Source organism: Bufo gargarizans, chromosome 11, assembly GCF_014858855.1.
Source record: "Bufo gargarizans isolate SCDJY-AF-19 chromosome 11, ASM1485885v1, whole genome shotgun sequence".
Lineage (NCBI taxonomy): Eukaryota > Metazoa > Chordata > Amphibia > Anura > Bufonidae > Bufo > Bufo gargarizans.
The window spans coordinates 95,784,813-95,856,901 of record NC_058090.1 but is presented as its reverse complement, the minus strand read 5'-3'; the positions used below and the strand labels follow the sequence as shown (position 1 = coordinate 95,856,901).

At 42.3% G+C, this 72,089-nt stretch overlaps 3 protein-coding genes across 5 annotated transcripts; all 3 read left to right on the top strand.

Moving 5' to 3' along the window:
• The first annotated feature begins 18,639 nt into the window (after positions 1 to 18,639).
• On the top strand, positions 18,640 to 28,140 carry LOC122922022. Of its 3 annotated transcripts, XM_044272424.1 has the most exons (5): positions 18,640 to 18,705; positions 24,747 to 25,076; positions 25,818 to 26,117; positions 27,293 to 27,406; positions 27,951 to 28,140. In XM_044272424.1, exons 1-5 carry the CDS (start codon positions 18,672 to 18,674, stop codon positions 27,953 to 27,955), a joined length of 783 nt encoding a protein of 260 aa, XP_044128359.1. In that variant the 5' UTR covers positions 18,640 to 18,671; the 3' UTR covers positions 27,956 to 28,140. The 3 variants fall into 3 exon arrangements, with proteins under 3 accessions (XP_044128359.1, XP_044128358.1, XP_044128360.1); XM_044272423.1 differs by lacking the exon at positions 27,951 to 28,140 and having other exon boundaries at positions 27,293 to 27,682; XM_044272425.1 differs by lacking the exon at positions 27,951 to 28,140 and having other exon boundaries at positions 26,316 to 27,682.
• A 3,208-nt stretch (positions 28,141 to 31,348) lies between these two features.
• On the top strand, positions 31,349 to 50,770 carry LOC122921447. Its single transcript, XM_044271426.1, has 6 exons — positions 31,349 to 31,604; positions 45,785 to 46,111; positions 49,328 to 49,630; positions 50,111 to 50,227; positions 50,360 to 50,403; positions 50,618 to 50,770. Exons 1-6 carry the CDS (start codon positions 31,349 to 31,351, stop codon positions 50,684 to 50,686), a joined length of 1,116 nt encoding a protein of 371 aa, XP_044127361.1. The 3' UTR covers positions 50,687 to 50,770.
• A 5,378-nt stretch (positions 50,771 to 56,148) lies between these two features.
• LOC122921446 lies at positions 56,149 to 60,042 on the top strand. Its single transcript, XM_044271425.1, has 6 exons — positions 56,149 to 56,182; positions 56,336 to 56,662; positions 58,690 to 58,992; positions 59,473 to 59,589; positions 59,722 to 59,765; positions 59,974 to 60,042. Exons 1-6 carry the CDS (start codon positions 56,149 to 56,151, stop codon positions 60,040 to 60,042), a joined length of 894 nt encoding a protein of 297 aa, XP_044127360.1.
• Positions 60,043 to 72,089: the final 12,047 nt, after the last annotated feature.

Sequence of the window (72,089 nt, the reverse complement as noted above, 5' to 3'; positions counted from 1 at the left end):
CCCTGTAGTATTATGTGCCCCCTCAATATTATACACCCATGTAGTCCCTATAGAATAACGAACCTTAGTTCCCATGGGGTTTAATGCACCACTGTAGCCCCCCGGTAATACATAACGCCCCCCCCGGTAATACATAACGCCCCCCCCGGTAATACATAACGCCCCCCCCCGGTAATACATAACGCCCCCCCGGTAATACATAACGCCCCCCCCCGGTAATACATAACGCCCCCCCCCGGTAATACATAACGCCCCCCCCGGTAATACATAACGCCCCCCCCGGTAATACATAACGCCCCCCCCGGTAATACATAACGCCCCCCCCGTAATACATAACGCGCCCCCCCGGTAATACATAACGCGCCCCCCCCCGGTAATACATAACGCCCCCCCCCCGGTAATACATAACGCCCCCCCCCCCGGTATACATAACGCCCCCCCCGGTAATACATAACGCCCCCCCCGGTAATACATAACGCCCCCCCCCGGTAATACATAAACGCCCCCCCGGTAATACATAACGCCCCCCCCGGTAATACATAACCGCCCCCCCCGGTAATACATAACGCCCCCCCCCGGTAATACATAACGCGCCCCCCCCGGTAATAAATAACCGCCCCCCCCGGTAATACATAACGCCACGCCCCCCCCCGGTAATACATAACGCCCCCCCCCGGTAATACATAACGCCCCCCCCGGTAATACATAACGCCCCCCCCGGTAATACATAACGCCCCCCCGGTAATACATAACGCCCCCCCCGGTAATACATAACGCCCCCCCCCGTTAATACATAACGCCCCCCCCGGTAATACATAACGCCCCCCCCGGTAATACATAAACGCCCCCCCCGGTATACATAACGCCCCCCCCGGTAATACATAACGCCCCCCCGGTAATACATAACGCCCCCCCCCGGTAATACATAACACCCCCCCGGTAATACATAAACACCCCCCCCCGGTAATACATAACGCGCCCCCTGTAATACATAACGCGCCCCCTGTAATACATAACGCGCCCCCTGTAATACATAACGCGCCCCCGTAGTCCCATTGTAGTAATGCGTAAAATTAAAATGCATATTGAAATAAAAGTTCAAAAAAATATGATTCCCTTCAATTTTACATATATAAATAAAAAAATAAACATCCCACAAAAGAAACCCTCAGCTATGTGGATGGGGATATGAAAAGAAAACAGCAATGCAAAGAGACAATTTTTTCAAAGGTTTTTACAAGTAGGAAAGCAAGTTATTCAAGTCTGGTATTGTTGTATCCGTATTGAGTCGCAGAATAAGGAAGTTGTGTTATTTTTAGCGCAGTGAATGCCACAATGTCTAAACCCAAAACGCCTTAGCGTTGTGTTTTTTCTTCTATTTAATTAACAGCCCACACGCCCGCCCTCACCCAAACAGCCCACACGCCCGCCCCCACCCAAACAGCCCACACGCCCGCCCCCACCCAACAGCCCCACGCCCCCCCCCACCAAACAGCCCACACGCCCGCCCTCACCCAAACAGCCCACACGCCCGCCCTCACCCAAACAGCCCACACGCCCGCCCTCACCCAAACAGCCCACACGCCCACCCTCACCCAAACAGCCCACACGCCCACCCTCACCCAACAGCCCACACGCCCACCCTCACCCAAACAGCCCACACGCCCACCCACACCCAAACACTAACCCCAGTGGTACCCCACTAGTGTCAGTGACCCCTCCAATACTGACCCCTGTGGTACCCCACTAGTGTCAGTGACCCCTTCAATACGAACCCGTGGTACCCCACTAGTGATGGTGACCCCTCTCCAATACTGAGCCCTGTGGTACACCACTGCTGACCCCTTAAATAGTAACCCCTGTGGTATCCCACTGGTGACATTGACACCTTCAATACTAACCGCTGTGGTACCCCACTAGTGATCGTACCCCACTGGTGACAGTGACCTTTTCAATATTGACCCCTGAAGTATCCCACTAATGACAGTGACCAAATCTGAGTGTACCGTTAATAACCACCCTCTGTTTTCTATCACTGAGCCAGTTACTTACCCACATAGACATTTTCCCCCAGTCCAAGCATTCTCATTTTATACACTAACCTTTGAGGCACAGTATCAAAAGCTTTGGAGAACATATGACCTCTAGGCTTGAGCAAAGATTTTAGATCATGGAACAAGTAGATTTGTTCAAAACCTTTATTTTTAAAGTGGTTTCTGTACAGCATTACAATGTATTGGCCCAGTGGAGCATCTGAAGTGGGCTTTGGTACTGGCTGGTACCTCGGTGCTAGGCTTCTGGCATTAGTATACAGATGTAGTAGAGCTAACATTGAGACAAGTCTGTTTTCAGTTCTCATGACAAAAGCCATTGAAATCCATCGACAAGTCAGTTAACATCTTCTTGCCATTCTTTACTTAACGCGTGAACCATCAAGTTTAGCTCGGCTGCATCTGTACATACATTTAATAGGTTTGCATATTTTTTACCCTACACCTTTCCTTCTGAACTGTTGTAGTCCCTCCTTCCATCCGTCCCCCAGGTCTATCTGCACTATCTTCCCATCCTGTAACAATTACCCTCCTCACAGTCCCTAGTTTAAACACTCCTCCAACCTTCTAGCCATCTTCTCAGCCAAAACAGCTGCCCCTTCCCCACTGTGGTGTAGACCATCCCTACGATAGAACCTGTAGCCAACAGAAGTCAGCCAAGTTCTCCAGGAACCCAAACCCCTCCTTCCTACACCAGTTCTTGAGCCACTTGTTAACCTCCCTAATCTCCCACTGCCTTTCTGGTGTGGCTTGTGGTACCAGTAGCATTCCAGAAAACACTACCTTTGAGGTCCTTGCACAAAACTTGTAACCAAAATCCCCAAAATCATTTTTAAAGGACCCTCCACCCGTCATTGGTTCCAATATAGACTGACTGCTGGATCTTCACACCGTTCGACAATCCCCCTTATCTGTACCCCTAATAATGGAGTCTCCCACTACCAGCACCTGTCTGGTCTGTCCTGCTCTCCTGGTCCCCTGTTTACTGGAGAGGACATTCCCCTGACTGGCAGAAGGGTCCGGCTGCAGCAGTCCTCTCCCTGGACTGATATACCCCTCATCTGCCAACCTTGCAAACTTATGGTGTTTCAGATCCAAGCAAGCCTGCCACTTCCCTCAATCATGCTTTTTAACTTACTAGGATTGCCATCTTTCGCCAACAAAAAATACCAGCCAAGTTAAGCCCCACCTCAAAGGGTGTGTGGCTGTTGGGGAGTCCTTCAACACAAGATGTTAAGTCACTGTCATAATGTGGCTCCCAGTATTAATGACCCCATTAGCGTTGCCCAGAATTCAAGCCCCCCAGCAATCGTAACCGCCCCCTTAGTGCCCCCCAGCAATCGTAACCACCCCCTTAGTGCCCCCCAGCAATCGTAACCGCCCCCTTAGTGCCCCCCAGCAATCGTAACCGCCCCCTTAGTGCCCCCCAGCAATCGTAACCGCCCGCTTAGTGCCCGAACTTGTTATGATACAAGTTCTCTGATAAAACCCCTGTGAATGTGCGCATCTCATCTATTCTCAGGCTGCCCACCTAGTGCTCTGCTTCCCTCTTCATTTTCCTTCTGAACCAGGGAATCAAAGCCAAAGTAACTGAGAACCATGTACTACTTACCTGCACCGGCTGCAGCAGGGGGTCTCATTCATTTAGATACACGATGTGTGATACCAAACCAGCGATTTTGCTCACATTTCCAACACAGATCTGCCCCCTCAAACAGCTGTCCCAGGACTGCATACGTCAGACAAGAAGTGCACTGGACTGCGCTCTCACTGGAACACCTACTAACGGGGATTACACAAGAGAAACAATACAGTGCAACCATTAGCAACTGACTTACTGTAATCCCCTGCTACGCTCCCTGAATCTCAAGTCACTTAATACAAACACTTGAAATCAAACACATGGAAGCTCACAGTATACTACACCCCTTGCTGACCCCCCCCCCCCAGCAAACTTCACCCCTGCAGACCCCCCCAGCAAACTTCACCCCTGCAGACCCCCCCAGCAAACTTCACCCCTGCAGACCCCCCCAGCAAACTTCACCCCTGCAGACCCCCCCAGCAAACTTCACCCCTGCAGACCCCCCCAGCAAACTTCACCCCTGCAGACCCCCCCAGCAAACTTCACCCCTGCAGACCCCCCCAGCAAACTTCACCCCTGCAGACCCCCCCAGCAAACTTCACCCCTGCAGACCCCCCCAGCAAACTTCACCCCTGCAGACCCCCCCAGCAAACTTCACCCCTGCAGACCCCCCCAGCAAACTTCACCCCTGCAGACCCCCCCAGCAAACTTCACCCCCTGCAGACCCCCCCAGCAAACTTCACCCCTGCAGACCCCCCCAGCAAACTTCACCCCTGCAGACCCCCCCAGCAACTTCACCCCTGCAGACCCCCCCAGCAAACTTCACCCCTGCAGACCCCCCCAGCAAACTTCACCCCTGCAGACCCCCCCAGCAAACTTCACCCCTGCAGACCCCCCAGCAAACTTCACCCCTGCAGACCCCCCCAGCAAACTTCACCCCTGCAGACCCCCCCAGCAAACTTCACCCCTGCAGACCCCCCCCAGCAAACTTCACCCCTGCAGACCCCCCCCAGCAAACTTCACCCCTGCAGACCCCCCCAGCAAACTTCACCCCTGCAGACCCCCCCAGCAAACTTCACCCCTGCAGACCCCCCCCAGCAAACTTCACCCCTGCAGACCCCCCCAGCAAACTTCACCCCTGCAGACCCCCCCAGCAAACTTCAACCCTGCAGACCCCCCCAGCAAACTTCACCCCTGCAGACCCCCCCAGCAAACTTCACCCCTGCAGACCCCCCCAGCAAACTTCACCCCTGCAGACCCCCCCCAGCAAACTTCACCCCTGCAGACCCCCCCAGCAAACTTCACCCCTGCAGACCCCCCCAGCAAACTTCACCCCTGCAGACCCCCCCCAGCAAACTTCACCCCTGCAGACCCCCCCAGCAAACTTCACCCCTGCAGACCCCCCCAGCAAACTTCACCCCTGCAGACCCCCCCAGCAAACTTCACCCCTGCAGACCCCCCCCGCAAACTTCACCCCTGCAGACCCCCCCAGCAAACTTCACCCCTGCAGACCCCCCCAGCAAACTTCACCCCTGCAGACCCCCCCAGCAAACTGCACCCCTGCAGACCCCCAGCAAACTGCACCCCCTGCGGGCCCCCCCAGCAAACTGCACCCCCTGCGGGCCCCCCCAGCAAACTGCACCCCCTGCGGGCCCCCCCAGCAAACTGCACCCCCTGCGGGCCCCCCCAGCAAACTGCACCCCCTGCGGGCCCCCCCAGCAAACTGCACCCCATGCGGGCCCCCCCAGCAAACTGCACCCCATGCGGGCCCCTCCAGCAAACTGCACCCCATGCGGGCCCCTCCATCAAACTGCACCCCATGCGGGCCCCTCCATCAAACTGCACCCCATGCGGGCCCCTCCATCAAACTGCACCCCATGCGGGCCCCTCCATCAAACTGCACCCCATGCGGGCCACCCACAAACTGCACCCCATGCAGGCCACCCACAAACTGCACCCCATGCGGGCCACCCCCATGCGTTCCCCCCACAAACTGCACCCCATGCAGCCCCCATTGTATACAGCACCACTCCATTCCCCTTATAATTTATTACTTCCATGTAACCCCCTATATAACACACCCCTGTAGTCCTTTAGTATAATGGGACCCATACGCTCCCATGTGGTATAATGCTCCCCTGTAGTAGAAGACACCTATGAAGAGATAAGTGTGTGACAAGGACTAATCTTGGTTACGATACAAGTTCTCTGATAAAACCCCAGTAAATGTGTGTATCTCATCTCTTCCTTCTCAGGCTGCCCACCTAGTGCTCTGCTTCACTCTCCATTTTCCTTCAGAACAAGGGAATCAAAAAGAAAAATAACTACAGTCTGTGACAACCATGTGCTACTTACCTGCACTGACTGCAGCAGGGGGTGTCTGCTCTGACCACATAAGAGGACGGCCAGCAGGAAGTCTGGACCTTTATAGAGGAAACTGCAGAGGATTGTGGGAGACACTCCGGTATAAAAGGCCTCAGCTGAGCAGTAATCAGGGAGTCCTGATGGTGTGGAGGAACAGGTTGAGGAGTGTGCTGCAAATAATCAGTGGGTTACAATAAAACTGTTGTTGGTCTTTCTCTCCCCTGAGGTCTGAAACTGGGTTCTGATATGGGGGTCTGACCTAGAGGGCTAATAGTGGTCTGAGATCTCAGGTCTGATATGGGGAGGTCTCGTGTGAGGTTTGATGTGGGGGCCTAATGATTTGATATGTACTGACGCACATTATAAGGGGATAGTTTTTGTGTTGGCTCACATTATAAGGGCTATTTTTTGTACTGGTGCACACTATAAGGGTTATTTTTTGTACTGGTGAGCATGCTTTGTATATTGTATTTGCCAACATCTATAATATATGCAGTTTTAATGCCGCATGGGTCGTGCAAAATGTCATACGGGGGCCCACATGAAGCTGGAGTTGGCCCTGGGTCCAACTCCCTGCACTCTCACGCATATCACCCCATAAGACACACAGGGGTGGACTTGGAATGTAAAGTGGCCCTGGAAAAAAATAAAAAAATTGACAGAAGGCATGGACAACAGAAGTAGGCGGGGCCAGCAATACCATAGTGCAGAAGAAAAAGAAACATCCCAGCAGAACCAAATGCCACAGTGCAGCTCAAAATACCGTGCCACAGTATTAAACTGTATCATCGTTCTTAGGACAGCAGTAGAGGTGAATTTAGGAGGGCACTTCCAGCCATGAGCATAAGTGCCTGATGCTCCTACACTAATAAATGCTGAGAACATCATATCTACATGCACCTGGTTGGTGACCAAGAGGAGGGCCTGGGTGGCCCCTTGAGAATTGGCCTACTGAGAAATTTCCATATAGGATCTATGGCCAGTCCACCCATGAAGATGCATCTGCCTATTCAACCAATTTAGTGGAGGAAAACAAGTTACAAAAAATATATTTTTCATCAGACCTCAGATTAGACCCCCAATGTTTATAAAACCCTCATTCAGACCTCAGGTCAGACCTGCAATGTTTATAAGACCCCCGATCAGACCTCATATCAGACCTCAGATTAGACCTCCAATAAGACCACCAATGTTAATAAGAGCCCCACTCAGACCTCAGATCAGACCCCTAATGTTTATAAGACCCTCATTCAGACCTCAGATCAGACCCCCAATGTTTATAAGACCCCAAATCAGACCTCAGATTAGACCCACAATTAGACCACCAATGTTAATAAAAGCCCCAATCAGATCTCAGATCAGACCCCTAATGTTATTAAGACCCCCGATCAGATCTCAGATCAGACCCCCAATCAGACCTCAGACCAGATTCCCAATGTTAATAAGACCCCCAGACCTCAGATCAGATTAAAATAATAAATAAATCAACTCCACCCATGAAGATGCATCTTCCTATACAACCAATTTAGTGGTTACAAAAAATAGACCCTAGATCACCATAGTAAGCTAAAATGAACTTAAATCTTTGTTGAACTTTACTCAAATTCCTATTTTGTGTGCCTCTATACTAATCCATGTAGGCATAACGAGTAATACCCAAGAATGACAGACATGGAGAGAAGATGGGGCAATAAGGAAGAAGGCAGAGAATTATCTTTGCATAGTTGTACACAACTGGCCATAATGACCATCATTACGTTTGGAGTTAAAAGGGAGAAGCTTGGAATACTAATAATACCATCCAAACTATAAAACACGGGGGCGGCAGCATCATCTTGTGGGGTTGTTTTGCTGCATGAGGGACTGGTGTACTTCACAATATAGATGGCATTATGACGAAAGAAGATTATGTGGAAATACTGAAGCAACATCTCAAGACATCAGCCAGGAAGTAAAAAATTGGGCGGAAATGGGTCTTCCAATTGGACAATGACCCGAAGCATACTGCCAAACTGGTTACAAAGTGACTTAAGGATAACAAACTCAATGTTTTGAAGTGGCCATCACAAAGCCCTGATCTCAATCCTATTGAAAATTTATGGGCAAAGCTGAAAAGGCAGGTCCGAGCAAGGCGACCAACAGACATGGCTCAGTTACACACGTTTTGTCAGGAGGAATGGGCCCAAATTCCGACCAACTATTGTGAGAAGCCTCTGGAAGGATATCCAAAACGTTTGACCCAAGTCATACAGTTTAAGGGCAATAGTCCCAAGTATTAATGAAATGTATGTAAACTTTAATGCTTTAAAACGTTCTCTCTCATTATTATGGCGTTTGGCAAATAATAATAATTATGGTAATCCTAATTGACCAAAAACAGGAAAGGTTTATTCTGATTTTATGTCAGATATTGAGAAAAACATGCATCTGTGTCTTTTTATATGGTGTATGTAAACTTCTGGTTTCAACTGTACATGTAAATATGACTGGCAAATATGAACAGAAGACATGAGAAAATGAGAGGAGAGGTTTGAAAAATCATTGTGTATTGTTGTCCGCTTGTTGGTGACTAGGTGACAAAGATTAAGCCCTGTACCTCCAAAATAGCTGACTGAGGTTAGAACTTCCTGTCCTCAGTTATGTCTAAAGGATAACTCTAGACCTATAATATGACAGAGATGAAGGAACCTTCTGCTGTGACATTGGGACCTATCATAAGATACCACTGATGGGAATGCGTGAACTGGGACCTCCACTGGTGGCCGAAACCAAGGAGCGTAGTGTTTGATGATGCACTGAAGCCTTACAGATGTTCATCAGAGATCTTCATCATTTTTTCTTTTACTAATTAATTTTTTTATGTATAGACTGTGCCTGTGATGAGCTGTGTAGGTGTTTTGTAGTGTCCTTCATGGTGAGGTGGTAAGAGCCAGAGCTCTGCACATTTCTATATATGGTCACATATGGGGAGTATATTCCAGTATAATGCACAGTAATATCCAGTATGTACCGGACCCCTGTGCTGAGCAGCAGATATGGGGCTTGTCTATATACTTCTCCTTATACAAGGTAAGAAATGGGACTTTATCATTTTATATCATAGTTATTATGTCCAGTTATTATGCTGATTTTACTAATAGCATTTCATTTACATAGGAGTATGGTGTATTTTTTTAAATATTTGAGACATTAGATTATGACAGTGTGTGGAATGACTGCAGACTTTATCTATTATAATATATACTAGGGACATAAACTAATAAAATGTCATAAAAATGGTAGTTTAAAAAATATAATATAAATATATTTTGGATAAAGAAATAGAAAGATTTTTGATACATTTAAAAGATTGATATGAGATAGATAAAATAAAATTACTTTTTTATTTTATTTTTGGAGAGAGCTGACTGTTTTTGTATTTTCTTTTTTATATGGATATGAAATAGATCGATAGATAGACAGACAGATAGTTATGACAGGGCGCTATTTGAGATAAATTTGATCTTCGGTAGATAGAGCCAGCACCTTCTCCATGACTGCCTTAACTGAAATCTCCTGTGCTCCTTATTAATTTGAGACCCTTTTTGAACTTTCTCCAGATCCTCCCCATCTAAGTGGGACTCCATACCCAAATCTAGACTGTGTAGTTTGCATACTAATTGTGCAGTACTTTAGAAATCTAGAAGCCATGCCTTCTCCTAATAGAAGACAATATCTTTTGATGCAGCAGACTGGCATTGAGTGCTCTTCAATCTATCATCCACAATGTCAGTGACTAGAGATACCTTCAGAATGTACTGTGTGTGGTGGACATAGTTGTCCTCTAATCTGGGATCTGACCATTGTTATGGACACCTAGAAATTCTACCTTGTAGTTTATTGATCCTGATGTCTCCTGAAGTGGGTTTTAAAGGCAAGACCTCCCACCTTGATTGGTGCTCTCCAAGTCCAAATGGAAGATGAAACATTGCTCTTTTTTACATGTAGGGATCACTAAATAACACGACCAAGATTGGCGATTTTGAATGTAATACGGTTAAGGCCTCATGCACACGACCGTTGTTGTGTTCCGTTCCGCAAAATGTGCTTCCGTTGTTTCGTGATCCGTTTCCGTTTTTTCTTCCTTCATTTTTGGAGGATCTCCAGACATGAAGGAAAGTAAAAAAAATCTAAGTCAAGTTTGCCATGCAAATGATAGGAAAAAAACAGACATGGAAGCGCGGATGACAATCTTGTGTGCCTCCGCTTTTTTTTGCGAACCCGTTGACTTGAATGGGTCTGCGAACTGTTATCCGCCAAAAAAAATAGGACAGGTTATATGTTTTTTGACGGACTGGAACCACGGATCACGGACGCGGATGACAAACGGTGCATTAGCCGAGTTTTCAACGGACCCATTGAAAGTCAATGGGTCCGCAGAAAATCATGAAAAACGGAACAATGGACACGGAATGAAACAACGGTCGTGTGCATATTAAAACGTACGTAATATCTCTTGCCCCTCTACTGTTATCTGCCTCCCACTAACAGGATAATGTGCCATATACTCTATCAGAGTCGCTATTCCATCATTCCATTATCTCTGTACTGGAGATTCACTTTCTATACCACTCCACCTACAGAAAAATATTTAGGATCCCCATATGTGGTCTCTATGGCTGTCTCAATGTAATAAAGCCCTATGTACTGGCTTCATAGCAGCCATTACTGAAGTCTATATACCGCCACTGGTCGCCTACAGTATATAATGGGATCCCTCCCATGAAACATCTAATGCCATAATGGCTACATACGGTGCCGTAGTTGTGGCTCGACGCGTTTCCTGGCTGATATTTAGCACAGTGGCCTCCGTGGCGTGCGGCTACTTTATATGTTTGTGTAGTTTGTATCTTTGGCTGTGTTAGATATCAGCCAGGAAACGCGTCGAGCTTTTTTTTACATAATTTACACTTCTACTTTGTATAATCTCCAACTTTTTCTGATGCTTCTTATTACATATCTGACGTCTTCTCGTACAGGGATCACTGTGGAAATGGTTTTGTATCAGCCCCAGGACATTGTATCTGTGGAGGTTAATAGGACGGCAGTCATCTCTTGTGTGTCCAGGGAAGACTTGCCGGATTAAGAATTTCCTGGTATCGTAGAAAATGGAGAAGCAGTGAAGCCCCAGTACTGGTGAAGTCCTGCTCCAGTGATAATGATCCACACAAATATGTCTGTAAGAATGAGAAGTACACGTCCTGGCTGGAGATACATAATGTACAGAGCACTGACTCTGGAGATTATTACTGTATGCATAAGCACATTCCATATTTTCCACAATTTGGCAATGGAACAAAGCTGAATGTTGGAGGTAAGAGAACACCTACCATGGCGGAAGGCTCAAGTGCTTGGAGGTCTCAGTGACACTGGTCCAGACACCTCTGGTTCTGACTAGAGATGAACGAATCGAAGTTGACGAAATGGAGTTTGATCTAAAATTCAGGAAAAAATTCAATTTGCGCCGAATCCGAATTTCCTGACGCTTCGTGGTAACGAATTGCATTTTTTCCTAAAATGGCTGCTGCACGTGTGAAGACATGGAGCAAAGAACTCTGGGAAGGCGGGATCACCCACATAGCCAATCAGCAGCCAGCCAGCTCTGTGATGTCACAGCCCTATAAATAGCCTCAGCCGTCTTGGATTTTGCCATTTACTAGTGCACTTAGTGCAGGCAGAGACATCAGCAGGCGCTAGGGAAAGTGCTAGGAAAGATTTCATTGTGCTGAAAAAACGATTTACAAGTTCAGGAAAAGATTATTTCAGCTGTAGGGAAAGGATAGGGAGGCATCATCCACAGCATTGATGTAGAACAGGGTTCAGTAGGGGAGGTTACAGCCTGGGTAACAGGAACAATCCTATTACACCTTGCTGCACTGACTGGGGATCAAAATTGCCATTATACAGCTCTGTAATTCCAGCAAACCGTTCTTGTGATTGGGGGGCAAGTTCTGTGTGATACAGCCATTAACAGCGTGTATTAGTAGGAAATATACGTACGTCCTTTCAGCTGTTCTGCGTTAATTTTACATTGTTTAAAAAAAAAATTTGGGGGGTGTATTAATAGGAAAAAAAAAAGGGAAATATGTCCTAATTTCCGTTCTGCGGTGAAGTTACATTGTACTACAGCCATTTACGGGGCGTATTGAAGGGAAATAAACCTTCTTCCTATTATCTGTTCTGCAGTGAATTGGGATTATTTTTTTTTGTAGGGGGGGATTCTGTTTTTTTAATTTTGAACAATCATGTATTTTTAAAATGAGTTTATTACTGTCTATTGCTCATTTCTTATGTTGGCCTGCCATCTGGTAGCCAAAATAAGAATTGCAGCATGAAGTCCCTACAGCGAGACCCAGCGCATTCAAAACAACTGCCGACATCCCCATTGGCCGCAGGGGATGTCGGTAGGGTTTTTGACACTTTAGATGTCGTGATCTCACTTGATCACGCCATCTAAAGCCTTTAATTACCGCGATCAGCATTATTGAAACAGCAGAGATCTTCCAGCCATGATGCGCGTGCAAGTGGGCACCAAGTTTGCCTATCGCTCCAGCACCGTACATGTATGGCGCTGGTAGGGAAAGGGTTAAAACACAAGAAAAACTATATAAATGTGGTATCATAATCATACTGACCTAGAGATTGAAGGGCTCAGGTCAGTTTTATCTTATATGGAATGCAGTAGAAACAAAAAAAAAAATGCAAAACTATGGCGGAAATTGCATTGTTTTCCCAATTCCGCAACATTTGGAATTTTTTCCCGCTTCCCACTACATGATATGCAATATTAAGTGATACCAATAAAAAATATAACCTATCCCGCAAATAAACAAGCCCTCATAAGGGTTTGTGAATATATAATTAAGGCCTCTTTTACACTACCGTATGTCTATTTCAGTGTTTTGTGGTCCGTTTTTCACGGATCCGTTGTTCAGTTTTTTGTTTCGGTTTCGTTTTTCGTATGCCACATACAGTATACAGTAATTACATAGAACAAATTGGGCTGGGCATAACATTTTCAATAGATGGTTCCGCAAAAAACGGAACGGATACGGAAGACATACGGATGCATTTCCGTATGCATTCTGTTTTTTTTTTTGTGGACCTATTGACTTTAATGGAGCCACGGTACGTGATTTGCAGCCAAATATAGGACATGTTATATCTTTGCACGGAGCGGAAATACGGAAACACGGAAATGGAATGCATACGGAGTACCTTCCGTTTTTTTGGCGGACCCATTGAAATGAATGGTTCCGTATACGGACCGTATACGGAATGCAAAAAACGGCCTGCAAAACGAAAAAAAAAATGGTAGTGAGAAAGAGGCCTAAGAATGTAATGACTCCGGGAAGATAGGGAGTGAAAAATGAAAACGCAAAAATTTAAAAGCCTCCAGGACTCTAGGGGTTAATCAAATTTTAGAAAAGACAAATGCATAATTTTTTAGATAATCTCCTCAGTCCTCAGAAAGAAGAGCCGTGTGCAGTGATTTTATTGTTGTGGTCCGAGGGTGCGTCTGGTGCTGATATTTATCTAAGGCTTGGTGCACAGTATGGAGCAAAAGGCTTGTCGTGAAGAGGCGCGTATGAATGGATGGAGAAGTTCATCAAAGGTCACACAAGGAGCCGTCATTGTCCACGACTAAAAACATCATTGAGCATGCACATGAACTGATTCTGTTGGATGAACAGGTGACAGCGGATCATGTGGCCCTACAAGGATGAAGATTTATGTCTAATGAAGAGGTGAACACAGCGGTGCATTTGCGGCTCACAGCTCAGCCTAAAACATGTTTTAATGAAGAAATACAAAGGTTTCTTGAAAGATGGACAAAGTGCATTGAAAAGCAGGGAGATTATGTGAAAAATCATGCATTTTTCTTTTCTGAGAGTTAATTAAAATTAATTGTACACCCACGTACGAGTACTTTTTTAAAGGGGTTGTCCCATCTAGGATATGTGCTCAATGTCTGACAGATGTGGGTCCCACCTCTGGTACCTGTACCTATTCTTAGAATGGAGCCTGCAAAGTGTCGGGAAGTGCACTGTGAATATCTAGATGCCCTCCATCAATTTCTAAGGGACTGACAAAAATAGTGACCACTTCTTTGGCTATTTCCATAAGCCCCATAGAAGTGAATGGAGCTTGCCGCTTGGCTATTTTCGGCAGTCCTATAGAAATGAATGGAGGGTGGCCGCACATGCACAGTGGATCCTCCCTTACTTTGCAGGATCCGTTCTAAGGATATGTGCAGATCCCAGAGGTGGGACCTGCACCTCTCAGACATCCTAGTGATATGCCCCCAATGTTCAAGATAGGACAACCTCTTTCATTTAAATTATCTGACATAAAAACTATTCTAAACAGCCTCTAAAATAAAGCAACATAATCTGATATCTGATCCGTCATATTGCGACGCTTGACTATATTGCTACTGCCATATTTAAAGAGCTTGATTTTATATCTCTAACTTTATAAAACTACAAATATGTATTTGTTCAATGCTATCTCCATTTCATGTTTTCAGAAAAGTCCACCTCCAGAAGCTACATTCATATCCTTGGTCCTCTCCAGCCTCAGCATCCTCACAGCTCTTTGTATCTGGCTTGTGTAGTACTTACAGCTCATAATACAGTCCATCTCTACTGGAACATCTCAGGAACATATCACAAGGGTCGGATCATCTCTAGAGAAGAACCAGATGGTACATGGACTGTAGTGAACTGTATCTCACTTCCCAAGGACAACTTAAACTATAAGGAGAAGGTGACTTGTGAAGTTTGGATAAACTCATCTCCTACCAGTGTCCATTGGATAAACTCATCTCCTACCAGTGTCTTAGGAAAAGGTAACCATGTATACTAGAAGTGAAGTGGCATGGGCACATTTGTTGAGCTACATTATTTCTTGGTGTGCACAGGACATAATGGACATCATTGGATAAACTCATCTCCTACCAGTGTCTTAGGAAAAGGTAGCCATGTATACTAGAAGTGAAGTGGCATGGACACATTTGTTAAGCTACATTATTTCTTGGTGTGCACAGGACATAATGGACATCAAATGACCTCTCTACTGTCCTTGAGGAGACAATTTTTAAGCATCATGAGAGAACATTTTATTCTTGGTTCTCTTCTACATGATATTAAATAGTCTATGTGTTTGAGATCAATCAACATTCCAGAATCGTTTACATATGTATAGAGCAGACTAATGTTTTTCTTTCATAATTGAGTTTTCTGATTTTCATATTTTCTTCATAACAAAGTGTTGAGGTCATCTCTTAGGTGAGCTCCTTAGAGAAAATAGTTGAAATCAAAGCCTTTAATGACATTAGATGTTCCTGGCTCAAGTCTTATAAGCACAGTGATAAGGTGGTTTGGGAAAGAGGTTCAGAACCAACAAAGGTTATGAGACATAAAAATCTGGGTTTATTTTTGACATCCTGTGTCTGACCATTTTACAGATGACCTCTATGGATATTCTCCATCAAAATGTCAAAGCTTCCTCAGAACATTGGTGATTATTGGGATTTTACTGCTGTTGACCTTGACAATTCTTCTCACTAGGACTCTCAACGGTAACACACAAACAATTGAAATATGTTGAATCAGTTCTGGTTATACAACAGTTTCTCTCTAATGTGTCCACAAATTCTATATATTGTGTAGCCTATTCTAAATCCGTCAGTGTATATCTATTACTTATTGTATGTCAGATACTAAAACTTAAGTATTAATGTGCAAGAATAATATGATTGAGGTAAATACAGTAGATCATGAATATAGAAGAACAAAAGTTTGAACCCAATTGCCTTCACAAAAGGCCGCATTTACTCATTGATCATTTTTGATCCTTGTGTACCACATATGGCTACCCATTTTTTTTATATTACCAATGAACAACTTTGTGGCACATTCTTCCTATGATGACTTTGCTCGGGATTTCAGTAAATTTGATGGCTAATGTTTTGGAAAGTTGAAACCTAGATGTGCTATTTGGACATAATATCCATTATCTAAGCCCCGAGTCAGTAAGGTGCACTAAAGCCAAGTATACACTGTATTCTATTAACAGAAACTATAATGGTTGATGATTAATCATTTTTTCCTTTTTTTTCCAGAATGAAATTGCCTATACAGAACTGAATATAAACCGGGTTTCTAGATTAAAAAAATATTGTAGATTACAATCCAAGGACATTGTAGAAAAGACAGAAAATGCACAAATTACTTACAGCTATTATTATATATGAAAGTTACTGGATTATCAGGATGTGAATCGATTTTGTTATTTTCTTAATAAAGAATTGATTTTGTAATTTGACCATTTGACCAGTGTATGGTGCATAGAGGACAGAGGGCACCATAGGGAAAGTCATAAGGATGTCACTCCAGTCATGCTGGTTAAAGTGGTTTTCCAAGAGCTAAGTCTTGATGACCTATCCTCTGTATAGAACACAAATATCAGATTGGTAGGGATGTCAAAAAATGCCTGGAAAACTCTCTCTTTTTGAACGTCTTAAAAAATTTAGGTAGAATATATAAATTATAGAGTTGGTTCAGTCATCTCTATTAATGACCCCGTCCATTTTACACGTGATCACATCCCAAAGCTTCAGTCCTGCTACTGATATACAGGACTGCCCAAAAAATGTATGGACCCCATAAATTACAACATTCTAAATGGTAAACAATTCAAGGTCTGGGCAGACAGCGAGAGTCGATATGGAGGTCAGGCATAGGTTGGGACAGTCAACAGAGGGTCAGAGTCCAGTAAACAGGCAGAAGTCAGTACAGAGGCAGACAACAGAAATAATACACCTTTGGTGCAACTAGCAAACTAAGAAACCTATTGTTCAGGCACCCTTCTACAAGTGAAGATTCTTTAAGTACCCCACAGTTGCCAGCCATTGGCTTGTGAAAATGAGGGTGCACGTGAACTGGCTGCAGGGAGAGTGTACTCTAAGGGCAGAGGAGGAGAGGTTGGAAACTAAGTCTGCGCCGCTGGGTGAGGTGAGCGCATAGGTTGCAGCTGCCACTATTGGAGGTCAGGGATGTTCCGGGAACATAATATATTATTATATACTATATATTTAAAAAGTCTTGGAAGAAGTAGAGAAAAAAATGAAAATGAAATGTAAAACTTATCAAAAAATAAGAGTGTCCTTCTCAGCAAAATTAACATCAGTGATGAGCGGCAGGAGCAATATTAGAATAAGCGATATTTTTCCAAATATTTGGGAGAATACTCGTCATATATTCGAAAATTCGAGAATTCGGGATCCCCAGTTATTATTTTCTTGATTTGCGAAAATTGGCAATCGGAAAATTTGCGATAAAAATTAAGGATACAAAAATTTGCGATCAACACTACTCCTAAAGTCAAAGATATTGCAGCCTTCTCATTGGCCCACAAGCAAGAAGCAGTGAGGGATCATGGGTATTGATGAAAAATAAAATCTAGAATATTCGCAATTACGAAGATATAGGACTATAATCTAGATATTCGCAATAAAAATTTGCGATTACAATATTTGCGATCAACACTAATTAACATCACTTCTCAGAGGAATTAAAGCTATACCGCCCCTATGTTAAGTATTGTACATGAGGCATTAGTATACATTTTTATCAAAAAGCATAGGCCCACTCATCATGACAAGGTTGCCTCCTCTTGAGTGGGGACCTGCTCTAAATATGGTGCAGTGCTGCGCGGAGACCACCGGCGCTGCAGCACAGCACCAGCAGGCGGCAGGACCCAGCAGCCAAACAGCGCCCCAGCTGCCTGGCAAAGCCACCCTGGCACTGGGCCCCACCAACCCACCAACAAAGCGCCAAAGCAACAATGGCCAGAGCTCAGGTACTTGATCATAGCACAGTATGAGGATGTGCGATCCAGATTCACTCTTATTTTTTTATACGAAATGTAAAACTTGGCTAGATCATTAAGAAGTTAAGATAGTAAAATAATTTTCGTGTCAGTCTGTAAGTTTCATACATTTCTACCTTCCTGTGGCTGGAACTATAAAAAAACTGGACGATAACACAACATCCTGTTTCTGATGTATATGAGGGTCCGATGAAGGTGTTAACCTCAGATCAGTAAACAGGAAAACTCTCATGTAGTTTATTACAGTATTGGTCTTTGTAGGTTTATAAGTTGGAGTTTTTGTCTAAAGCTTGAGAAATCTAAAAGTTAAAAACAGGTTGAGGACACGTAAGCCCTTTGTTTCTCAAGGGGTCATTTAAGTGACTTTCCTATCATAGGTGTTTCCTACATTTTTAAAGGATATGTCATTAATGCCTAATCAGTGGGGGTTTCATCAATCCAGCCTCCAAAACTCTCAGAAATGGGGCTGACCAGTTTTCCGTTCATGGTGATGAGGTGGCCATACATGCTTCGTCATTGTTTATTCGATTGAATGGGAGATACAGAATTTTTGGGGGAAAATGGTAAATCTGTATATCCACCAATGACTCTCTACAGTAGAAATACTGTAAAAACGGATGCCTTTAGGCTGAACCATCACCACTGAGCAGGGAGGAGTTGACAATCTGTCAAGCAGTTATAAGAAAAGACTGTAGTGTAAAGAATGTTGACTTTAGAAGAAATACTGTCACGGACCAGAAATGATTCTTTCTCTCTTACTCCTGATTTCTAAAGGTAGGAACTTTACAGCCACAGCATCATGAACACATTCTTGTTCTGACTTTATAATTTACAACCAGGAAATTTAACTATTGTTATTCCTATTTGCAATTTTGTCCTTTTTTTGCTATTTTTTATTTAATTTTTTAGCAAAGGAGTAAAATTTCATTTTGCATACTGTCTTAGATACATTGATGATTCATTCCAACCTATTTTGGTTGCATTTGTGTAAATTTAAAGTGCTTGTTTCACCTTAGACTACCTATTGCTAGGATATGCCCCCAATGTCTGATAGTTACGAGTTCCACCTCTGGGACCTGCACCTATCTTTAGAAGGGAGCTTGCAAAGTGAAGGAGGGCGTACTGCACATGCATGGCCTCTTGCATTGCTAATTCCATCAGCCTCATAGAAGTGAATGGAGTAGTGGCTGCGCTTCCCATTAATTTCAATGGGACTGGCAAAAATAGTTAAGCTCGCAGCTTGGCTATTCTCGACGCCTCCGTAGAAATGAATGAGGTTGGCTGCACATACGCGGTGCACCCACCTACAATTTACAGGCTCCCTTCTAAAGATAGTTGTGGGTCCCACACCTAGCAGACATTGGGGGCACATCCTAGCAATATGTCCTCAATGTTTAAGGTGAGACAATCCCTTTAAGATTTGTGTCATTTTTTATTTCTTCTCTGTATTTTTTATTTATTTTTTGCGTTTTTGTAGTATCATTAAAAATCTGGGGCTACAAATTATAATTGAACCCAACATACAGTCGTGGCCAAAAGTTTTGAGAATGACACAAATATTTAGTTTTCACAAAGTTTGCTGCTAAACTGCTTTTATATCTTTGTTTCAGTTGTTTCTGTGATGTAGTGAAATATAATTACACGCACTTCATACGTTTCAAAGGCTTTTATCGACAATTACATGACATTTATGCAAAGAGTCAGTATTTGCAGTAATGGCCCTTCTTTTTCAGGACCTCTGCAATCCGACTGGGCATGCTCTCAATCAACTTCTGGGCCAATTCCTGACTGATAGCAACCCATTCTTTTATAATCACTTCTTGGGGTTTGTCAGAATTTGTGGGTTTTTGTTTGTCCACCCGCCTCTTGAGGATTGACCACAAGTTCTCAATGGGATTAAGATCTGGGGAGTTTCCAGGCCATGGACCCAAAATGTCAACGTTTTGGTCCCCGAGCCACTTAGTTATCACTTTTGCCTTTTGGCACGGTGCTCCATCGTGCTGTAAAATGCATTGTTCTTCACCAAACTGTTGTTGGATTGTTGGAAGAAGTTGCTGTTGGAGGGTGTTTTGGTACCATTCTTTATTCATGGCTGTGTTTTTGGGCAAAATTGTGAGTGAGCCCACTCCCTTGGATGAGAAGCAACCCCACACATGAATGGTCTCAGGATGCTTTACTGTTGGCATGACACAGGACTGATGGTAGCGCTCACCTTTTCTTCTCCGGACAAGCCTTTTTCCTGATGCCCCAAACAATCGGAAAGAGGCTTCATCAGAGAATATGACTTTTCCCCAGTGCTCAGCCGTCCATTCACCATATTTTCTGCAGAAGATCAATCTGTCGCTGATGTTTTTTTTGGAGAGAAGTGGCTTCTTTGCTGCCCTTCTTGACACCAGGCCATCTTCCAAAAGTCTTCTCCTCCCTGTGCATGCAGATGCGCTCACACCTGCCTGCTGCCATTCCTGAGCAAGCTCTGCACTGGTGGCACTCCGATCCCGCAGCTGAATCCTCTTTAGGAGACGATCCTGGTGCTTGCTGGACTTTCTTGGACGCCCTGAAGCCTTCTGAACAAAAATTGAACCTCTTTCCTTGAAGTTCTTGATGATCCTATAAATTGTTGATTGAGGTGCAATCTTAGTAGCCACAATATCCTTGCCTGTGAAGCCATTTTTATGCAACGCAATGATGGCTGCACACATTTCTTTGCAGGTCACCATGGTTAACAATGGAAGAACAATGATTTCAAGCATCACCCTCCTTTTACCAGTTCAAGTCTGCCATTTTAACCCAATCAGCCTGACATAATGATCTCCAGCCTTGTGCTCATCAACATTCTCACCTGAGTTAACAAGACGATTGCTGAAATGATCTCAGCAGGTCCTTTAATGACAGCAATGAAATGCAGTGGAAAGTTTTTTTAGGGATAAAGTTAATTTTCATGGCAAAGAAGGACTATGCAATTCATCTGATCACTCTTCATAACATTCTGGAGTACATGCAAATTGCTATTATAAAAACTTAAGCAGCAACTTTTCCAATTTCCAATATTTATGTAATTCTCAAAACTTTTGGCCATGACTGTACATGAAATAATTTTATGTTTCTACCTACAGTACTAGTTTTATATAGTTTTATATCTGTATTGTGAACAGGAAACTTAACTCTACATTTGAGTTTTTGCCAAAAACATGCACAACAAGAGCTGTCATGGGCTTCTAAATTTCCTTCCAAAATCCATCAGCAGAACATGTGGCCTGAAAAAGGTCCGACCAATTCTTCTTATATATAGGATGGTTCAGATAGACAATTTCAGCTTATTACATTGACTAAGATCAAGATTTTCTGAAAGAATTTTTAATTTAAAAAAGTTGATTTGTTTTTATACCTGTACTACTACAGTTGTTTTTTATTTTTGGAAGGTTATGATGTTTTTTGTACTGTAATATTCAAGTCATGGATAGAATACCTCACGGACAGACAAACAACAGCTGCTAAAATAATTGAACAACCTTACTAAAAGACAATAATATCCAATAACCCGGAGCAAGTAGATGAGAGGCATTGTATTATATTATGCTAGCAAACAATCCTATGGTACTGTAATATTTGTATTACAGACTGTAGATTACACAGATGCTTCAGATGTTTTTTTCTTCTTTTACAATCGCTATATGGGACCCTGATATAAAACACATAAATCCATAAATAAGAACAACAGTCCTGAACAGACCTTCTGAGACATACTGATAACATGCTGAGGAATTCAACACTGGCTGACCACTACCCCACCAAATAAGCTGATCGCAGGGATCCCAATAGCCCTATTCCCCGTGATTGTACAATTTTTGACATTTCAATCAAACAAAAACATTGTCCAAATAAAGTACTCCACACAGTTGTCCAAAATTCAGGGAAACTCTGAAAAAGAAAGAAAACATTTGATCAAAGTCTCATGGTTGTGTCCCTGATTTCTTTTTTTGAAGTAGTTGTACAAGTTATTGTTCTTCTTATCATTTCACTGTAGAATTATATGATTGGTATGTTTTTTTTTATCTGTGCATAACTAATTTGTCCATGCCACCTTTTGGCTAAATTGTTCCAGTATTGAGAGCATCACATGAATGTTTGATCCTTTAGATGTTTCATATTTTAGATGAATAGAGAAGAGAAAATTTTTTTTTTTTTTTATCCAAGGCCCAATCCCAGTCAGTCAATTCAAATTGGGTCAGAATAAGTTTGAACTGTATCATAAGATCACCCCGATGCAAAAAGTCTGTTATGCTCTCTATCTCTATTCTCCAGAAATGAAACAAAAAAAAATCAAATTCTTTCAAACCTAGATTTTTGGGAAAGTTTGTGTCAAATCTCTATAGATGATTTTTAATTGTGTCTTTTATACACCTCATTTCGGCCATTTTGTATCCTGATAAAGTCTTCCATGCTTCATGTTAGGTTCATGAAGGTAGCTGTTGATTATCCAGATGTGATTTAATTAGGGATGATCGAATCTATTCGAAATAAATTGGATTTGACACAAATATCACAAAAATTCTTCTTCTTACAAATGAATCCAAACTTTTGGCAATTTGCTTTTGATCAAAGGAACAAAATGGCGCCAGCCATTTTACTTTTAAAATTCAGAACACTAGTGAGGGAAACAGAGCAGGGAAAATGAAGACAGAGAATCACTTGACTCTGGATGAGCCACGGCTGACAGGTTTGCCCATAATGCTTTGCAGTTAGGATGACATTCAGTAAGGAGGATATTGGCTGGTCTATCAGGCTCTATGCCAGCTGTGAAGCACAGATGTCCTTGTGAGATCAGCCACTGATGTGGTAGGATGTGTCTGCCATGCCCTTAACAGACATCAATTAGACACACAGGCCAGCCATTTTAGGGTCTTGCATGGAGAGTGTAAGGATTATGAAGAATATATATTTCTTTGGGTGTATTGAATTACTAGGAACAGTAGAAAGTCAGGTTTTATCAGAAGGGACAGAACAGAGGCAGCTGGTATATCGTGTGTCTTACACTCAGGGCTGGAGCTGTTCATAATGACATGTGTCTCACTGCACAAAAATCATTTAAAAGAGATAGTACTTTTTTTTTCAGTACATGAACCCATTTGTCCAAACACCTGTTGCAAAGCTTCTCTAGTTCTATTTATAGACATATTGCCCAGCATCACCCATGGGATATATTTTACTGCGCACATTAAGCAATTGCATCTTGTTTCCCAAAAAAGCCTTATTTTATTATATTTTTTTTAAGTTAATTTTTTTTTATCGTTGCGCAATTGTAATGTGAATTCAAAGATTTGAGAATGAATAAGCTTACGCAGGCTAAGTGAATAAATATATTTACTAAGTGTGATTAAATATAAGATAACAGACAAATCACCTAAACATCACTAGCCTAAATATGAAATGGAGTAAGGCTCCTGTCATCCATGCTATAACACATGGCTGTCTACCACGTTATAACACATGACCAATACCCCCAGGGTGTACAAGAGATAGGGCAAATCAATACTTACATCCTAACTAGGATGAAGTTCCAAGTGGAGTCCCCCCTAATTGTCTTCCCATCAGCCTCTCCTCCAGTGTGCATCACGCATGTCTCTGAGATGACTCAGGAATGTAGCCTTATCAGCACAATGGGGATGGGTACTGCATTACAAGGAATTACAAAGAATACCCTTACACAGAATACTTTAAATAATAAAAAAGAGACAAAATTAAAGGGGAAAGAACCAATCAGTACTTGAAAATACCCTTACAATACAGCAATTAAGCACCTTTTAGTTCATCACTACCAATGTATAGTGTGTTCGCGGCCAGGGGATGACTAATTTCACCAGTATTTGGTACAAAAAAAAACTATTACTCTTTTATAAGTTTCTAAGTGCATCAATAGCAGTGCATAGTTTGGTCACAGCCAGGAGGCATCAAACCTCATCTGTTTCAGTTTCCCCAAAAGTCTTCTATTTTTTTACTGTTAATAAGTGCCCAAATAAGCATAATCATAGTGTCATGCAGCAATTGTCAGGCCATTTGGAGCACGATAGAATCGATTCAGACCCAAACCGAATTTTTTGACTGATTTGTTAGAAAGTCGCTCATCTCACTCTTAGGCCTATTGCACACGGCCGTTTTTTTTCCCCGTTTACTGGCCGTTTTTTGCGTTCCGTATACAGTCCGTATACGGAACCATTCATTTCAATAGTTCCGCAAAAAAAAGGAATGTACTCTGTATGCATTCCGTTTCCGTATTTCCGTTTTTCCGTTCCATTTTAACATAGAACATGTCCTATTATTGCCCGCAAATCACGGTCCGTGGCTCCATTCAAGTCAATGGATCCACAAAAAAAACGGAACACATACGGAAATGCATCCGTATGTCTTCCGTTTCCGTTCCGTTTTTTCCTGAACCATCTATTGAAAATGTTATGGCCAGCCCAATTTTATCTATGTTATTACTGTATACTGTATATGCCATACGGAAAAACGGAACAGAAACGGAAACACAACGGAAACAAAAAACGGAACAACGGATCCATGAAAAACGGACCGCAAAACACTGAAAAAGCCATACGGTCGTGTGCAATATGCCTTAACCCATAGTTATTCTGACCAGTCTATGCGATATGTCTATCAGATTATTTTATGAACCCAGTAAGGTGCCCCAAAACTGCTAGTGCATTGGGATACAAATTGTAATTTCTGATATGTGCCACATTATGAAGCCACCCTGGTTGGCATAGCATAAAATATTGTAATTTGCAGATCTTCAGATTATTGAATATCTTTTGCAGTGACTGCTACTCCGATGGTTCTGTATCAGTCTACGGATGTCTTATATGTTGAGGCAAGGACCACAGCAGAATTCTCCTGTGGGTCCAGTGAACCATTAGAGGATGGAACTATGATCTCCTGGTATCGAAGAACTGGTGGAAACCTTTCATTAGTCAAATACTGTGCTATGGATAGTGACAAGAACAAATATGTCTGTAATAATGGCCGTTATAGGGCTACACTGCAGATACATAATACAGAGACCAATGACTCAGGAGTTTACTTGTGTACCTACAATTATCATAATGCCTTTACCATCACTGGAAACGGAACCACCCTCATTGTCGGAGGTAAGATCCACCATATGGATTTATGTTCTGTTTGATGAGTTTACATAATCATACCATAGCAAAAGACTTGGAACAATTTAGGAACAGCAGCCCCATAGACAAATGGTGTCTGGAGATGAGAGAGTGTTGTGGGCATGCTCTGTGAACTGTGCAGAGGTCATTGTGCAGGAAGGGGGAGTAGATGAGCTGTGACTATAATTTACCATTGGTGTGGTTCTATAAGAGATCATTGTTTTTACTTGTATCAAAATATCCCAAATTATCATTTACCGCTATCCAGTCAATTGTTGTGGTCGTGTTATGACCACCCTGCAATCCATCATTGGTGGTCGTGCTTGCACACTAAAAGAAAAAGCCCCATCCTATGTGCACTCTCGCGGCCCAGGCTGCCAGAGAGACCAACATTTTTAACTATAGTGTGCAAGCACGACCACCACTGATGGATTGCAGGGTGGTCATAACCATGGAAATGAGCGGTATATAATGTGATGGAAAAATTAATGAAGCCAACAAAAGAGGCAATATGGACAATCACAATACATTAGTAAGTGCCTTGTATTAACTTTCGCTACACGATAAATGCCACTTGCTGAAGTGAGACAACCCCTTAAAGATGGACACTTATGTATGGATGTTCTTGGTTGAATCCACAAAGAAGCATCATGAAACAAGTAAATGGATAGGGGAGGTTTTTTATGGAATTCTGATAAATCTAATAAAATAATTATCTCATATTTGAAGACAGTTCCCCCTCCAAAATCTCCATCCATCTCCTCATATTACTTCAGCATGATCTTCCACAAAATCATCTTCTGCTGGCTTGTGTGGCGCATGAGGTTGGTCATACAGCTCATATAGCCTGGAACATGTCTGGAACATTTCACAAGGGCAAGATGACATCCATTCAAAGACCTGAAGGAACATGGACTTTCATGAACATCATCTCACTTTCTAAGGACAGTTTCGACACTGGAAACAGCGTGAGCTGTGAGGTCTGGTTTAATTCTTCCACTGCAGTAGTTGTCCATTGGCAAGTACCAGGTAAGAGAAAGAGGTAATCACAATTATCAAAATAATGTAAAATTGGTTAAAAAGATCATACTATTACTATAAACCGAAAAACCATAGAGGGCCACCTAAAAGGGATAGTTCCACAAAAAAGGAGTATCTTTTTAACTCATTATTCATAGAAACCAATTTTTTAAAGGATTTTTTTACTGATTTACTTTATTTTGACAGTACTATACCACTGAAAATGAAATACAAAATCTTGTGCAGAAATGATAAGACTTCCTATAGAGAGAGGTAATCCATTGGCAGTCTACTGCCGCAGTGAGGGGAGAAGGATATCTGAAGGATAACTCTCATGATAACAGTAGGTGCAAAATTGGGGGCATAACAGCTCTATTCTCTTGTATAAATTATAAATGGTACTTCGTATGCAGGGATCTCTTTTACATCGGGATCCAGGAGCTTAAATTTACACCTTGGAATATGAAGTTTACCTTTATGTCTTAGGGTCAGACTAGCATTGGATAGGTGCACCAGATCAGTTCACATTCTTAGACCTCTTGATTCCATCTATGTAGCATTATGACAACTTACTATTGCTTCTGTGCCAGTGGTCAACGTCTAATAATGTGAGTGTGCCCAGATTCTGGTGTAAATTACGACAAAATATTGGGTCATTTGGGTCATCTAGGTTTAGATAAATTATCTGTTCCCTCAACCAGGGGGTTTGGCTTAGCATGGAACGGTGTTGCCCGATGTGAAAAGGTGTAGCTTGACATGAAACAGGCGTGGGCTAATATGCAACGTTTAGCAACAAAATTGGGACACAATGCTGGAACAAACTCTCATCTTAAAATAAACCATTAGTTGGTATAGTGTTAGACAAAAAAGCAAGAAAAGTGGTGAAATTTATTAAATATCTTTTGTTTTTGCAGTTTTATAGAGCAGACTAATGTTTTTCTTTCATAATTGAGTTTTCTGATTTTCATATTTTCTTCATAACAAAGTGTTGAGGTCATCTCTTAGGTGAGCTCCTTAGAATAAATAATTGAAATCATAGCCTTATTTGACATTAGATGTTCTTGGTTCAAGTCTTATAAGCACAGTGATAAGGTGGCTTGGAAAAGAGGTTTAGAATTATCAAAGGTTATGAGACATAAAAATCAGGGTTTATTTTTGACATCCTGTGTCTGACCATTTTACAGATGACCTCTATGAATATTCTCCATCAAAATGTCAAAGCTTCCTCAGAACTTTGGTGATTATTGGGATTTTACTGCTGTTGACCTTGACAATTCTTCTCACTAGGACTCTCAACGGTAACACACAAACTATTCAAATATGTTGAATCAGTTCTGGTTATACAACAGTTTCTCTCTAATGTGTCCACAAATTCTATATTTTTGTAGCCTATTCTAAATCCGTCAGTGTATATCTATTACTTATTGTATGTCAGATACTAAAACTTAAGGATTAATGTGCAAGAATAATATGATTGAGGTAAATACAGTAGATCACGAATATAAAAGAACAAAAGTTTGAACCCAACTGCCTTCACAAAAGGCCGCCTTTACTCATTGATCATTTTTGATCCTTGTGTACCACATATGGCTGCCCATTTTTTTTTATATTACCAATGAACAACTTTTTGGCACATTCTTCCTATGATGACTTTGCTCGGGATTTCAGTAAATTTGAAGGCTAATGTTTTGGAAAGTTGAAACCTAGATGTGCTATTTGGACATAATATCCATTTATTTAAGCCCAGAGTCAGTAAGGCGCACTAAAGCCAAGTATACACTGTATTCTATTAACAGAAACTATAATGGTTGATGATTAATAATTTTTTCCTTTTTTTTCCAGAATGAAATTGCTTATACAGAACTGAATATAAACCGGGTTTCTAGATTAAAAAAATATTGTAGATTACAATCCAAGGAAATTGTAGAAATGACAGAAAATGCACAAATTACTTACAGCTATTATTATATATGAAAGTTAATGGATTATCAGGATGTGAATCGATTTTGTTATTTTCTTAATAAAGAATTGATTTTGTAATTTGACCATTAGGATCCTTTTTTTTTTTTAACGGACATTTGAGGTGTGCTTCATTGTGCTTCAACCGAGGGCCACAAAGTCCAGGCATTTCATATACTGAATTAATCTTGGACAGTGCTTTCAATCTGGCCAATATTCTAGTATTCTACTCTTGCTACTAATCACCATTGTTGTGGACATGAGTGTATGGTGCATAGAGGACAGAGGGCACCATAGGGAAAGTCGTAATGATGTCACTCCAGTCATGCTGGTTAAAGTGGTTTTCCAAGAGCTAAGTCTTGATGACCTATCCTCCATATAGAACACAAATATCAGATTGGTAGGGATGTCAAAAAGTGCCCGGAAAACTCTCTCTTTTTGAACTTCTTGAAAAATTCTGGTAGAATATTTAAATTATACAGTTGGTTCAGTCATCTCTATTAATGACCCCGTCCATTTTACACTTGATCACATCCCAAAGCTTCAGTCCTGCTACTGATATACAGGACTGCCCAAAAAATGTATGGACCCCATAAATTACAACATGCTAAATGGTAAACAATTCAAGGTCTGGGCAGACAGCGAGAGTCGATACGGAGGTCAGGCATAGGTTGGGACAGTCAACAGAGGGTCAGAGTCCAGTAAACAGGCAGAAGTCAGTACAGAGGCAGACAACAGAAATAATACACCTTTGGTGCAACTAGCAAACTAAGAAACCTATTGTTCAGGCACACTTCTACAAGTGAAGATTCTTTAAGTACCCCACAGTTGCCAGCCATTGGTTCGTGAAAATGAGGGTGCACGTGCACTGGCTGCAGGGAGAGTATGCTCTAAGGGCAGAGGAGGAGAGGTCGGAAACTAAGATTACGCCGCTGGGTGAGGTGAGGGCATAGGTTGCAGCTGCCACTATTGGAGGTCAGGGATGTTCCGGGAACATAATATATTATTATATAATATATATTTAAAAAGTCTTGGAAGAAGTAGAGAAAAAAATGAAAATGAAATGTAAAACTTATCAAAAAATAAGAGTGTCCTTCTCAGCAAAATTAACATCAGTGATGAGCGGCAGGGGCAATATTCGAATAAGCGATATTTTTCCGAATATTTGGGAGAATACTCGTCATATATTCGCAAATTCGAGAATTCGGGATCCCCAGTCATTATTTTCTTGATTGCGAAAATTGGCAATCGGAAAATTTGCGATAAAAATTAAGGATACAAAAATTTGCGATCAACACTACTCCTAAAGTCAAAGATATTGCAGCCTTCTCATTGGCCCACAAGCAAGAAGCAGTGAGGGATCATGGGTATTGATGAAAAAAAAAATCTAGCATATTCGCAATTACGAAGATATAGCATTATAATCTAGATATTCGCAAATTCTCGAAGTGCCAATATTCGCGATAAATATTTGCGATCAAGACTAATTAACATCACTTTTCAGAGGAATTAAAGCTATACCGCCCCTAAGTATTGTACATGAGGCATTAGTATACATTTTTATCAAAAAGCATAGGCCCACTCGTCACGACAAGGTTGCCTCCTTGAGTGGGGACCTGCTCTAAATATGGTGCAGTGCTGCGCGGAGACCACCTGGCGCTGCAGCACCGCACCAGCAGTCGGCAGGACCCAGCAGCCAAACAGTGCCCCCGCTGCCTGCCAAAGCCACCCTGGCACTGGGCCCCACCAACCCACCAACACAGCGCCAAAGCAACAATGGCCGCCGCTCAGGTATTAGACCATAGCACAGTATGAGGATGTGCGATCCAGATTCACTCTTATTCTTTTATACGAAATGTAAAACTTGGCTAGATCATTAAGAAGTTAAGATAGTAAAATAATTTTCGAGTCAGTCTGTAAGTTTCATACATTTCTACCTTCCTGTGGCTGGAACTATGAAAACACTGGACGATAACACAACATCCTGTTTCTGATGTATATGAGGGTCTGATGAAGGTGCTAACCTCAGATCAGTAAACAGGAAAACTCTCATGTAGTTTATTACAGTATTGGTCTTTGTAGGTTTATAAGTTGGAGTTTTTGTCTAAAGCTTGAGAAATCTAAAAGTTAAAGACAGGTTGAGGACACGTAAGCCCTTTGTTTCTCAAGGGGTCATTTAAATGCCTTTCATAGGTGTTTTCTACATATTTAAAGGATATGTCATTAATGCCTAATCAGTGGGGGTTTCATCAATCCAGCCTCCAAAAATCTCAGGAATGGGGCTGACCAGTTTTCCGTTCCTGGTGAAGAGGTGACCATACATGCTTAGTCATTGTTTATTCGATTGACTGGGACATACAGAAACAGCTGAACAAGTTTCCCTTGTCTCAAGATTCTTGAAGACTCTTTTCAGCCATTTTTATGTGATGAGGAACACTCTCCTGGACTTGCAGTGTCAGAATGTTTTTCAGCTATTTCGGTTAATATGCAACATGCCAACTTGCTGGAATTCGATATTGCAAATATTCAGGGATGGACTGGGAACTTAAAGTGGCCCTGGAAAAAAAACTAAAAGTGTCCCCATTTGTAGGGGTGTCCAAATTGACAGAAGGTGGGGCAACACCAATAGCCGAGGCCAGCAATAACATAGCGCAAAATACTGTCCCAGCAGAAACATATACCACACAACAGCACAATACACTGCCCCAAAAGCTGTCCTTCTGTTGTGGCCATCATTAGATGCCATTTTCTGTCCTCCTCCAGGTGTCTCTGATTAAGATATGGAGGAGGGGGCTTAGAAGGTGAGATGTGGGCCAGAGCAGTTGAATTCAGAGTGCATGTGTGGTCGCTGGTGGGGTACATGAGAATCTGTTTCTCGCAGGGTTAATTACTCTGAGAGGTCATTATGTACCTGGCCAGCGGCAGAGAGGATGGCTTGGGTGGCCCCATGAGCATCAGCCCACCAGGAAATTTCCCTGTAAGGTCTATGGCCAAGCTGCAGAAATCTGTTAACGATTTTGTCCTGCATTAGAAGCAGGGAGCTTCGAGATCAGCCAGTGCCAGCTCATTCGAGACACCTGTCGGGTGCTGAAGCCCTTTTGAAGAGGCCACAAAGTTTGTCAGCAGGGACAACTGCGGCATGAACGACGTCATCCCTCTCATATTTATCTTAGAACAGACACTGACACTCATGCAGCAGGGGACCATGGTCGAAAGAAGAGCAGCTGATGCATCTTGCTGTCTGCCCTATAGCTGTTGGGGACATACGAAGGGAATTTGCCATGGAGGAGGAGGATGACGAAGAAGAGGATGGGGAGCTGCCACTGCAAGAGGAGGAGGAGGAAGAGTCTGAGGTGGAAGAGCATGAGAACGATGATGAGAATGCATCACCGAGACGTGGCTCCTTGGGCACACTGTTCAGAATGCCCACATGTATGCTCGCTTGCTTACGCAGTGACAGGCATATCGTTGACATGGGGGAATGTTTTCCTCTGCCAGAAAGAGAGGACAAATTATGTTACTACCAGGAAACACTCTGTACGTAGCCTGTCGCAGCTAACGGCAAGCAGATGCCTGCCACCAGCATGTCTGAAAGGTTGGACCTTCTCTGCCCCCACTAAGTAACCCCCCTTAGCCACAGCTTCCACCTCAACGCCAGGGTTCAGGCCTACCAAAACTATGGCCGGTCTCCAGTCGCATACCCAGTTCCCTAACTACATGGATTTCTGGACAGGCAGGCTGGAAGAGTGGTTCAATCTGGTACAGCACGCTATCTTTCTTGGGGCCAGTCTCCAGTGTCATATCAGAGTGGGTTTTCAGTGCCGCAAAGGAAAAGGGGGAGGGGACAGGGGCAATGCCTCATCTTGCCACTGTTGTTGTATGTCTGCTTGCCTTCCATCATGTTCTGAATGGTGCATGCTGCAGCCTGCATCATGCCACTAATGCCTAAATAGTTCATTTAGGGCTCATGCACACGACCATATGCCTGTGAGCGTGAGCCATATGTCCCTGAGCGGCATACAACGTGCGCACGGGAGCGCACAGCATCATAGGTTACTATGATGCTGTGCACGTCTGGCCGGCCGCCGGACTATTGTCTCGCACAACAATAGTCCCGCAGGTGGCCCGACCTCACCTATTATGCTGTGCGCTCCCGTGCGCACAATGTATGCTGCTCCAGGACAGATGGCCCACTCACAGACCATATGTCTCGGAGGGCATACGGTCGTGTGCATGAGCCCTTATGTGTATTCACTTTCCACGCGGTTGAAATTTTTAAAACATTTTTTGGGGGGTGAGGTTAAATTTGCCCATCTTTGTCTCATCTGTTGCTGTCTGTCTGCCTAACTACCATCACGTCCTGTATGGCTGCTGCTGCGGCCTGCTTCATGCCAATAATGCCTCAATCATCCAGTTACGTGTATACAGTTTCCACATGGTTGAAATTAAATCTTGACATTTTCTCACAGCTCAGGCTGACAATGATTAGTATACAAGGAATAATAAAGAGAGCATGGAGACAGCACGTCCTTTCTGTGAGGTTTATTCCAGATGTGACATTTCGGCTAACAAGCCTTTGTGGATATCCGATTTGTTAGGGGAATCTAACCACTTCCCCTGGAGACGTAAACCCACCACCAAATCTACCTGGGTGTGCTGGCCACCATCTTTGATTTTGCGATTAGTACACATCACCTTGCTGCCGGTGGCTATTCTTGACACTGTCGCTGTCTGTCTGCCTACCATCACCTTCTATACAGTTTCTGCTGAGGCCTGCATCATTTGTGCAATTACATTTCTTTACATTCATTTATAAATTTCACTGTTACGTAGTAAGAACCTTTAGCTTGGACCCGCTTTGGGGCCAAACCAAACTATGTAAAAAATTCAGCGAACCGAACCCAAAACAAATCTCGACTTTTCTACTGGTTCGCTTATCTCTAAGCAGAACCCTTATTGTTGCCCTGATCCATTCTTGCCTTGATTACTGTAACTCACTACTAATCAATCTTCTCAGTAAACTCTTCCCTCTCCAGGCTCATCTATCAGCCTCACCACTACATCGATGCCTCCACCTTGTGACTAGGGATGAGCGAACTCGAACTGTATAGTTCGGGTTCGTACCGAATTTTGGGGTGTCCGTGACACGGACCCGAACCCGGACATTTTCGTAAAAGTCCGGGTTCGGGTTCGGTGTTCGTCGCTTTCTTGGCGCTTTTGTGACGCTTTCTTGGCGCTTTTTGAAAGGCTGCAAAGCAGCCAATCAACAAGCGTCATACTACTTGCCCCAAGAGGCCATCACAGCCATGCCTACTATTGGCATGGCTGTGATTGGCCAGAGCACCATGTGACCCAGCCTCTATTTAAGCTGGAGTCACATAGCGCCGCCCGTCACTCTGCTCTGATTAGCGTAGGGAGAGGTTGCGGCTGCGACAGTAGGGCGAGATTAGGCAGATTAACTCCTCCAAAGGACTTGATTAACTGATCGATCTGCAGCTGTGGATCATTGAGCTGCTGATCCTCAATTGCTCACTGTTTTTAGGCTGCACAGACCGTTTGTCAGTCTCATTTTTCTGGGGTGATCGGCGGCCATTTTGTGTCTTGTGGTGCGCCAGCACAAGCTGCGACCAAGTGCATTTAACCCTCAATGGTGTGGTTGTTTTTTGGCTAAAGCCTACATCAGGGTGAAGCTGTCACACCAAGTGCATTTAACCAGCAATAGTCTGTTCATTTTTTGGCCATATACAAAATCAGGGGCAAGCTGCGCCTGTCACCAAGTGCATTTAACCCTCAATGGTGTGGTTGTTTTTTGGCTAAAGCCTACATCAGGGTGAAGCTGTGACACCAAGTGCATTTAACCAGCAATAGTCTGTTCATTTTTTGGCCATATACAAAATCAGGGGCAAGCTGCGCCTGTCACCAAGTGCATTTAACCCTCAATGGTGTGGTTGTTTTTTGGCTAAAGCCTACATCAGGGTGAAGCTGTCACACCAAGTGCATTTAACCAGCAATAGTCTGTTCATTTTTTGGCCATATACAAAATCAGGGGCAAGCTGCGCCTGTCACCAAGTGCATTTAACCCTCAATGGTGTGGTTGTTTTTTGGCTAAAGCCTACATCAGGGTGAAGCTGTCACACCAAGTGCATTTAACCAGCAATAGTCTGTTTATTTTTTGGCCATATCCCAGTCTAATTCTGTCACTAAATCCATACCGGTCACCCAGCGCCTAAATACTAGGCCTCAAATTTATATCCAGCTAAATCTGTCCCTAGTGCTGTAGCTGGGCGAGTTATTTAGTGTCCGTTCAAGCACATTTCTTGTTCTGGGTTGAAATACAATTCCCAATTTAGCAATTTCATAATTTAGTGGTTCCTGCTATATCAGAGCTATTTGAAATCTATCCCAAAAAGGGTATATAATATTGAAGGTGCACATTGGGTCATTCAGAATAACTTCACACACACCCGCTACTGTGTATTTCCAAGTCTAATTCTGTCACTAAACCCATACCTGTCACCCAGCGCCTAAATACTAGGCCTCAAATTTAAATCCCTCTAAATCTCTCGTTACCGCTGTACTGTTGTTGCTGGGCAAGATATTTAGTGTCCGTCAAAGCACATTTTTTGTTCTGGGTTGAAGTACAATTCCCAATTTAGCAATTTCATAATTTAGTGGTTTCTGCTATATCAGAGCTATTTGAAATCTATCCCTAAAAGGGTATATAATATTGAAGGTGCACATTGGGTCATTCAGAATAACTTCACACACACGCTTCTGTGCATTTCCAAGTCTAATTCTGTCACTAAATCCATACCGGTGACCCAGCGCCTAAATACTAGGCCTCAAATTTAAATCCCTCTAAATCTCTCGTTACCCACCGCTGTACTGTTGTTGCTGGGCAAGATATTTAGTGTCCGTCAAAGCACATTTTTTGTTCTGGGTTGAAGTACAATTCCCAATTTAGCAATTTCATAATTTAGTGGTTTCTGCTATATCAGAGCTATTTGAAATCTATCCCTAAAAGGGTATATAATATTGAAGGTGCACATAGGGTCATTCAGAATAACTTCACACACACGCTTCTGTGCATTTCCAAGTCTAATTCTGTCACTAAATCCATACCGGTGACCCAGCGCCTAAATACTAGGCCTCAAATTTAAATCCCTCTAAATCTCTCGTTACCCACCGCTGTACTGTTGTTGCTGGGCAAGATATTTAGTGTCCGTCAAAGCACATTTTTTGTTCTGGGTTGAAGTACAATTCCCAATTTAGCAATTTCATAATTTAGTGGTTTCTGCTATATCAGAGCTATTTGAAATCTATCCCTAAAAGGGTATATAATATTGAAGGTGCACATAGGGTCATTCAGAATAACTTCACACACACGCTTCTGTGCATTTCCAAGTCTAATTCTGTCACTAAATCCATACCGGTGACCCAGCGCCTAAATACTAGGCCTCAAATTTAAATCCCTCTAAATCTCTCGTTACCCACCGCTGTACTGTTGTTGCTGGGCAAGATATTTAGTGTCCGTCAAAGCACATTTTTTGTTCTGGGTTGAAGTACAATTCCCAATTTAGCAATTTCATAATTTAGTGGTTTCTGCTATATCAGAGCTATTTGAAATCTATCCCTAAAAGGGTATATAATATTGAAGGTGCACATAGGGTCATTCAGAATAACTTCACACACACGCTTCTGTGCATTTCCAAGTCTAATTCTGTCACTAAATCCATACCGGTGACCCAGCGCCTAAATACTAGGCCTCAAATTTAAATCCCTCTAAATCTCTCGTTACCCACCGCTGTACTGTTGTTGCTGGGCAAGATATTTAGTGTCCGTCAAAGCACATTTTTTGTTCTGGGTTGAAGTACAATTCCCAATTTAGCAATTTCATAATTTAGTGGTTCCTGCTATATCAGAGCTATTTGAAATCTATCCCAAAAAGGGTATATAATATTGAAGGTGCACATTGGGTCATTCAGAATAACTTCACACACACCCGCTACTGTGTATTTCCAAGTCTAATTCTGTCACTAAACCCATACCTGTCACCCAGCGCCTAAATACTAGGCCTCAAATTTAAATCCCTCTAAATCTCTCGTTACCGCTGTACTGTTGTTGCTGGGCAAGATATTTAGTGTCCGTCAAAGCACATTTTTTGTTCTGGGTTGAAGTACAATTCCCAATTTAGCAATTTCATAATTTAGTGGTTTCTGCTATATCAGAGCTATTTGAAATCTATCCCTAAAAGGGTATATAATATTGAAGGTGCACATTGGGTCATTCAGAATAACTTCACACACACGCTTCTGTGCATTTCCAAGTCTAATTCTGTCACTAAATCCATACCGGTGACCCAGCGCCTAAATACTAGGCCTCAAATTTAAATCCCTCTAAATCTCTCGTTACCCACCGCTGTACTGTTGTTGCTGGGCAAGATATTTAGTGTCCGTCAAAGCACATTTTTTGTTCTGGGTTGAAGTACAATTCCCAATTTAGCAATTTCATAATTTAGTGGTTTCTGCTATATCAGAGCTATTTGAAATCTATCCCTAAAAGGGTATATAATATTGAAGGTGCACATAGGGTCATTCAGAATAACTTCACACACACGCTTCTGTGCATTTCCAAGTCTAATTCTGTCACTAAATCCATACCGGTGACCCAGCGCCTAAATACTAGGCCTCAAATTTAAATCCCTCTAAATCTCTCGTTACCCACCGCTGTACTGTTGTTGCTGGGCAAGATATTTAGTGTCCGTCAAAGCACATTTTTTGTTCTGGGTTGAAGTACAATTCCCAATTTAGCAATTTCATAATTTAGTGGTTTCTGCTATATCAGAGCTATTTGAAATCTATCCCTAAAAGGGTATATAATATTGAAGGTGCACATAGGGTCATTCAGAATAACTTCACACACACGCTTCTGTGCATTTCCAAGTCTAATTCTGTCACTAAATCCATACCGGTGACCCAGCGCCTAAATACTAGGCCTCAAATTTAAATCCCTCTAAATCTCTCGTTACCCACCGCTGTACTGTTGTTGCTGGGCAAGATATTTAGTGTCCGTCAAAGCACATTTTTTGTTCTGGGTTGAAGTACAATTCCCAATTTAGCAATTTCATAATTTAGTGGTTTCTGCTATATCAGAGCTATTTGAAATCTATCCCTAAAAGGGTATATAATATTGAAGGTGCACATAGGGTCATTCAGAATAACTTCACACACACGCTTCTGTGCATTTCCAAGTCTAATTCTGTCACTAAATCCATACCGGTGACCCAGCGCCTAAATACTAGGCCTCAAATTTAAATCCCTCTAAATCTCTCGTTACCCACCGCTGTACTGTTGTTGCTGGGCAAGATATTTAGTGTCCGTCAAAGCACATTTTTTGTTCTGGGTTGAAGTACAATTCCCAATTTAGCAATTTCATAATTTAGTGGTTTCTGCTATATCAGAGCTATTTGAAATCTATCCCTAAAAGGGTATATAATATTGAAGGTGCACATAGGGTCATTCAGAATAACTTCACACACACGCTTCTGTGCATTTCCAAGTCTAATTCTGTCACTAAATCCATACCGGTGACCCAGCGCCTAAATACTAGGCCTCAAATTTAAATCCCTCTAAATCTCTCGTTACCCACCGCTGTACTGTTGTTGCTGGGCAAGATATTTAGTGTCCGTCAAAGCACATTTTTTGTTCTGGGTTGAAGTACAATTCCCAATTTAGCAATTTCATAATTTAGTGGTTTCTGCTATATCAGAGCTATTTGAAATCTATCCCTAAAAGGGTATATAATATTGAAGGTGCACATAGGGTCATTCAGAATAACTTCACACACACGCTTCTGTGCATTTCCAAGTCTAATTCTGTCACTAAATCCATACCGGTGACCCAGCGCCTAAATACTAGGCCTCAAATTTAAATCCCTCTAAATCTCTCGTTACCCACCGCTGTACTGTTGTTGCTGGGCAAGATATTTAGTGTCCGTCAAAGCACATTTTTTGTTCTGGGTTGAAGTACAATTCCCAATTTAGCAATTTCATAATTTAGTGGTTTCTGCTATATCAGAGCTATTTGAAATCTATCCCAAAAAGGGTATATAATATTCAAGGTGCACATTGGGTCATTCAGAATAACTTCACACACACGCTTCTGTGCATTTCCAAGTCTAATTCTGTCACTAAATCCATACCGGTCACCCAGCGCCTAAATACTAGGCCTCAAATTTATATCCCGCTGAATTTGAATACAATACATTGGGCCAAATAATATATTTGTTGTTGTGGTGAACCATAACAATGAGAAAAACATCTAGTAAGGGACGCGGACGTGGACATGGTCGTGGTGGTGTTAGTGGACCCTCTGGTGCTGGGAGAGGACGTGGCCGTTCTGCCACATCCACACGTCCTAGTGTACCAACTACCTCAGGTCCCAGTAGCCGCCAGAATTTACAGCGATATATGGTGGGGCCCAATGCCGTTCTAAGGATGGTAAGGCCTGAGCAGGTACAGGCATTAGTCAATTGGGTGGCCGACAGTGGATCCAGCACGTTCACATTATCTCCCACCCAGTCTTCTGCAGAAAGCGCACAGATGGCGCCTGAAAACCAACCCCATCAGTCTGTCACATCACCCCCATGCATACCAGGGAAACTGTCTCAGCCTCAAGTTATGCAGCAGTCTCTTATGCTGTTTGAAGACTCCGCTGGCAGGGTTTCCCAAGGGCATCCACCTAGCCCTTCCCCAGCGGTGAAAGACATAGAATGCACTGACGCACAACCACTTATGTTTCCTGATGATGAGGACATGGGAATACCACCTCAGTATGTCTCTGATGATGACGAAACACAGGTGCCAACTGCTGCGTCTTTCTGCAGTGTGCAGACTGAACAGGAGGTCAGGGATCAAGACTGGGTGGAAGACGATGCAGGGGACGATGAGGTCCTAGACCCCACATGGAATGAAGGTCGTGCCACTGACTTTCACAGTTCGGAGGAAGAGGCAGTGGTGAGACCGAGCCAACAGCGTAGCAAAAGAGGGAGCAGTGGGCAAAAGCAGAACACCCGCCGCCAAGAGACTCCGCCTGCTACTGACCGCCGCCATCTGGGACCGAGCACCCCAAAGGCAGCTTCAAGGAGTTCCCTGGCATGGCACTTCTTCAAACAATGTGCTGACGACAAGACCCGAGTGGTTTGCACGCTGTGCCATCAGAGCCTGAAGCGAGGCATTAACGTTCTGAACCTGAGCACAACCTGCATGACCAGGCACCTGCATGCAAAGCATGAACTGCAGTGGAGTAAACACCTTAAAACCAAGGAAGTCACTCAGGCTCCCCCTGCTACCTCTTCTGCTGCTGCCGCCTCGGCCTATTCTGCTGCTGCCGCCTCGGCCTCTTCCTCCGCCTCTGGAGGAACGTTGGCACCTGCCGCCCAGCAAACAGGGGATGTACCACCAACACCACCACCACCACCTCCGTCACCAAGCGTCTCAACCATGTCACACGCCAGCGTTCAGCTCTCCATCTCACAAACATTTGATAGAAAGCGTAAATTCCCACCTAGCCACCCTCGATCCCTGGCCCTGAATGCCAGCATTTCTAAACTACTGGCCTATGAAATGCTGTCATTTAGGCTGGTGGACACAGACAGCTTCAAACAGCTCATGTCGCTTGCTGTCCCACAGTATGTTGTTCCCAGCCGGCACTACTTCTCCAAGAGAGCCGTGCCTTCCCTGCACAACCAAGTATCCGATAAAATCAAGTGTGCACTGCGCAACGCCATCTGTAGCAAGGTCCACCTAACCACAGATACGTGGACCAGTAAGCACGGCCAGGGACGCTATATCTCCCTAACTGCACACTGGGTAAATGTAGTGGCAGCTGGGCCCCAGGCGGAGAGCTGTTTGGCGCACGTCCTGCCGCCGCCAAGGATCGCAGGGCAACATTCTTTGCCTCCTGTTGCCACCTCCTCCTTCTCGGCTTCCTCCTCCTCTTCTTCCACCTGCTCATCCAGTCAGCCACACACCTTCACCACCAACTTCAGCACAGCCCGGGGTAAACGTCAGCAGGCCATTCTGAAACTCATATGTTTGGGGGACAGGCCCCACACCGCACAGGAGTTGTGGCGGGGTATTGAACAACAGACCGACGAGTGGTTGCTGCCGGTGAGCCTCAAGCCCGGCCTGGTGGTGTGTGATAATGGGCGAAATCTCGTTGCAGCTCTGGGACTAGCCAATTTGACGCACATCCCTTGCTTGGCGCATGTGCTGAATTTGGTGGTGCAGAAGTTCATTCACAACTACCCCGACATGTCAGAGCTGCTGCATAAAGTGCGGGCCGTCTGTTCGCGCTTCCGGCGTTCACATCCTGCCGCTGCTCGCCTGTCTGCGCTACAGCGTAACTTCGGCCTTCCCGCTCACCGCCTCATATGCGACGTGCCCACCAGGTGGAACTCCACCTTGCACATGCTGGACAGACTGTGCGAGCAGCAGCAGGCCATAGTGGAGTTTCAGCTGCAGCACGCACGGGTCAGTCGCACTACAGAACAGCACCACTTCACCACCAATGACTGGGCCTCCATGCGAGACCTGTGTGCCCTGTTGCGCTGTTTCGAGTACTCCACCAACATGGCCAGTGGCGATGACACCGTTATCAGCGTTACAATACCACTTCTATGTCTCCTTGAGAAAACACTTAGGGCGATGATGGAACAGGAGGTGGCCCAGGAGGAGGAGGAGGAGGATGAGGAAGAGGGGTCATTTTTAGCACTTTCAGGCCAGTCTCTTCGAAGTGACTCAGAGGGAGGTTTTTTGCAACAGCAGAGGCCAGGTACAAATGTGGCCAGCCAGGGCCCACTACTGGAGGACGAGGAGGACGAGGATGAGGAGGAGGTGGAGGAGGATGAGGATGAAGCATGGTCACAGCGGGGTGGCACCCAACGCAGCTCGGGTCCATCACTGGTGCGTGGCTGGGGGGAAAGGCAGGACGATGACGATACGCCTCCCACAGAGGACAGCTTGTCCTTACCCCTGGGCAGCCTGGCACACATGAGCGACTACATGCTGCAGTGCCTGCGCAACGACAGCAGAGTTGCCCACATTTTAACCTGTGCGGACTACTGGGTTGCCACCCTGCTGGATCCACGCTACAAAGACAATGTGCCCACCTTACTTCCTGCACTGGAGCGTGATAGGAAGATGCGCGAGTACAAGCGCACGTTGGTAGACGCGCTACTGAGAGCATTCCCAAATGTCACAGGGGAACAAGTGGAAGCCCAAGGCCAAGGCAGAGGAGGAGCAAGAGGTCGCCAAGGCAGCTGTGTCACGGCCAGCTCCTCTGAGGGCAGGGTTAGCATGGCAGAGATGTGGAAAACTTTTGTCAACACGCCACAGCTAACTGCACCACCACCTGATACGCAACGTGTTAGCAGGAGGCAACATTTCACTAACATGGTGGAACAGTACGTGTGCACACCCCTCCACGTACTGACTGATGGTTCGGCCCCATTCAACTTCTGGGTCTCTAAATTGTCCACGTGGCCAGAGCTAGCCTTTTATGCCTTGGAGGTGCTGGCCTGCCCGGCAGCCAGCGTTTTGTCTGAACGTGTATTCAGCACGGCAGGGGGCGTCATTACAGACAAACGCAGCCGCCTGTCTACAGCCAATGTGGACAAGCTGACGTTCATAAAAATGAACCAGGCATGGATCCCACAGGACCTGTCCGTCCCTTGTCCAGATTAGACATTAACTACCTCCCCATAACCATATATTATTGGACTCCAGGGCACTTCCTCATTCAATCCTATTTTTATTTTCATTTTACCATTATATTGCGATGCTACCCAAAGTTGAATGAACCTCTCCTCTGCCTGTGTGCTAGGCCTAAATATATGCCAATGGACTGTTGCAGTGGTGGCTGACATGAAGCCTGATTCTCTGCTATGACATGCAGACTAATTCTCTGCTGACATGAAGCCAGATTGTCTGTTACGGGACCTCTCTCCTCTGCCTGGGTGCTGGGCCTAAATTTATGACAATGGACTGTTGCAGTGGTGGCTGACGTGAAGCCTGATTCTCTGCTATGACATGCAGACTGATTCTCTGCTGACATGAAGCCAGATCCTCTGTTACGGGACCTCTCTCCTCTGCCTGGGTGCTGGGCCTAAATTTATGACAATGGACTGTTGCAGTGGTGGCTGACGTGAAGCCTGATTCTCTGCTATGACATGCAGACTGATTCTCTGCTGACATGAAGCCAGATCCTCTTTTACGGGACCTCTCTCCTCTGCCTGGGTGCTGGGCCTAAATTTATGACAATGGACTGTTGCAGTGGTGGCTGACGTGAAGCCTGATTCTCTGCTATGACATGCAGACTGATTCTCTGCTGACATGAAGCCAGATCCTCTTTTACGGGACCTCTCTCCTCTGCCTGGGTGCTGGGCCTGAATATATGCCAATGGACTGTTGCAGTGGTGGGTGACGTGAAGCCTCATTCTCTGCTATGACATGCAGACTAATTCTCTGCTGACATGAAGCCAGATTGTCTGTTACGGGACCTCTCTCCTCTGCCTGTGTGTGTGCTGGGCCTAAATATATGCCAATGGACTGTTGCAGTGGTGGCTGACGTGAAGCCTCATTCTCTGCTATGACATGCAGACTGATTCTCTGCTGACATGAAGCCAGATCCTCTGTTACGGGACCTCTCTCCTCTGCCTGGGTGCTGGGCCTAAATTTATGACAATGGACTGTTGCAGTGGTGGCTGACGTGAAGCCTGATTCTCTGCTATGACATGCAGACTGATTCTCTGCTGTCATGAAGCCAGATTGTCTGTTACGGGACCTTTCTCCTCTACCTGGGTTCTGGGCCTAAATTTATGAAAATTGACTCTTACAGTGGTGGGTGACGTGAAGCCTGATTCTCTGCTATGATATGAAGACTGATTCTCTGCTGACATGAAGCCAGATTGTCTGTTACGGGACCTTTCTCCTCTGCCTGGGTTCTGGGCCTAAATTTATGAAAATTGACTCTTACAGTGGTGGGTGACGTGAAGCCTGATTCTCTGCTATGATATGAAGACTGATTCTCTGCTGACATGAAGCCAGATTGTCTGTTACGGGACCTTTCTCCTCTGCCTGGGTTCTGGGCCTAAATTTATGAAAATTGACTCTTACAGTGGTGGGTGACGTGAAGCCTGATTCTCTGCTATGATATGAAGACTGATTCTCTGCTGACATGAAGCCAGATTGTCTGTTACGGGACCTTTCTCCTCTGCCTGGGTTCTGGGCCTAAATTTATGAAAATTGACTCTTACAGTGGTGGGTGACGTGAAGCCTGATTCTCTGCTATGATATGAAGACTGATTCTCTGCTGACATGAAGCCAGATTGTCTGTTACGGGACCTTTCTCCTCTGCCTGGGTTCTGGGCCTAAATTTATGAAAATTGACTCTTACAGTGGTGGGTGACGTGAAGCCTGATTCTCTGCTATGATATGAAGACTGATTCTCTGCTGACATGAAGCCAGATTGTCTGTTACGGGACCTTTCTCCTCTGCCTGGGTTCTGGGCCTAAATTTATGAAAATTGACTCTTACAGTGGTGGGTGACGTGAAGCCTGATTCTCTGCTATGATATGAAGACTGATTCTCTGCTGACATGAAGCCAGATTGTCTGTTACGGGACCTTTCTCCTCTGCCTGGGTTCTGGGCCTAAATTTATGAAAATTGACTCTTACAGTGGTGGGTGACGTGAAGCCTGATTCTCTGCTATGATATGAAGACTGATTCTCTGCTGACATGAAGCCAGATTCTCTGTTACGGGACCTCTCTCCTCTGCCTGGGTGCTGGGCCTAAATTTATGACAATGGACTGTTGCAGTGGTGGCTGACGTGAAGCCTGATTCTCTGCTATGACATGCAGACTGATTCTCTGCTGACATGAAGCCAGATTCTCTGTTACGGGACCTCCCTCCTCTGCCTGGGTGCTGGGCCTAAATATATGCCAATGGACTGTTGCAGTGGTGGCTGACGTGAAGCCTCATTCTCTGCTATGACATGCAGACTAATTCTCTGCTGACATGAAGACAGATTCTCTGTTACGGGACCTCTCTCCTCTGCCTGGGTGCCGGGGCCTAAATATCTGAGAATGGACTGTTCCAGTGGTGGGTGACGGGAAGCCAGATTCTCTGCTATGGAACCTCTCTCCAATTGATTTTGGTTAATTTTTATTTATTTAATTTTTATTTTAATTTATTTCCCTATCCACATTTGTTTGCAGGGGATTTACCTACATGTTGCTGCCTTTTGCAGCCCTCTAGCTCTTTCCTGGGCTGTTTTACAGCCTTTTTAGTGCCGAAAAGTTCGGGTCCCCATTGACTTCAATGGGGTTCGGGTTCGGGACGAAGTTCGGATCGGGTTCGGATCCCGAACCCGAACATTTCCGGGATGTTCGGCCGAACTTCTCGAACCCGAACATCCAGGTGTTCGCTCAACTCTACTTGTGACTTGTCACTGCACTGGCCACTCACTTACTTTAGGACACGATTTAATGGGGTTGTTCCATCTGAACGTTTATAGCATTTTGATAGGGTATGCCATACATGTCCAATAGGTGGGGGTCCCACCTTTGTCATTCACTCCTATCTCAAAAATTGTGAATAGAAAACCCGCTGCATATGTCTGCCTTTCTCCATTCACTGCAAGTCCATAGCAGTGAATGGAGTGGTGACCAAGCAGCACGGAACGCTATCCATTCACGAAACGGCCTGAAGGGTCTCGATAGTGCTGGTCTACCTTATATCTCCTCCCTCATCTTTATCTAACATCCATGCTTTGTGTTCTGCCAATAAAAAGGGACTAATATCCTCCATAATTTCAACCTCAAACTTCCATCTCGAGACTTTTCTCGTCCTGCACACGTTCTCTGGAATGCACTATACTGGACAATCAGATTAACTTCCTATGTTCTTCCAGTGTTAACGGGACCCCAAAACACATCTTTTTGGTATCACAATGGTTTTCTTTTTACTGCTTAGATTTCCATCTGTGAGATGAGATGCACTGATATGTTTGATATTTTTGCTTGTTTGGTTGGAGGCTGTTTCAACAAAGGTTTGGAAAGGAGCTCAAAAAATGGCCACCACTAAGTAAGCCAGAATAATTTTAGACATGTGAGAAGCTCATGTTCAGTTCAGAGATGTTTTGATAATGGAAATTAAGTGGTTGTCACGCTATGTGTATGTTGGCCAGAATTCAGTGGGGGTAGTCTCTGCAGTCTGGGTCAAATGCCTACATAAAGGATGTCCATGTATATTTAGCTATGCATTAACCTTTTAAAAATTAGGTTAGTTACAAGCGTATATTTTTTAATCTCCTCCTGAGATGAGATTGTGTTTTGTAGTGTCTTTCATGATGGGGAGGGAAGAGCCAGAGCTCTGTACATTTCTATATATGGTCACATATGGGGAGTATATACCGGTATAATGTAGAGTAATATCCAGTATGTACCGGACCCCTGTGCTGAGCAGCAGATATGGGGGTTGTCTATATACTTCTCCTTATACAAGGTAAGAAATGGGCCTTTATCATTACATAACTTTTTATTGTAGGTTATATTCTTATAATATTCATTATACCTGTCTCGTATTACCTTTGTGATTTTTACAATCACTCAATATCTATGTTGCACCTTCTGAAATGTCTGACATCTTCTCTTACAGGGATCACTGGTGAAATGGTTTTGTATCAGCCTCAGGACATTGTATCTGTGGAGGTTAATAGGACGGCAGTCATTATGTGCGTGTCCAGTGCAAAGTCAGTCGTACAAAAATTCTCCTGGTATCGGAGAAGTAACAAAGACCTGGTCTGTGTGAAGTCATGCACCAGAGATAATGATCCACACAAATACGGCTGTAAAAATGAGAACTACACGGCCAGCCTGGAGATATATAATGTACAGATCACTGACTCTGGAGTTTATTACTGTATGAATTATTATACTAGGTTCTCTCTAAAATTTGGCAACGGGACATATTTGAATGTTGGAGGTAAGATCTTTCTGTTATCTTTTCTTCTATGTGCAAAAGAAAAATACCTGGGTAATTCACTTCATAGATATTTAGATGGATATTCTGAATATTAGACTAGGTCTGTTAAGATTAAGTAAAATTTTCATTTCCAGAGCGTCCCACCTTCAACCATATATAAGCTGTGTTGAGGAGGAGGTCTCCTTCTTTTGTTAGATCTTGACTTTATCCTTATTCCTTCAACCTTCTCTATACTATGTATAGTATTTGTGCAGTTAATGTTTTGCATTCATTTTTACATTACACTTATGTAGTAAGAAGCATTAGCTTTAGCTTTAAGTCTTTAGTTTTCAGATTAAACCTTTAGCTTTAGTCTAAAGACTGGGGCATCGAGGTCATCTTCCTTGGTGACTTATTTAGTAAACTTTCTTAGTTTTTTTCTTCTCTCATCTTCTTTCTTATTTTTCTTCTCCAATCACCTCCACCTCTTCTCTTCTGTTTCTCATACTTCTCATTCTTCATCTTTTCTTTCATGTTATATTTTTTTCCTCTCCATCTGCTTCTATCCCTTTTTTTTCCACCCTTCTTCTGTTTTCTCTCCTTTTTCTCCCTCTTGAGATGAGAAAAGGGGGGTGCAGGCAAAGTATAGCCTACTTTGTTCCGACTCCTCTTGGGACAATACCACGACCACAGCAGGATATATACAATGTCTTCAATTATTTGAAACCAAGGTGACAACGCATTTTGGAGTTACAAGACTCCTCTTTCAAGTCTGAAACCTTGCCAGAGATACAAATTTGAGGATTAAACGTTGCCTGCACCCCCCTTTTTCTCATTTCCAGTATTTATACTCCTCCAGAGGGTTGGCTACCCCTCAAAGTGAGGATCGGACGACATTGGCAGCACCAACCTGTCACAACCAGACAGCTGAGAAGCTCTGACAGAAGCCTTTCAGAACCTCCTCCTTGAGTTTTCTTTGTTTTTAGTTTTCAGTTCCTCATCTCGTTAGCCTCTCTCAGCTGTCATGTAGTTGGACTGATTGCATCCCTTTTAATTCCTCCCCATAATGCATTAGTGTGCGGTTTATACAGCTTCCTGGAGTGTGTGTGCATGCTGATCCTATTTCCCCGTCTTCTACAAGTTAAGTGTTGTACATTCATTTGTGATTTTCTGTTTGCTGGATCCCAGGTGACCCTGACTCCCTCCGTGTCTAGTGTAGGGAGCCGGTGGTCGTGTCCCTTCACTATTGTAGGGTGTTCAGGTGTTATATAGTCGAGGTACGAGGATATGCGATCATCCACCATTGGGATTATCGCATAGGCTGAGCAGTAAGGGAGAGAGCCAGGTCTGATGCAGGGGTCTCCCTTTTTGTTCCTTCGTTTTGGATCCAGTGAGTCATATATTCATTTTGCATTGTCTTGTTTCCTGTACACCTTCCGTGACATTATAAACCGCCAAAACCGTCTCAAGCATGGATCCGGTTTCACTTTTGACTGAACGCTTCCAGGGTCTTTCATTGGAGGTAGCTGATCTCCGTAAGACTCTTTCTCAGTTTCTAGTGACCGGTTCAGCTTGCGTTCATGGAGTTTGTTTTGAGCCTAAGATCTCGCTCCCGGATACGTTCTCCGGGGGTAGTGAGAATTTTGTGCGTTTCAGAGAGGCTTGCAAACTCCATTTTCGCCTTCTTCCCCATTCTTCCCCATTCTTCTGGTGATGAGGAATGGAGGGTGGGGATCATTATATCGCTGCTCAGGGGTAACGCTCAGTCGTGGGCTTTTTCGCTGCCGGTGAGGGCACGGCCCCTCCGTTCAGTGGATGAATTCTTTTTAGCCCTGGGTCAGATATATGATGATCCGGATCGTGTTGCTTTGGCTGAGTCTAGACTACGTCTGTTATGCCAGGGTAAACAATCCGCAGAAATATACTGCTCAGAATTTCGGAGATGGGCAGCTGATACTGGCTGGAATGATGCTGCACTCCGAAGTCAATTTTGCCATGGTCTTTCAGACCCCTGGAGTGTGTGTACATGCTGATCCTATTTCACAAATTGGTACAAATTGGTACAAATTCACCCCTACGGGTTTACATGTATTACTCTCTGAGAGCCTTTCCCTTTTTATTTTTTGCTATAATTTGCTCATCTCCTTCTTTTCCTAAAAGTTGTCTCCTTTTTCTGTTCCTTCTCAGCCTTCTTCTTTTACCTTTTGTTCTTTTCCTCTTCCTTGTTCCTTTTCTTTTCTTCACCTACATTCTCTTTGTAGTACTTTTTTTATTTTCCTTTCATCGTCCTAATACTTAGTTGTCACAGAAATAAGACTTGGTGGCCCTTTGTTTAAAGGGTTTTCTGGGACTTATATACTGGGACAATAGGTCATCAGTATTTGATTGGTGGGGGTCTGACACCAGAGACCCCCTACGATCATCTGTTTGAGAGGACACTGGTGCGTGCCATGGCCTTCTCCCTGCTCACCAAGCACAGCACCATAGTATAGTGTTTGTGCTTTTTTTCACAGCTCAGCTTAATTGAATTGAATGGGGCTGAGCTACACCCAGGCCACGTGACTGATGAACATGATGACATTTGGCCTAGGAAAAGCTTAAAGAAGACCAACTGCTGCTGCCTTTTCAAACAGCTGATCAGCAGGTGTCCTGGGTGTTAGGCCCCCACCAATCAGATACTGATGACCTATCCAAAGGTTAAGTCATCAGTATATAAGTCTCGGAAAACCCCTTTAAAATGCAACATTTGACAATATACTGTTAGCATGTTGACTACTTTGTTACTGCCTAATTTACAAAGCTTGGAGGACATTTATCAAGACCAGCATTTTTTTTGCTACTCCTGGTTCCCTCGGCACAGCCGAAGGATGCTTCAAGGTTATGTAAGAGTGCATGCTTCCCATAATTCTGACACATCCTTCCGCTGGTCATGGAACAGACCAATCTACAGCAGCCTCCTAGCTGCAGTAGATTTCTGCCTTTATTCATGCAGAAAACTGGCATCAATAAAAAATAAATGTAATGGGCCTGCTGTCCCACCCTTGCCACACTCCTTTTCTCATCAATTCAGAAAAGTGGCATAAATGGGAAAAAGTCACACATTTTGCCTAAAAAATAACAAGACTTTGTGACTTTTCAACACCACTTTAGTAAATGTCCCTCCTTATTTTTGTGTCTTGATTAATTGAACAAATACCATATACCTTATTCAGTGATATCTCCCTTCTTTATTTGCAGACAACTCCACCTCCAGAAGCTCCATTCATATTCTCGGTCATCTTTACCCTCTGCATCCTAACAGCTCTTTAGATCTCACATGTGTAGTACTTGTGGCCCATAATACAGTCCATCTGCACTGGAACATCTCAGGAACATATTACAAAGGCCGGATCATCTGTAAAGAAGAATCAGATGGGACATGGACTGTGATGAACTTAATTTCACTTCCCAAGAACAGTTGGCGTCATGGGGAGAAGATGACTTGTGAAGTTTGGATAAACTCATCTCCTACCAGTGTCCACTGGGAAATCCCCGAAAAAGGTAGCAATGGATCCCAGAAGGAAGGTGGTATTGACACTTATGGAGCTACAGTACTTCTTGGCAGGACACGAGATCATGAGTTGACCTCTATGCTGCCCTTTAGGTCATGAATTTTTACGATGCATTTGTTTAATAGAGAACATCTTATTCTTGGTTATCTCTAGTATGATATTAAAGACCGTCATGTGTTTGAGATCATTCAAAATTCCAGAATCTTTTACATATAGAAGATGACATTTGTCCTTTGATAAGCAAGTTTTTATATTAGAATTTTTTTTCATGTCATGTTAAATTGTTAAGATCTTTTAGGTGAGCTCTTGAGAGAACATAGTTATGAATAGCACCCTATCTGACACTTGATGTCCTTGGTTCAAGCCCTATGAGCCTAGATGACACATAGATTCTGATTACCAACAAAGAAGATAGGACTTATAAATATGAGGTTTCATTTTCAACATCTCGTGTCTTACCATTTTACAGATGAGCTCCATGGGTGTGCCTATAACTGTCAAAGCTTCCTGATACCGGTGGTGACTTCTGGGACTTTACTGCTGTTCATGTTGTCTGTTCATCTCATCAGGACTCTCAAACCCATAGGTAATACTTATACATTTGAGGGGTGTTGAAACAAGATTATACAACGGTTGTCCCCCCACTGTCTACAAGTTTTGTACATTTTATATCTTATTCGAAATCAGTCAATATATTTTTCTGGTTTTTATATTTCAGATAATAAAACTCAAGAGTTGATGGCCAGGATTAATATGATGGAGGTAACTGCAGTATATCAACTATATTTATGCCACATTTACAAACAGCAAATTCAGATGTTACCATTTAGAAGAATTTAAACCTAGAGTGCTCTCTGGACATGAAATAAATGTACTGTACAGACGCCCAGAGTCAGTGAGGTGCACTAAAGCCAAGTACTTGTCATTCTCGAACCCCGTGATAGCTAACTTTTGTATTTTTTCCTTTTTATTTTAGGATGAAATTGTCTATTCAGAACTGAATATAAACCAATTTTCTAAATTTAAAAATCAACCTGAAGAGTAAATCTATGAACGCAAAAATACACAAATTAAAGGAATTTATTCTTGCATATGCAAATTAACGGATCTTTGGATGTGAATCAGTCTTGCTATCTTTCAACTGATTTTGTAATTTGACAACTGGGATTCATTTTGACAAAAATATTTGACCCTGTAGAGGCGTCCTTCATTTTAGTTGTGACCCAAATAAAGATGAGACAATTAATACACTGAATCGGTTCTGAGTGTTGCCTCTTTTCTGGCTTAACTGCTCGTATCCCTCTCTTTCTACTAATCACCAGTGTTGAGGCATAAGTCTATGGTGCATAGAGGACAGAGGTCAACATAGGGAGAGTCCCAATGATGTGCTCGTGTTGGTGCTCGTTAAGCCAATGCACCACTACCTACCTCAGTACAGGAGTGTCATACAGTGTCTTTATAATTATGTCATCCCAATCACAACCTTGCAAACACCATGCTATGTGGCCATTCATTTCCCTAGCCATGGTGGCCATATAATACACTATTTTATTGTGCTTGCCAGAGCTTGAGCTAGCTCCTCACACCCTTCCACTGATTTTCTATGAAAGGCAAAAATTATGCTTTTGTGGCCTCCTTCTCACACAACCGTATGGCTTTTTCAGTATTTTTTGGTCTGCAAAAAATACGGTTGACATCCGTGTGCATTACGTTTTTTGCGGAATGGAAAATCTGGCCCCTAATAGTACTATCCTTGTCCGTTATGCAGACATTAATAGGACATGTTCTATGTTTGAACGGAAACGGAAGGCATACGGAGTACCTTTTGTATTTTTTGCGGATCCATTGAAATGAATGGTTCCGTATACGGAAAAAAAAAAACGGAACGGAAACGTAAAAAAAATGTTTGTGTGCAGGAGGCCTAATTCTGTGTTCCTAGTGTGAATATGTGTAAAAAAGAGAATAATAACAATACTCTCCATAAAAGTATAGTTTATCTGAGGGGACACTATTACTGTGTTGATACACTTTCTGAGGACAAAAAGAGATGTAGTATTTCTGTGGAGGGCTCTATTATTCTGTGGGGCACAATGACCATGGCTAATTTTTTCTGTGGGGGGGGGGGAATAACTATAGATATGGTGGTAGCTGGGGCAACAGCAGCAGACAGTATTGGGGAAGAAGCAAGGTAGTACAGACAGAGCAGTGGTAAACCGGCATGTGGTATCATGTCACAAAAGCCATTGAAAGGAATTGAAATAGTCAATGAATAGTTTCTTGATATTGCTAGTTAACTTTTTAAGAATCACGATGACGATTGCTATATCTATATGTTAAAGACGTGAGAAGATTGGAAAGTTTGCATAAGGAGTGGGAATAGGTGGAAAGGATTATGGAAAAGTGAGGAATCAAAGGTGTGTATGCAGTAGACAAGTCATGGTTGTCAGGTGTCATCATGGTGGTCTGCCACAGATGGAGAAGAAAAGCAAATATGAATGACCCCCAAAGAAAACTGTGAGCCACTTTATTTAACTGTGATTTAATCACACATACAGTCTACAAAGCACCTACGTAGACCTGATATCTACAAATATATGGTTACTGTATGGTGATACTATTGTTTATACACAGTGTGTTTTATTCAGTTACAGTATGGTACTATTATTCAGACACTATGTAGTATCAATATGTAGTCATGGGTGTACACGTGTTAATTGGCCCTTGTATGGAGGTATTAAAAGATAACTGCATTTACACCAGACTGCAGTGGGCAAAGGATGTGACTAACTGTCTCTTCAAACACCAGAACTAACTTACTCCGCTTACAGAGACTGCTGTACAGCCTGTCCCAATACTATGCTTACTGAGTATGTCTACTGTGTCTTCTCCTGGCACACAAGTCATAGGACAGGGCAGGCTGTACAACACATCAGACCTTGCTGAGCAGAGTATGCTGCTATGATTGGGATAAGTGACCCAAATGCTACGGGTTTAAATTAAACATTACATTCCCTTTTTGCTTTTATTTTTGAAAAATAATTTTAAAAAGTCAAGAAGAAACAAGAACACCCAACCTACTTTACCTTGATGGGTAGAAATAATATTACTTGTATGTGTGTAAAAAGCAGCAACGCTCGGAGATGTAACACCGGTACACAGAGCAGATTTGAAGCCCGTGGTGTAGAACCAAATGTTTTCTTTGTTTTTCGTTCATTTCTTTTTCTTAACTTTCCAAAACGAATCTCGACTTGGTTCGCTCATCTCTAAGCAGAACCCTTATTGTTGCCCTGATCCATTCTTGTCTTGATTACTGTACCTCATTACTAATCAATCTTCTCAGTAAACTCTTCCCTCTCCAGGCTCATCTATCAGCCTCACCACTACACCGATGCCTCCACCTTGTGACTTGTCACTGCACTGGCCACTCACTTACTTTAGGACACAATTTAATGGGGTTGTTCCATCTGAAGATTTATAGCATTTTGATAGGGTATGCCATTTTGATAGGGTTAAGGAGAGGATTGTGGAACATCTAAAATCCCATGGATTGAAAGATGAAAAACAGCATGGGTTTACTTCAGGGAGATCATGTCAAACTAATCTTATTGATTTTTATGATTGGGTGACTAAAATAATAGATGGCGGAGGTGCAGTAGACATCACTTGTCTAGACTTTAGTAAGGCTTTCGGTACTGTCCCACATAGAAGGCTTATCAATAAAGTGCAGTCTTTGGGCTTGGACTCCCATATTGTTGAATGGATTAGGTAGTGGCTGAGGGACAGGCAACAGAGGGTTGTAGTCAATGGAGTATATTCAGACCAAGGTCTTGTTACCAGTGGGGTACCTCAGGGATCTGTTCTGGGACCCATATTGTTTAATATCTTTATCAGCAAAATTGCAGAAGGCCTCAATGGTAAGGTGTGTCCTTTTGCTGATGACACAAAGACTTGTAACAGGGTTGATGTTCCTGGAGGGATACACCAAATGGAAAAGGATTTAGGAAAACTAGAGGAATGGTCAAAAATCTGGCAACTACAATTTAATGTTGATAAGTGCAAGATAATGCACCGGGGGGGGGGGGGGGGGTAAAAACCCAAGAGCAGAATATACAATCAGTGATACAGTCCTAACCTCAGTATCTGAGGAAAGGGATTTAGGGGTCATTATTTCAGAAGACTTAAAGGTAGGCAGACAATGTCATAGAGCAGCAGGAGATGCTAGCAGAATGCTTGGGTGCTTAGGCATTACTAGTAGAAAGAGGGAGGTGCTCATGCTGCTCTACAGAGCACTAGTGAGACCTCATTTGGAGTATTGGGCGCAGTACTGGAGACCATATCTCCAGAAGGATATTGATACTTTGGAGAGAGTTCAGAGAAGAGCTACTAAACTAGTACATGGATTGCAGGATAAAACTTACCAGGAAAGATTAAAGGACCTTAACATGTATAGCTTGGAAGAAAGACGAGACAGAGGGGATATGATAGAAACTGCTAAATACATAAAGGGAATCAACAAGGTAAAAGAGGAGAGAATATTTAAAAGAAGAAAAACTGCTACAAGAGGACATAGTTTTAAATTAGCGGGGCAAAGGTTTAAAAGTAATATCAGGAAGTATTACTTTACTGAGAGAGTAGTGGATGCATGGAATAGCCTTCCTGCGAAGTGGTAGCTGCAAATACAGTGGAGGAGTTTAAGCATGCATGGGATAGGCATAAGGCCATCCTTCATATAAGATGGGGCCAGGGGCTATCCATAGTATTCAGTATATTGGGCAGACTAGATGGGCCAAATGGTTCTTATCTGCCGACACATCCTATGTTTCAATAGGTGGGGGTCCCACCTTTGTCATTCACTCCTTTCTCAAAAATTGTGAATAGAAAGCCCACTGCATATGTCTGGCTTTCTCCATTCACTGCAAGTCCATAGCAGTGAATGGAGTGGTGACCAAGCAGCACGGCCCGCTATCCATTCACGAAACGGCCTGAAGGGTCTCGATAGTGCTGCACTACCCTATATCTCCTCCCTTATTTTTATCTAACATCCATGCTTTCTGTTCTGCCAATGAAAAGGGACTAATATCCTCCATAATTTCAACCTCAAACTTCCATCTCTGAGACTTTTCTCATCCTGCACACGTTCTCTGGAATGCACTATACTGGACAATCAGATTAACTTCCTATGTTCTTCCAGTGTTAACTGGACCCCAAAACACATCTTTTTGGTATCAAAATGGTTTTCTTTTTACTGCTCAGATTTCCATCTGTGAGATGAGATGCACTGATATGTTTGATATTTTTGCTTGTTTGGAGGTAGGGATGAGCTTGCTTACGCAGTGACAGGCATATGGTTGACATCAAGCTATGGGACCTCTCTCCTCTGTCTGGGTGCCGGGGCCTAAATATCTGACAGTGGCCTGTTCCAGTGGTGGGTGACATGAAGCTTGATTCTCTGCTATGACATGAATCCTGATTCTCTGTTACGGGACCTCTCTCCTCTGTCTGGGTGCCGGGGCCTAAATATCTGACAGTGGCCTGTTCCAATGGTGGGTGACGTGAAGCCTGATTCTCTGCAATGGGACCTCTCTCCTCTGTCTGGGTGCCGGGGCCTAAATATCTGACAGTGGCCTGTTCCAGTGGTGGGTGACATGAATCCTGATTCTCTGCAATGGGACCTCTCTCCTCTGTCTGGGTTCTGGCCCTAAATATCTGACAATGGACTGTTCCAGTGGTGGGTGACGTTAAGCCTGATTCTCTGCTATGACATGAAGCCTGATTCTCTGCAATGGGACCTCTCTCCAATTGATATTGGTTAATTTTTATTTATTTTATTTTTATTTTTATTCATTTCCCTATCCACATTTGTTTGCAGGGGATTTACATACATTTTGCTGCCCTTTGCAACCCTCTAGCCCTTTCCTGGGCTGTTTTACAGCCTTTTTAGTGCTGAAAAGTTCGGGTCCCCATTGACTTCAATGGGGCTCGGGGCGAAGTTCGGGTCGAGTTCGGATCCCGAACCCGAACATTTCCGGGAAGTTCGGCCGAACTTCTCAAACCCGAACATCCAGGTGTTCGCTCAACTCTAGTTGGAGGCTGCTTCAACAAAGGTTTGGAAAGTAGCCCAAAAAATGTCCACCACTAAGTAAGCCAGAATAATTTTAGACATGTGAAAAGCTCATGTTCAGTTCAGAGATGTTTTGATAATGGAAATGAAGTGGTTGTCACAGCATGTGTATGTTGGCCAGAATTCAGTGGGGGTAGTCTCTGCAGTCTGGGTCAAATGTATATATTTAGCTATGCATTCACCTTTTAAAAATTAGGTTAGTTACAAGCGTATATTTTTTTAACCTCCTCTTGAGATGGGATTGTGTTTTGTAGTGTCTTTCATGATGACGTGGGAGGAGCTAGAACTCTGTGCATTTCTATATATGGCCACATATGGGGAGTATATACCAGTATAATGTAGAGTAATATCCAGTATGTACCGGACCCCTGTGCTGAGCAGCAGATATGGGTGTTGTCTATATACTTCTCCTTATACAAGGTAAGAGATGGGACTTTATCATTACCTAACGTTTTATTGTAGGTTATATTCTTATAATATTCATTATACCTGTCTCGTATTACCTTTGTGATTTTTACAATCACTCAATATCTATGTTGCACCTTCTGAAATGTCTGACATCTTCTCTTACAGGGATCACTGGTGAAATGGTTTTGTATCAGCCTCAGGACATTGTATCTGTGGAGGTTAATAGGACGGCAGTCATTACGTGTGTGTCCAGTGCAAAGTCTATCGTACAAAAATTCTCGTGGTATCGGAAAAGTAACAAAGACCTTGTCCGTGTGAAGTCATGCACCAGAGATAATGATCCACACAAATACGGCTGTAAAAATGAGAACTACACGGCCAGCCTGGAGATATATAATGTACAGATCACTAACTCTGGAGTTTATTACTGTATGAATTATTATACTAGGTTCTCTCTAAAATTTGGCAACGGGACATATTTGAATGTTGGAGGTAAGATCTTTCTGTTATCTTTTCTTCTATGTGCAAAAGAAAAATACCTGGGTAATTCACTTCATAGATATTTAGATGGATATTCTGAATATTAGACTAGGTCTGTTAAGATTAAGTAAAATTTTCATTTCCAGAGCGTCCCACCTTCAACCATATATAAGCTGTGTTGAGGAGGAGGTCTCCTTCTTTTGTTAGATCTTGACTTTATCCTTATTCCTTCAACCTTCTCTATACTATGTATAGTATTTGTGCAGTTATCGTTTTGCATTCATTTTTACATTACACTCTTATGTAGTAAGAATTTTTATCTTTAAGTCTTTAGTTTTTAGTTTAAACCTTTAGCTTTAGTCTATAGACTGGGGCATCGAGGTCATCTTCCATTTCGTAAACTTTCTTAGTTTTTTTCTTCTCTCGTCTTCTTTCTTATTTTTCTTCTCCAATCACCTCCACCTCTTCTCTACTGTTTCTCATACTTCTCATTCTTCATCTTTTCTTCCATGTTATATTTTTTTCCTCTCCATCTGCTTCTATCCTTTTTTTTCCACCCTTCATATGCTCCACATTCTTCTCCTGTTTTGTCTCCTTTTTCTCCCTCTTGAGATGAGAAAAGGGGGGTGCAGGAAAAGTATAGCCTACGTTGTTCCGACACCTCTTGGGACAATACCACGACCACAGCATGATATATACAATGTCTTCAATTATTTGAAACCAAGGTGACAACGCATTTTGGAGGTACAAGACTCCTCTTTCAAGTCTGAAACCTTGCCAGGGATACAAATTTGAGGATTAAACTTTGCCTGTACCCCCCTTTTTCTCATTTCCAGTATTCATACTCCTCCAGAGGGTTGGCTACCCCTCAAAGTGAGGATTGGACGACATTGGCAGCACCAACCATTCTCACCCACCTGCCTTTATTAGTGTGTGTCTACAGTTGCACAACACAAAAAATGGTACAAATTTCACACCTACGGGTTTACATGTATTACTCTCTGAAAGCCTTTCCCTTTTTATTTTTTGCTATAATTTGCTCATCTCCTTCTTTTTCTAAAATTTGTCTCCTTTTTCTGTTCCTCCTCAGCCTTCATCTTTTACCTTTTGTTCATTTCCTCTTCCTTGTTCCTTTTCTTTTCTTCACCTACATTCTCTTTGCAGTCCTTTTTTTTTTTTTCCTTTCATCGTCCTAATACTTAGTTGTCACAGAAATAAGACTTGGTGGCCCTTTGTTTAAAGGGTTTTCTGGGACTTATATACTGGGACAATAGGTCATCAGCATTTGATTGGTGGGGGTCTGACACCAGAGAGAAGTTTGAGAAGACACTGGTGCGTGCCATGGCCTTCTCCCTGCTCACCAAGCACAGCACCATAGTATAGTGTTTGTGATTTTTTTCACAGCTCAGCCTTATTGAATTGAATGGGGCTGAGCTACACCCAGGCCACGTGACTGATGAACATGATGACATTTGGCCTAGGAAAAGCTTAAAGAAGACCAAGTGCTGCTGCCTTTTCAAACAGCTGATCAGCGGGGGTCCTGGGTGTTAGGCCCCCACCAATCATATACTGATGACCTATCCAAAGGATAAGTCATCAGTATATAAGTCTCGGAAAAACCCTTTAAAATGCAACATTTGACAATATACTGTAAGCATGTTGACTACTTTGTTACTGCCTAATTTACAAAGCTTGGAGGACATTTATCAAGACCAGCATTTTTTTGCTATTTCTGGTTCCCTCTGCACAGCCAAAGGATGCTTCAAGGTTATGTAAGAGTGCATGCTTCTCATAATTCTGACACATCCTTCGGCTGGTCATGGAACAGACCAATCTGCTGCCCCTGCTGTCCCACCCTTGCCACACTCCTTTTCTCATAATTTCAGAAAAGTGGCATAAAGTTGAAAAAGTGGAAAATTTTGCCTAAAAAATAACAAGACTTTTCAACACCACTTTAGTAAATGTCCCTCCTTATTTTTGTGTCTTGATTAATTGAACAAATACCATATACCTTATATACCTCCCTTCTTTATTTGCAGACAACTCCACCTCCAGAAGCTCCATTCATATTCTTGGTCATCTTTACCCTCTGCATCCTAACAGCTCTTTAGATCTCACATGTGTAGTACTTGTGGCCCATAATACAGTCCATCTGCACTGGAACATCTCAGGAACATATTACAAAGGCCGGATCATCTGTAAAGAAGAATCAGATGGGACATGGACTTTGATGAACTTCATTTCACTTCCCAAGAACAGTTGGCGTCATGGGGAGAAGATGACTTGTGAAGTTTGGATAAACTCATCTCCTACCAGTGTCCACTGGGAAATCCCCGAAAAAGGTAGCAATGGATCCCAGAAGGAAGGTGGTATTGACACTTATGGAGCTATAGTACTTTTTGGCAGGACACAAGATCATGAGTTGACCTCTATGCTGCCCTTTAGGTCATGAATTTTTACGATGCATTTGTTTAATAGAGAACATCTTAGTCTTGGTTATCTCTAGTATGGTATTAAAGACCGTCATGTGTTTGAGATCATTCAAAATTCCAGAATCTTTTACATATAGAAGATTACATTTGTCCATTGATAAGCAAGTTTTTATATTAGAATTTTTTTTCATGTCATGTTAAATTGTTAAGATCTCTTAGGTGAGCTCTTGAGAGAACATAGTTAGGAATAGCACCCTATCTGACACTTGATGTCCTTGGCTAAAGTCCTATGAGCATAGATGACACATAGATTCTGATTACCAACAAAGAAGATAGGACATATAAAAATGAGGTTTCATTTTCAACATCTCATGTCTTACCATTTTACAGATGAGCTCAATGGGTATGCCTATAACTGTCAAAGCTTCCTGATACCAGTGGTGACTTCTGGGACTTTACTGCTGTTCATGTTGTCTGTTCATCTCATCAGGACTCTCAAACCCATAGGTAATACTTATACATTTGAGGGGTGTTGAAACAAGATTATACAACGGTTGTCCCCCCACTGTCTACAAGTTTTGTACATTTTATATCCTATTCCAAATCAGTCAATATATTTTTCTGGTTTTTATATTTCAGGTAATAAAACTCAAGAGTTGACGGCCAGGAATAATATGATGGAGGTAAATACAGTATATCAACTATATTTATGCCACATTTACAAACAGCAAATTCAGTTGGTACCATTTTAAAGAATTTAAACCTAGAGTGCTCTCTGGACATGAAATAAATGTACTGTACAGACGCCCAGAGTCAGTGAGGTGCACTAAAGCCAAGTATTTGTTATTGTAGAACCCCGTGATAGCTAACTTTTTTTCCTTTTTATTTTAGGATGAAATTGTCTATTCAGAACTGAATATAAACCAATTTTCTAAATTTAAAAATCAACCTGAAGAGTAAATCTATGAACGCAAAAATACACAAATTAATGAAATTTATTCTTGCATATGCAAATTAACGGATCTTTCGATGTGAATCAGTCAACTGATTTTGAAATTTGACAACTGGGATTCATTTTGACAAAAATATTTGACCCTGTAGAGGCGTCCTTCATTTTAGTTGTGACCCAAATAAAGATGAGACAATTAATACACTGAATCAGTTCTGAGTGTTGCCTCTTTTCTGGCTTAACTGCTCGTATCCCTCTCTTTCTACTAATCCCCAGTGTTGAGGCATAAGTCTATGGTGCATAGAGGACAGAGGTCAACATAGGGAGAGTCACAATGATGTGCTCGTGTTGGTGCTCGTTAAGCCAATGCACCACTACAGGAGTGTCATACAGTGTCTTTATAATTATGCCATCCCAATCACAACTTTGCGAACATCATGCTATGTGGCCATTCATTTCCCTAGCCATGGTGGCCATGGTTGAAATAACTTATTAAATGGTGGCCATATAATACACTATTTTATTGTGCTTGCTCCTCACACCCTCCCACTAATTTTCTATGAAAGTCAAAAGTTATGCTTTTATGCCCTCCTTCACACGACCATATGACTTTTTCAGTATTTTGCGGTCGGCAAAAAACAGATCCACAAAAAATACGGATGACATCCGTGTGAATTCCGTTTTTTGCGGAATGGAACAGCTGGCCCCTCATAGAACAGTCCCATCCTTGTCCGTAATGCGGACAATAATAGGACATGTTCTATGTTTGAACGGAAATATGGAAACGGAAGGCATATGGAGTACCTTCCGTATTTTTAGCGGATCCATTGAAATGAAAGGTTCTGTATACGGTCCGTATACAGAACACAAAAAACGGAACGTAAACGGAAGGCCGTTGCAGGAGGCCTAATACTGCTGTGTTCCTAGTGTGAATATGTGTAAAAAAGAGAATAACAACAGTACTCTCCATAAAAGTAGAGGGTATCTGAGGGGACACTATTACTGTGTTAGTACATCCTTTTTGTCCTCAGAAAGTGTATTATTTCTGTTGAGGGCTCTATTATTCTGTGGGGCACTATGACCATGGCTCATTTTTTCTGGGGGGGGAGGGATAACTATAGATATGGTGGTAGCTGGGGCAACAGCAGCAGACAGTATTGGGGAAGAAGCAAGGTAGTACAGACAGAGCAGTGGTAAACCGGCATGTGGTATCATGTCACAAAAGCCATTGAAAGGAATTGAAATAGTCAATGAATAGTTTCTTGATATTGCTAGTTAACTTTTTAAGAATCACGATGACGATTGCTACATCTATATGTTAAAGACGTGAGAAGATTGGAAAGTTTGCATAAGGAGTAGGAATGGGTGGAAAGGATTATGGAAAAGTGAGGAATCAAAGGTGTGTATGCAGCAGACAAGTCATGGTTGTCAGGTGTCATCATGGTGGTCTGCCACAGATGGAGAAGAAAAGCAAATATGAATGACCCCCAAAGAAAACTGTGAGCCACTTTATTTAACTGTGATTTAATCACACATACAGTCTACAAAGCACCTACGTAGACCTGATATCTGCCAATATATGGTTACTGTATGGTGATACTATTGTTTATACACAGTGTGGTACTATTATTCAGACACTATGTAGTATCAATATGTAGTAATGGGTGCGCATGTGTTAATTGGACCTTGTATGGTGGTATTAAAAGATAACTGTATTTACACCAGACTGCAGTGGGCAGAGGATGTGACTGTCTGTCTCTTCAAACACCAGAAATAACTTACTCCACTCACAGAGACTGCTGTACAGCCTGCCCCAATAGTATGCTTACTGAGTATGTCTACTGTGTCTTCTCCTGGCACACAAGTCCTAGGACAGGGCAGGCTGTACAACACATCAGACCTTGCTGAGCAGAGTATGCTGCTATGATTGGGATAAGTGACCCAAATGCTACGGGTTTAAATGAAACATTACATTCCCTTTTTGCTTTTATTTTTGAAAAATAATTTTAAAAAGTCAAGAAGAAACAAGAACACCCAACCTACTTTACCTTGATGGGTAGCAAATAATATTACTTGTATGTGTAAAAAGCAGCAACGCTCGTAGATGTAACACCGGTACACAGAGCAGATTTGAAGCCCGTGGTGTAGAACCAAAAGTTTTCTTTGTTTTTCGTTCATTTCTTTTTCTTAACTTTCCTTTATTATTTTCCACTTTAAAACTAGAAGTGAACTTTGGTCTAACCACCGAGACTGGACGTTAGACGACATCCTGTTTGCAGTCAGATGTGAAACAATTTGGAAACGTTTCTTCAACTAAAGCAATAGCCCAAATCTTAAAATAGAAATACACCAAAAATCACACCAATCTTTCTATCTAACTGTCATCTACTCGCCACCTCTTTCATTTATGGACTGAATTTCATGCCTTGCTTTTGCTTTTTTGTGTAAGCGTACATTTTTTTTTTACAACTTTCTCTATATGCAGTTCATTCTCACAATAGTGCTATGCATTTCTAGAATATATACAATAAGTAGTGCATCAGGTCACTAGACATAATAATGTGTAAAGACTTCCTTTTTAGAGATATGCTTTATGGCAGCCACATGGGCCATAGACACAATAGGCTGGAGGGAAGAGTATTCTAGGCGTGCTCTGTGGCCTGTGCTGAGGTCAATGTGTAAGGAAGGGGAGGAGGTCAGTTGTGACATCACATATTGTGAATGGTGGATCCTATCTGTAGTAGGGATGAACAAACCCATGGATATTCGGGTTCGACGTGTTCGACCGAACTTCAGTTCAAAGTTCGATTCGGGTACCCGAACCCGAAATCCTTACAAGTCAATGGGGACCTGAACTTAGTGATGTAAAGTGGCTGTAAAATAGTCATAGTAGACTAGAGGGTAAGACAGGACAATTGCCTGAAATAAAATGTACAGTAGATAGGAAAAGTACTTAAATAACATAGAAGAGACAAAAATAAAAAATAATAATCTTGAACCACGATTTGGAGGTCCAAGTGGAGTAGAAGGTTGAGGAGGCGGTGGATGTGGCAGTGTAGGTGGAGGAGGCGGAGGTAACCAACATTGTTTTTGTGTTTTTTTATTTTTATTTTTTTTTTATTTGGGGAGGCCCCAAGACATTGGAAAATGGCAGAACGAACAAACTGCGCTGGAGTATAACAATGGCTGGGTGCAGCCGGTATACTTGTCTACTTAGTGGGATCCTGTGGGATCCATGCCTGGTTCATTTTAATGAATGTGAGCTTATCCATTTTGGCTGTGGACAGGTGTATGTGCCAAACACACGTTCGGACAATACACTTGCCGCAGGGTGAAGTACACTATGCCTGACACAAACATTGACGAGTAAGGCTGAGTTCACACTTCAGTAATTAGGTCAGTTAATTCCAGCAGTTACTGTATGGTGAGCCAAAATCAGGAACCATTTCCACTCTCAAATAAGGTATCATGTAAAGATCTGCCCCGGTTCTGTGTTTTGGACCCGTAATATAATGACCCGTAATTTTGGACCCGTAATAATATGGGACGTGTGAACTGAGCCTAATTGTTGTGACGCATGCCAATGCCCACATCCATATACTGTATTTGACCTGCCTGTCATACTGAGGACTAGCTATGCATGTTGCTGCAATCCACAGTGATGTACACTGAGATAGACTCTCCCTGCAGGCCGGGATATAGCTGATTTAATGCATTTTGTAAAAAATTTATTCGCAACGAAACTAATTTTGGGGGGGAAAATTCAGAGAAGCATCCAAATTGAATTTTGAAAAATTCGCTCATCTCTAATTAAAGGGATTTTGTCATCTCCAGTTGCAAAGTAAGCAGACCGGAATGTCGGGTAAATGCTCCGAAACATGACCATATCCTGTATTGGTGACTAGTGTTGAGCAAACCCAAATCCTGGTCCGTACCAAACTTTGCGAGTTCGGGTACCTGGACCCGAACCCAAACTTTGCCGCAAAAGTTTGGGTTCGACTTCGGTGTTCAGGTACTTAATAAAGATTGTTGAAAGGCTGCAGGGCAGCCAATCAACAAGCTGTCGAGCTGTGGGCACTTAGAAGCCATCACAGCCATGCCTAGTAATGGCATGGCTGTGATTGGCCAGTGCATCATGTGACCCAGCCTCTATACAAGCTGGATCACGTGTAGCACCGCCCATCAGCTCTGAGTAGTGCAGGGACAGGAAGCAGGCAGCTGAAGCGAGGGAGAGAGTTAGGAATCTGGATATTTATTCTGTGGGTGACCTATAGCGATTTTTTGTGGGTGCAATGCACCATCTTTGCACCCCTGACAGAGAAATATAATAATCTGTCTATTACTTTGGTGGGTGACATATTCCCATTTTTGGTGTGAGGTACATCTGCACTGCATACGAGACAGGAAAATTAATATAATTAATACGTCTGTTAGATTGGTGGGGGACATATTCACATTTTTGGTGGTGTGAGGTACACCTGCACTGTATCCATGACAGAGAAATGAATATAGCTAATCCGTCTGTTAGATCGGTGAGTGGGGGTGATCACAGACAAGCGCAGCCGCCTGTCCACAGCCAAAGTGAACAAGCTGACGTTCATTAAAATGAACCAGGCATGGATCCCACAGGACTTGTCCGTACCTTGTGCTGAGTAGACAAGTATACCGGCCGCACCCAGCCATTGTTATACTGCAGCCCACTTTCTCTTTGTGTTCTATTTTCCATTTTCCAATTTTTGGGGCCTTTCCAAATTTATAAAAAAAAAAAAAAAGTGTTGGCTACCTCCTCCTTCTCCACCGCCGCTTCCACCTACACTGCCACGTCCACTTCCTCCTCAACCTCCTACTCCACTTTGACCTCCGCCTCCTGGTTCAAGACAATTTATTTTTTTCTATTCTATGTTATTTTAAGTCATGTCTCTATCTTCATTTGTTTGCAGGGCAATTGTCCTGCTCTTACCCACATTTTGCTTCCTTTTGGAGCCCTCTAGCGCTTACTACAACTATTTTACAACCATTTTAGTGCACCTAAGTTTGGTTCCCCATTGACCTCAATGAGGTTCAGGTTCATATTCGAGTTCTGGTCAAGTTCGGGTCCCGAACCCGAACTTTGACCCGAAGTTCGGCCGAACCCGGAAAACCCGAACATCCACGGGTCCGCTCATCCCTATTGGTGATTTATCTGCAAAGAACAAAGGAATTAGGCATGTAAACATATCTGACCCTCTGAAATCTGCCATTTCTTGGGAATCAGTAGGTCACCATGCACATTAAGTGTTCTGCTGATCCTGTTAAAATTGACAAGTTCGGCTGACATAACGCTAAGGATGCAAAACCCGTTGGGCAGTTGGCTGCATACAACCAAGCAATGCTCACCTGTTAAAAAACAATGGCTGTTCAGTTATCCATATATGAAAAAGAAAGACCTCACAAAGCATAGTCTGCATGAGACAAATAAAAAATAATCAGCTTTGGAATGTAGTGAGGCAAAAACTAATTAAAAATAGTCAGGTCCTTCAGGAATGAATGGCAATATATGTGGTCAGAGAGCTCATATTTGAATTACATGAATGCAGTGTATAGACAGATCCTTTTAGTGAGGGGAGTATGGTTGCAATAACGATGGTCTTGGACTGAGTGTGAGGAAGACAGGGCAAATAATAGTCAAGTAATACTCCGAGACGTCCTGCCTGTTGTCTAGGAAGGATAGTAGAGTTACAGATGAAGATATTAAGTTTATGTGAAGAAAATTATAACAGAAATGTAAAGGTGTCAGTTCCTTTCTGCATGTTAGAACTTGCTACTAGTTTGTCCAAACAGAATTGTGTTAAAGAAACAGGGCCTGGGAATGAGAACTGGGAACCCTGATGTAAAAAGTGGATTCAGCAAGAGACAAACAAAAGTTGTGGAGAAAAAGAACAGTGTCAGCATAATGACAGGGATTGTGGGCCAGGACATGGTTAAGTGTGATGGATGTTTCAACTGTAGTCCCTCACAAGCAGCAAAATCTGGTTAGTTGTAGTCACAGGTTTCCATGCATATTCTAAGTCCTTTCTTTCTCTCTTTCTTGCTGCACCAGAAGCAGTAACCTTCATAGAAATTGGTCAGTCTATGTATCTCGAGGCTTACGGAAAAGGAGCACATGGACTTGCTTCCTCCCTATTCATTCACTAAACTAGAACTTCCCCTCCATACAGGAAGTCAGGAGGGAATGAACAGGAAGTTAGCCCTGTATCTGACAACCATACCAGGTCATGCTGGGTGTACATAATGAATACATAACATTACCGACCATTTGCAGAGAACCCCTGTGCTTGGATACTGCATGTTCACCTTACATGAACAGATGGAGAACTTGGAGGGATAGAATCTAATATAACACGAAAACCTGCTACTCTGATCTTTTAGCTTTATTTTCTGCTACTGATCTTGTCATATTTCAGATCAAATTGCAAATTAATGAACTTTATTAACCTTAGCTGTGATTAGGAACATATCCTTATATCAGTGTCAGGACAGTTTCCTTACTAAAGATCAGATTTATCTGCCTGAGATGAGATGTGTAGGTGTTTTGTGGTGTCTTTCGTGGTAGGAGGAGCCAGAGCTCTGTACATTTCTATATATGGTCACATATGGGAGTATATACCAGTATAATGCACAGTAATTTCCAGTATGTACCGGACCCCTGTGCTGAGCAGCAGATATGGGGGTTGTCTATATACTTCTCCTTATACAAGGTAAGAAATGGGACTTTATCATTTTATATCATAGTTATCGTATGCCGGATATAAGCGATAGATAGATAGATAGAACAGAACATTCTTGTGGATCTCTGTTCTGATACCTGAAATCTTCCATGCTCCTTATTGAGACCCTTTTGGACTTTCTCCAGATCCCCTACATCTAAGTATGACTTCATACCCAAAAGTGGACTGGATATTTAGCATATTCATCATGCATTATTTTACAAATGGCTATAGAAATACAGTCTTCTCTAGAAGCCATACACTCTCCTAATATGACAACATCTTTTGCTGGAGCAGACTGGCATTGAGTGCTATTTGATCTATCATCCACAATCTGACTGTACTGTACGTTGCGTACATAGTTGTATCTGTTCTAATCTGTGATCGGACCATTGTATGGACACCTAGAATTTCTACCTTGTGGTTTACTGAACCTGGTTAGAGATGAGCAAATCAATTTGTTAGAATTAGAATTTGATCCAAGTATTATTATTTTTTTTTCTAATCTGATTTTGAAGAATCACAATTTCTTCAGATTCATTTAGGTGAAATTTTTAAAAGGAGAGAAAAAGATTTCCCAGATATTTCCAGACAATTTTGGTAGAATCGAAACAAATTGCTTGGCAAATTCAGATGAATTTAGGAAATTCAACTGAAACTGATGTTTCTTGAAGTGAATTGTTAAGGCAAGATGTTACATCCCTCTGATATTCTTCCACCTTGATTTTTGCTTTCAAAGTCAAAATGGAAGAGGAAAACTTGCATTGCAAGGGAAGTAGTTATTTACAATGGTATCTTATTACACTTCTACTTTGTACAATTGCCCACTTTTTCTGATGCTTCTTATTACATATCTGATGTCGTCTCTCTCAGGGATCACTGTGGAAATGGTTTTGTATCAGCCCCAGAACATTGTATCTGTGGAGGTCAATAGGACGGCAGTCATCTCTTGTGTGTCCAGGGAAGACTTAGATGCCGGATTAAGAATTTCCTGGTATCGTAGAAAATGGAGAAGTAGTGAAGCCCCGGTACTGGTGAAGTCCTGCTACAGTAATAATGATCCTTACAAATATGTCTGTAAGAATGAGACATACACGTTCTGGCTGGAGATATATAATGTACAGAGCACTGACTCTGGAGTTTTTTACTGTAGTTATCTTTATACTTCATCTCATAAATTTGGCAATGGGACAAATCTGATTGTTGGAGGTAAGATATTTTTTTTTCGCTCTACAAAGATTTTATTTTATTTTTATTCATTGATACATGTTAGGTTTTATATTATTTTTTATCTCCTCATCAAGTCAATAGTGAGTGAAACCCAGAAGGTAATGACAGAAGGTGGGTAGAAATCTACTGTACTTTAACTTTTAGTCTGGCCAAGCTCTAAAAGCATAAAACATTATATATATGACTTATATGTGTTCACAATGCCAGAATCATAATACATAATCCTAAATCATAGATGTTTTGTGTATAATTTTTAAATTCTTAAAGGGGTTGTCTAGCTGCAAAACAAAATAAAAGAATGTCCTAAAAAATTTAAAGAAGTCAAAATCACATCCTCTGTGCTCTGTTATACCTGGTCAGACTCTTCGTGGGTCTCTTGCCAGGCTCTACTTCTTGGTTCCTCTCAACACAGTCAATGTGACCGCTCAGCCAATCCTTTTCTGACTGGAACCTGGAAGATATCAAAATTGGAGTGGTGGGGGACTAGTGAGGTGAGTATGATTTGTAATATTTTTAAAGCCATTCCAAGTTTCAACCTTTCTTTAACCAGTTTGAGACCAGGCCGTTTACTCTCCTTTGTGACCGGAAACATTTTTAAGTTTTTTTTTTTAATCAAGCAGCTTTCATATCTATAACTTTTTCTTTGCGTTATTTAAATAATGTAATTCTTTTTCTCACAGATACATATGGCTTTATTTCCTGCCTTTTTTATTAGTATGGTAGTTTTAAGTTTTCTTTTCTATAATAATAAAGGAAAAAAAAGTTTAAAAAAAAGACAAAGTGTAACAAAAAAATTCTGTTCCCGTTCCATCAAAGTAATTTTGATATAGGAGTTGTATAATTTACAATATACAAGGGCAGGCCTAGAAGCTGCGGCGTGGGCTAGTGGTAGCATTTTTTCTTTTATTAATTATTTTTTCATGAGCTCCCGTAGTGAATGTCTATCTTCCATAATGGCCTACTTACTTAAGGTTCTTCTTTTGCTACATATGTTGCTCTTCTGTCTTCTTCTCTTACTTGTAATTCTCCTCCTTTGTTCTTCTTCTGCTACTTCTCCTATTTCTTCTTTTTTCACCTCTTCTAATTTAGTTTTTTCAGAAAAGTATAATTTGGAAACATTGAAAACTTAGTAACTTCATGATTATAGAAAAAAGTTTAATATTATAGATGCGTAAATCACATAACACAATATACGTTATTCAATGCTGCCTACGTTCCATATTTGCAGACAGATCTTTGTCCAGAAGCTCCATTCATATGCTTGATCATCTGCAACCTCCATACCCTCACAGCTCTTTATATCTGGCTTGTGTAGTACTTGCATCTCATAATTTAGTCCATCTGTACTGGAACATCTCAGGAAAATCTCACAAGGGTCAGATCCTCTCTAGAGAGGAATCAGATGGGACATGGACTATGATGAACTTCATCTCACTTCCTAAGGACAACTGGAATCATGGGGAGAGGGTGACTTGTGAAGTCTGGATAAAATCTTCTCCTACCAGTGTCCACTGGGAAATACCAGGACAAGGTAACAATGGATGCTAAAAAATGAAAGTCATTATGTAATGTGATAATATATAGAGTATTATCTATCGTTAGTTACCCATTATTTAAATTATCAATGTATAGATTTTTATAGAATTATACTAGGATCTTAAGGTATTCACGTCTGGTGTATTTTTACTATGCTTCCTCCTTAAAATGTGACTTGTTCCTTTCCCTGGTAAAAGAATTTGTTAAATTTGTGGCTGACAAAATGGAAATTTCATAATTGGTAGAGAAAAGATATTTCTGTTGTTCAAGAATGAGATTTTAATTTACAAAATTTAATTTTTAATGGCTAGACAAGAACTCATTGATGGAAACAGTCCACAAGACCATGACTTGTACCAGGAAACCTATACTTTCTGCAAAATTTTGATATATCTTAGGGATGTATCAAAAGTTTTGATCAGTGGGAAATGAGTTCTGAGACACCCCCATGTCCAAAATGAGGAGAGAAAGGAGTAAAATGGCCCCAAAGATTTTCTAGTCCATCTTGCTTCCTCTCCTGTAGTTAGGAGAGAGAGTGCACTAAAAGAGTGCTTCTATGCCCTAATTCTAGGGATAGATGGGGTCTCAGTGCTCAGACCTTTTAAGTATGTTTATCCTTTTAATAATTGAGCTCTTGCGCTTTTTCTTTATGGTGACTTGTTAAAATCATCTCCCTTCGGTGAGCTCCAGAGAGAACATGGCTGAAATCTAGACCATATCTGACACTTAGTATAATAGGCTCAAGATTTCTGAGGAAAGTGATAAGGTTTGATAGGATGCAGATACTGGATCACTAAAGAACAGGTAAATTGTATGAAAAGTTAAAACCAATGTTCTGATCTCTTTACAGATGAGTTCCATGGATATATTGCCTCTAAATGTCAACGTTTTATGATACCAGTGGTGACTGCTGGGAGTTTACTGGTGTTGACTTTGCTGATATATCTAAGCAGGACAATCAAATTGCCAGGTAAAACATACTCCATTGAGAAATGTTAAAACAACTAGTCTTTTACACTAGTTACCCTCTATGTTTTTGTTCATATTTCCAAAATGTGCCATCTCTCGATACTCTATAAATACTATATCATACACAGGTTAAAACTCTTCTTCTTGGAGTATGCTTAAGTTGCCACTTTAGGTTAATAGACCTACTACATTACATTTCACAATTGAACTGAACCCAATCTTTGAGTTGTCTTTATTAGTTCTTTTTTTTAATATTTCAGATAATAAAGCTCACAAGGATCCCAAAATCGAGGTAAATATAAATCGACCTAAAGAGTAGACCTAAAACTGTTACATTCATGGAGGCCACATTTCGTAATGGATCAGCTTTGATACTGGCTAACCACATAAGACTAGGCCGATTTTGTCCTAGTTGTACTAGATATACAACTTTGGTGCCAGGACCAAAAGATGAAAGTAAATTGGGTTCTTCTTCTGTAGAAGCTTTAAACACAGCCAAAATTCCTACAATGTGTGATCATCTCCATTCAATTGCATCGTTGGCTGCTAAAGGGACGTTTAGGAAGAGTTCACATCACCATTATGTTTCCATTCTTCTGATTTGTTTTATTTCTTTATTTTTATGTTCTTCTGACGGATCAGAAGAATGGAAAAATAACAGTGACGTGAACTTTCCCTAAGGCTGAAATTTAAAGGTTAGTTGAGATTTCCAATCAGCACTTCAGCTGGATGTCATATCCTATGGATATTCTTCTTGATCTGGTAAGAGCTGTAGGTGTTGCCATTATTTGTGCCAAAATTAGCAAATGTCACATGATCTTTGCAAATTTAGTGCATCTTTAAGTCTAATAAGTGTGTCTTAAGATAATAGCCCACCTCCTTTACTAGATTAACAATAGAAAACTTGTATGACTTTTAAAAAAGTTGCAGTTGACATATCTGGAGTAAAACTAATTAACATTCCTAATGACAACCACTTGCCCTCTCACTTTTAAAAACAAGACTGGGTGGTGTAGAAATGTAAAATGTCACCAATTTTTTTCCTTCTTTTTTTCCAGGATGAAATTGAATATTCCGAGTTGAATATAAATTATCTTACTAGATTCAAAAAACAACCCGAACCGTGAAGAATATTATATAAGTGATAGGAAAATGCACAAATTAATGAGAGCAATTCTTACATATTAAAGTGGATGGATGAACTAGATGTGAACATATATATATATACAGGTCCTTCAAAAAAAATTAGCATATTGTGATAAAGTTCATTATTTTCTGTAATGTACTGATAAACATTAGACTTTCATATATTTTAGATTCATTACACACCAACTGAAGTAGTTCAAGCCTTTTATTGTTTTAATATTGATGATTTTGGCATACAGCTCATGAAAACCCCAAATTCCTATGTCAAAAAATTAGCATATCATGAAAAGGTTCTCTAAACGAGCTATTAACCTAATCATCTGAATCAACTAATTAACTCTAAACACCTGCAAAAGATTCCTGAGGCTTTTAAAAACTCCCAGCCTGGTTCATTACTCAAAACCGCAATCATGGGTAAGACTGCCGACCTG

Bases quoted from the DNA above. Each gene is read 5' to 3' on its own strand.
- LOC122922022 (XM_044272423.1), top strand. From the start codon at position 18,672: ATGATTCTTTCTCTCTTACTCCTGATTTCTAAAG. The intron at 18,706-24,746 runs GTAGGAACTTTA...TATCTTTTGCAG, and splicing joins CTTACTCCTGATTTCTAAAG to TGACTGCTACTCCGATGGTT. The intron at 25,077-25,817 runs GTAAGATCCACC...TCATATTTGAAG, and splicing joins AACCACCCTCATTGTCGGAG to ACAGTTCCCCCTCCAAAATC.
- LOC122921447 (XM_044271426.1), top strand. From the start codon at position 31,349: ATGGAGGAGGAGGATGACGAAGAAGAGGATGGGGAGCTGCCACTGCAA. The intron at 49,631-50,110 runs GTAGCAATGGAT...ACCATTTTACAG, and splicing joins CTGGGAAATCCCCGAAAAAG to ATGAGCTCCATGGGTGTGCC. The intron at 50,228-50,359 runs GTAATACTTATA...TTTATATTTCAG, and splicing joins CAGGACTCTCAAACCCATAG to ATAATAAAACTCAAGAGTTG.
- LOC122921446 (XM_044271425.1), top strand. From the start codon at position 56,149: ATGGGTGTTGTCTATATACTTCTCCTTATACAAG. The intron at 58,993-59,472 runs GTAGCAATGGAT...ACCATTTTACAG, and splicing joins CTGGGAAATCCCCGAAAAAG to ATGAGCTCAATGGGTATGCC. The intron at 59,766-59,973 runs GTAAATACAGTA...TTTTTATTTTAG, and splicing joins CCAGGAATAATATGATGGAG to GATGAAATTGTCTATTCAGA.